This window comes from Lycium barbarum, chromosome 6 (assembly GCF_019175385.1).
Source record: "Lycium barbarum isolate Lr01 chromosome 6, ASM1917538v2, whole genome shotgun sequence".
NCBI classification, from domain to species: Eukaryota; Viridiplantae; Streptophyta; class Magnoliopsida; order Solanales; family Solanaceae; genus Lycium; species Lycium barbarum.
Window position 1 is genome coordinate 15,287,445 of NC_083342.1, and position 72,089 is coordinate 15,359,533.

General features: G+C 37.5%; 2 protein-coding genes across 4 annotated transcripts in view; both read left to right on the forward strand.

Annotated features, from left to right (window-relative positions):
* Window positions 1-32,647: 32,647 nt before the first annotated feature.
* LOC132600850 (small ubiquitin-related modifier 2-like) lies at window positions 32,648-36,641 on the forward strand. 2 transcript variants are annotated; one of them, XM_060314266.1, is made up of 5 exons: window positions 32,648-32,865; window positions 35,278-35,351; window positions 35,618-35,733; window positions 36,078-36,230; window positions 36,356-36,641. In XM_060314266.1, exons 3-5 carry the CDS (start codon window positions 35,644-35,646, stop codon window positions 36,428-36,430), a joined length of 318 nt encoding a protein of 105 aa, XP_060170249.1. In that variant the 5' UTR covers window positions 32,648-32,865; window positions 35,278-35,351; window positions 35,618-35,643; the 3' UTR covers window positions 36,431-36,641. The 2 variants fall into 2 exon arrangements, with proteins under 2 accessions (XP_060170249.1, XP_060170248.1); XM_060314265.1 differs by lacking the exon at window positions 35,278-35,351 and having other exon boundaries at window positions 32,649-32,865.
* A 32,328-nt stretch (window positions 36,642-68,969) lies between these two features.
* The window catches only part of LOC132600851 (uncharacterized protein At1g24485-like), an 8,018-nt gene continuing 4,898 nt past the window's right edge, over window positions 68,970-72,089 (forward strand). The window contains exons 1-3 of one of the 2 annotated variants that reach the window (XM_060314269.1): window positions 68,970-69,157; window positions 69,851-70,376; window positions 71,219-71,303. In XM_060314269.1, coding sequence (XP_060170252.1) covers window positions 69,094-69,157; window positions 69,851-70,376; window positions 71,219-71,303 — 675 coding nt within the window. In that variant the 5' untranslated portion in view covers window positions 68,970-69,093. Of the gene's footprint in view, window positions 69,158-69,278; window positions 69,764-69,850; window positions 70,377-71,218; window positions 71,304-72,089 lie in introns of those variants that run through there. The other variant, XM_060314267.1, reaches the window with a different exon arrangement.

A 72,089-nucleotide genomic window follows, 5' to 3' on the forward strand; every position in this document is an offset into this window, starting at 1 on the left:
ACACTCCCAGAAGGACCAGATGGTTATATTGTGTATTGTGATGCCTCGGGTGTCGGGTTAGGTTGTGTGTTGATGCAGCACGGTAAAGTCATTGCCTATGCTTCAAGGTAGTTGCGGAAACATGTGAAGAACTATCCAACTCATGATCTTGAACTGGCCGCGGTTATCCATGCGCTAAAAATGTGGAGACATTATTTGTATGGCGTTCATGTTGACATGTATACAGATCATAAGAGTCTCCAATATTGTTTTAAGCAGAAGGAGTTAAATCTACGACAGAGGCGGTGGTTAGAACTGCAGAAGGATTATGATGTGAGCATTTTATACCACCCCAGAAAGGCGAATGTAGTAGCCAATGCACTTAGCTGCAAATCAATGGGCAGTCTATGTGAGGTTCCTCCGTAGAAGAAAGAATTAATTCGTGAGCTCCACCAATTAGCCAGCCTCGGAGTTCGCCTAATTGATTCAGGAAATGCAGGACTTGGTAAGCGCCAATATGAAGACCCTAAGTTGAGTCACTATAGAGATACATTTCATGAGAAAGAGAAGTCGTCATTTGAAGTTTCTACGGATGGAGTTCTTAGATACCGAGACAGGCTATGTGTTCCAAATGTTGCGGGACTACGTCGTCGAATTCTAGAAGAAACTCATTACTCTCGATATTCTATTCACCCAGGAGAGACAAAGATGCATCACGATCTCAAGCTAATGTATTGGTGGGAGGGAATGAAGAAAGACATAGCGGAATTTGTAGCTCAATGCCCAAATTGCCAACAAGTGAAAATCGAGCATCAAAAGACAGGAGGATTATTACAAGCCATGGAAATCCCAACCTGGAAATAAGAAGTGATCAACATGGATTTTATTGTAGGGTTGCCTTGTTCTCGAAGCAAGTATGAATCCATATGGGTGATCGTGGACAGACTCACGAAATCAGCCCATTTTCTTCCAGTCAGAACCACATATTCGACAGAAGATAATGCAAGGTTGTATCTTAAAGAGAATGTGCGACTTCATGGCATCCCGGTGTCCATTATTACTGACAGAGGAGCAAAATTTACAGCTAAATTTTGGAAGTCTTTCCAAGAAGGTTTGGGTACTCAGGTAAGGCTTAGCACAACGTTTCATCTACAAACTGATGGGCAAGCCGAATGCACTCTTCAGACTTTGGAGGATATATTATGGGCATGTGTGCTAGATTTCGGTGGTAGTTGGGATGACCACTTACCTCTTATTGAATTTGCCTACAACAACAGTTATCACTCAAACATCCAGATGGCTCCATATGAAGCTTTGTATGGAAGGAAGTGCAGATCGCCAATTGGATGGTTTGAAGTCGGGGAGACACAATTAATAGGTCTAGAATTGATTCAACAAGCGATGGAAAAGATCAAGGTTATCTGAGATCGATTGTTGACAACCCAAAGTCACCAGAAATCTTATGCGGACAACCGTCGGCGAGACTTAGAATTCCAAATTGATGATTGGGTATTCCTGAAGGTATCACCGATGAAAGGTGTGATGAGATTTGTCAAGAAAGGAAAACTAAGTCCTCGATATATTGAACCTTATAAGATTGTCCGTAAGATAAGCCAAGTAGCTTATAAATTAGACTTACCCCAGAACTTGAATCAGTCCATCCAGTTTTTCACAGATCAATGCTCCGTAGATGTGTCAGAGATCCTACTAGGATCGTGCCGGTAGATGATGTTCAAGTGACAAAAAAGTTGACTTATGAGAAGGTACCCATTGCCATACTAGATAGGCAAGTACGGAGGCTTAGAAATAAAGAGGTAGCCTCAGTTAAGGTCTTGTGGCGGAACAATAATCGAGAGGAAATGACGTGGGAAGTGGAAGAAAATATGAAGTCCGAGTACCCGCACTTATTCCAACCCCCGGAAGATATCCAAGACGAGACATCAATATTATGAGGTATGTGTGCTTTATTTTCATGCTTTTGGTCGTGTGTGGCCATAATTATTTGCTATTGTGTTGTAGCCCTGTGAGGTGTTGTTATTATCGGCTGTTGTGACAGGATGGTAGCGCTATATTACAAGGGAAAATCTGGCAAAACTTTTGTAGAATTCTCGAGAACTTAACATTCGAGGACGAATGTTCTTAAGGAGGGAAGAATGTTACACCTTCCATTTTGTTGTAAAGAGACTTTTGGCTTATTGGTGGTGTGTGCCTTCGGTTCAATAATCCGCACTAGAGTTTTGGACATGGGATATTTTGCCTCGTATGTGTACAGGAGTATAAGAATGCATTCCTAGCATTATGAGGGAATTAGAAGTGAAACGAATGGAATCAGAGCAAAATGGAGCAATTCAGAAAAACTATTGAAACCAGTCAGCGTCGACGGCCCAGAGGACGCCCGTCAACACATCGACGAGCTATCGTATGACACTGTCGATAGGGTTCTGTAATCGGACATCTTAGGCGACAGGTCGACGACCGTCGACCCTGCTCGTCGACCCGTGGATCTAAAACTTTCTAGCCCTGATTATAAATATAAGATCCCATGTTTTTATTCCATTATTGTCCCAAAATAGATCCTAGATCTCTCTATAACTCTCCAAAACCCTCTCTCTAGTTCTACAACAAATCTATACCAAGAAACTAAGATCAAAAGCAAAGATTAAGAGATTCATGCACTAGGAAGCCTATTAGGGTTTGTAAAGAGTAAGAATTTCTTTGGTATACAAGTGGGGGATTTCATTCTAATGGAGTAGATTGACTCAAGCCTTATTCCCAAGTGATTAAGGTAAGGTTTACATTTATTTCATGTTATTAAGAGTATTGAGGGGTTGAAAGACTTGGATTATGGAAGGGAGGAGAATATGAAGTGTAAATATGAAAATAGTAATATTCTTGAATCATGACTTGACTTGAATCATAGTTCTTGATATGTAATGAGTATAATCTTGATATGAATATCATTAAAGATGTTGTAGAGGCATTGTATTAGGATGGATACGGTATGGTCCCATAGTTAGGGTTATGAAGGATTTTGATAGGAAATGTTGAGGATTTAATAATGTCTAGCTTGATGAAGTTATTGATTAAGATATTATGGGTGTTGTTATTGATGTTGGGAGTTATTTATTATGTGGAGGAAGTCTTCAAAATAAAGGAGATGTTACCTAATTTTCGTTAGCTTTAGCTTAAGCTTAAGTATGTTTTCGATTATCTAATTTTAGTACGAACTCTCTTGAATGTAGAAACGTGAATATTGGAGGGAAGCGTTCAAGTGATAAAGTTAGCGAAATGTAAAGGTAGGTAAGTCTAGTCCCTTCTTTCCTAAGGCATGATTCCTATGACATGACTCCCTTTATCTTTCCATGACCTTCTTACATTCCGAAAAATATGAGTCAACATTTATAAAGAGCTTCTTATGAGACAAAGATAAGAGATATGTCATGAATATGGTAATGATGATGATGAGTCTAAGCCTAGAGATCCTAAAGCTTATGATATGATATTGTTACGAAGCTAACGATTCTTATACGATCCTTTGATGTTATTCATTGTTGCTACACTCACCTTATAATGCTAGTTCCTTCAAGGTGAGGCATGAGGATTATGATTACTCCATAATGAAATCGGGGGTTCTCGACCTTACGTCACCCCGATAGAGTTATAGTTTGTCTTTAAGTTCTTATGCATGCTTTATGAGATGCATATGATGATGAGATTACACTGTGCCTATATGGCTGGGCATGACACCGCGAAGGCGGACTGCATAAGATTTCACCGTGCCTAGATGGCCGGACATGTCACCGCTAATGCGGGCTGCTTATGATTAAATCGTGCCTATAAAGGTAGACATGACACCACTAGTGGGCGGCATGCGACGATTACCCGGACGCGGGTTAACGATGATGGTATATGTGTTATGTATAAAATGTGTTGTCTTTTAAAGGCTAAGCCGGTTGTATCCTTATCTCATGTTTCATGATTTCCTTATTATGTTAGTATTATTCATGCCTTACATACTCAGTAAATTTATCGTACTGACGTCCTCTCTTTTATGGACGCTGTGTTCATGCCCACAGGTAGACAGGGAGGTGACCCAGATCCATAGGAGCTGATCAGCGGACTTACAGGAGCACTCCACTATTCCGGAGGTGCCATTTTTGGTATATTATTTTGTGTATATGTTTTGGCACGACGGGGTCCTGTCCCGTCTTTAAGTCTAGTACTCTAGTAGAGGCTTGTGGATACGTACGTGTGGGTAGTAGATGTCCCGTGATGATCACATTGTATATTTGTATATTATTTTGATAGCCCGAGGGGCTTATGCACATGAATGTAGATATGTCTTGGAATTGATAATGGGTTCCTTATGGCTAGTTGTGTTGAGAATAATAAATGCACTCGAGATGAGTATGATGATTAGCATAATGAGTGGTGATCGGTAGTCGGATCCGAGTACCCGTCATGCCCCCCTAGTCGGGTCGTGACAGCACATGTGCCCTTTAATTCTCAAAGTACCCTCAGAATCAGTCATGCCCTCCTCGGCTTTACTTCTCAGAACCTTATCTCGAATCTTGGTCAACTGAGCATCTTTAAACTGATGAGTCTTTAGCTGATCTAACAAGGACGATCTCGCCTCCACACAAGCTAAAACTCTTCATGGAGCTGAAATATCAAGACGAACAAAACTGTTGTCCAGAGTCTGAACCTCTATGGCCAACAGATGCTCGGAAACAACCAAACAGGCTAAAGTCTCCATACTCGTGGCCTTGCGACTCAAGGCATTAGCAATAACATTGGCTTTCCCTGGATGATGAAGAATAGAGATGTCATAGTTCTTCAGGAGCTCCATCCATCGACGCTTCCCATACACGTGCTGAAGGCTACGGTGATCGATGAAAACCTCACAATGGATGCCATACAAGTAATGCCTCTAGATCTTCAAAGCGAAGACCACATCTAACAACTCCAAATCATGGGTAGGGTAATTCCTCTCATGGATCTTCAACTGATGGGAAGCATAGGCTATGACGCTACCCTCCTGCATCAACACAACACCCAAACCCACACGAGATGCATCATAATAGATTGAAAAATCCTTACCCTCCACGTATAATGCTAGAATCGGTGCTGAAGTCAAAAGGGTCTTGAACTTTTGAAAGCTCTCGTTATAATCAACGGACCACTAAAAGGGAACATCTTTCTGAGTCAATCTAGTAAACGACGAAGCAATAGTAGCGAAATCCTTCATAAATCGGCAGTAGTAACTGGCCAAACCCACGAATCTACGGATCTCGGTCACAGTAGTGGGCCTCGCCCAATCCCTTACAACCTCAATCTTCTTAGGATCAACCATGATCCCGTCCTTAGACACAACATGGCCCAAGAACGCCACAGACTCCAACCAAAACTAGCTCTTAAAAAACTTAGCAAATAAACTATTCTTCTTTAACAACCCAACCACAGTGCGAAGATGGCTCTCATGCTACTCTCTACTCTTGGAATACACCAAGATATCATCAATAAACACAATCACGAAGGAGTCAATGAATGGCCCGAAGATGCCATTCATAAAATTCATGAATGCAGTTGGGGCATTAGTAAGCCCAAATGACATCACCAGAGACTCATAATGCCCATATCTTGTTCGAAAAACTGTCTTCGGAATATCCTCGGCCCTGATCTTCAGCTGATGATAGCCTGAACACAAGTCAATCTTCGAGAACACTGAAGTGCCCTGAAGTTGGTCAAATAAATCATCAATACGAGGCATAGGACACTTATTACGAATAATAACCTTGTTCAGCTGGCGATAATCAATGCACATTCTCATAGATCCATCTTTCTTCTTCATGAACAACACCGGAGCTCTCCAAGGAGAGACACTCGGTCTAATAAACCCCTTGCTCAGTAAATCCTACAACTGCTCCTTAAGCTCTCTCAACTCGGCGGGTGCCATTCGATATGGAGGAATGGAAATAGGGCGGGTGCCAGAATCCAAGTCAATACAAAAGTCAATATCACGATAAGGTGGCATACCGGGCAAATCAGACGGGAATACCTAACTGACTCACAATGGGAATGGACTCATGGGGTGGAGATGCAAAAGTAGTGTCACGCATATGAGCCAAATAAACTAAACACCCCTTGTTGACTAATTTCTTTGCCTGAAGAAAGGAAATAATCTTCTTCGGAGAGGGACTAGAAGTAGCTCTCCACTCAAGTCTAGAAATGCCCGGCATGGCTAAAGTGACTGTCTTGGCATGAAAGTTCAAGATCGCATGACAAGGAGAAAGCAAGGTCATATCCAAAATAATATCGAAATCCACCATATCAAGTATCATCAAATCTACCCATGTGTCATAACCCATAAAAGTAACCAAGCACGACAGATAAGACTCGGTCAACCACGACAGAATCTCCGATTGGAGTAGACACATGAATAGGTACCACTATGCTATCTCAAGTCAAGTCCCAACCAACAGCATGATATGTAGACACATATGAATAAGTGAATCCAGGATCAAATAATACAGATGTTGCTCTATGTTGGACAAAAACAATACCTGAAATGACAGCATCTGAGGCCTCCTCCTCGGGTCTACTTGGGAACGAATAACACTGGGTCCCACTACGACTAGTGTCACAACCCAATTTCACTAAGTCATGAAGGCACCTACCTTTCCTACCTTGGTAGGCAAACCCATAACCCAACATTTCATAAACAGACAAATAGATAATAAATAAATGAAAGAAAATAGGATAACGGAAGTCTCACGATAATAATATAAGAAAGTAGAAACAATAGAAATACACTCCAGTATCTGGTCTGGCCATGTAAGAGCATCTAACTAAATACTACAAGTCTGAATAATAAAAATACATCAATAGTCTCAAAACATATGTCTTAGAACGGAAATAAAGACATAGTAGATATAGGAGTCTTCGGGCAGCGAACGTCCCCATGCTCACCCTGAAAGACTCGAATCGGCAAATCATCGAATAGTCAGCCACAAGGAGTGGAAGTCGATCCCTCATGATATTCTGCATTCATTAAAGAATGTAGCAAGTGCAGGTCAGTATAAACAACAAGTACTGGTAGGTATCATAGGCAAACTAAGATTAACTAACGTATATAAAGACAACAAAGCAAGAAAAACACATAAACTAACAAGTACAAGTCAACAATAAGCCATATCCACGGTACAAGTCATCACCTATGTTGTAGCATCTAAACCCAAATGTGCCAAGTCTTAGTATAGCAATCCGTATCTAACATCACAGTAGTATCACAACAATCAACAGAAAACAAAATACAATGTAATGCAACAATGTATGTATGAAGAATGCAATGCATATGCAGCTTTGTACAACATGTCCCAGATGGAATGACTCCATACTCGGCGATCATGACCTATGGGGGACCCGCGAAGTCCATGTACCACTCGGTTCTAAATATGACCTCAGATCACACGCACACTCTCACGATCCCGGCAAAGACCTCGGGCATCAGACACTCCATCGTTCTCGACAAGAATCCTCGAGCAACAAACACTCATCTCTCTTTTACGCACTCTAGTAGAAACCTCAGATGCTATTCTCTCTCACATATCATCATCAGTACCAAAACAATACATATGTCAATGTATCATGGAAATGCATATGAATATGATGAAATGTGACATCAACAACCAATTCTATCTGAAACAGTACCACACATGGCACCCAAGTAGTATCAATAATAAGGCTACATAATAAGCCACAATGAAATCACAATTCTCAACAGTACCTCTCAGGAACACAAGTAATATCAATGATAAGGCTACACAATAAGTCACAACGGATTACAACTCTCAGCAGTACCTCTCAGGCATACAGATAATATCAATGATGAGGCTACACAATAAGCCACAAGGGGTCACAACTCTCAACAGTACCTCGCAGGGTACACAAGTAATATCAATGATAAGGCTACACAATAAGCCACAATGGAATCACTATTCTCATCTCAATAACAATCAAGTAAAGTATCGCGATATCGTAGCCATGATGTATCACTATTCACAATTACCATGGTATCAATATGTCAATAATGCCAATAAGTAATTGATCAAATAAGTCAATAACACCACGGGGTAGCTAGTCCCTAAATCATACAACAAGGCTTAACCTAAGACAATATCCAGCCCAACTTCATACCCGAAGCCTTACATGCGTTCTCCGACAATATCATCTAAACATACGCTTCACTAATTGAAGTCTCACCATAATGTAAACCATAACCTATCTGGAAGGCTGAACAATAAGTCTCCAACAAACATACCTTAGTCTCCCCTTTTCTTTGAGCCTCGAGATAATAAAAGTCTAAGTATATTCGAATCATGAAATTAGAATTAAGAAGAACATCATTCAAATCCTAATTCTATTCAAGACCCAAATTCCCAGCCTATTGAATAGGGGTTTATGAACTAGAAAGGTGAAATTTGGAATCTAAACGTCTCAACATGAAATTAAAGCTATAGGTGATCAATCCCCATCAATATCAAGCTAGAAGAACCGACAATTTACTCAAATTCGGATACTAGGCAAAACCCCCATATTTGGGTATAAACCCTAACTCCAAATCTATAATTTAGCCACTAATTAGGAAGGAATCATGCAATTATATATTCTAATCATCAATTCCATGCTTTATAAAGCTAACCCAACCAATAAATAAAGATTACAAAGCCTAGAAGAAGAACTCATTGAACCCTCTTTTAATTCTTGAACTCTTAGTGAACTAGCATGATAATGGAATCCTAAGGTGATTATGGAAAATGGAATAACAAAGAAGATAGAAGGACTTAACACCAAGATTTCCCCCCAAGAATCACCTTGAAAAGCTCTCAAAAACTCAAAAGTCGAAATAATAAAGAATGAGGGACTTAGGGCTTTAAATACTCATTTAATGAAATAATCTGTCTGATACCGCTTCTATGATCTCTCAGACCACTGCGGTGGTCAGCTAACATTACACTAGGCCGCTGTGACAGCAAGTCCACCGCTATAGTGGTGCCGTTGATGCGGTACTGGTGCGGTATAGCGGGCACCAGAACTAGAATTCCCTAAATAATCACAATCTCAATCCCAAAATCCCGACTATCACTTGAGGCTATCTGTTCACATACCACATACCCAGACACACATAAACATATGCTCGAAATTTTCAACGGAGGTCTCGTTAACCAAGTAAACCCTCGATACCGTAAAATCAACTTCTCAACCCAAGTCCTAAAATGCACTCTAGTGCATGGGTAACTAAACCGAATATACGCACCAGCTTTCAAAGACCTTCTGGACCTCTCGGAATTGACAGATTTTCGAAAAAGATCTATTTACCCAAAAGTCAACTATGAGTCAAATGGTTTTCACTTAAAAGCCAAATTTCCCTAAAATTTACCCAAATCAAGTCTTATGACCTCGAGAAGCGTGCCAATAGTCTTCGCGGGTCAAATATGAGCTAATAAAGTTCGAAAGAGATCAAAGGGGTCGGGAACGCAATAACAACCAAACGGGTCGTTACAACGAGACTGTGATTCACCTCTCAAACTCTAGAATCTGCATATTCCGCCCTGGGACCCATCCCTAGAAATCTGTAGACCACCACGGCCTGACTGAGCATCGCCTCTCGATAAAGCACCACCTCGGCTACCTGAAGCTACTGGAGTCCTCTGGGTCTGGTAACCCTACCTGGGTCATGGACACTCTTGAGTAAAATGACCAAACGCTTCACACGTAAAACAAGCCTTAAAAGGCGGAGCCTGATGAACTAAAACTAAAGACCCAGCTGGAGCAACTCTGTCTGCTCGTTGAGAAAATGGGCTCTCAGAAGCTCTCTGCCTGGATAGTCCACTAGAAGAAGCCTACAATGCTGACTGCACAGGGCAGCCGAAATTGGACTGATACTGCCTAGAAGTCTGTTCGGCGCCCCTCTAGCTGGAACCACTATAACCCTCAAACTGTCGCTGCCTCGACTAAGGAAGCATGCTCAACAATGGCTGGAAGGAAGCACCCATGACCTCCAGCTGAAGGCATGGAATATGAAGGTAAGTACGAACCCACTAACGCATCATCTAATCCTGTCAGGCTCAGTAAGAATCAGAGGTGTTGAATAACGGGTCAAATGCAAGAAGCAAGTCACATAAGCATCAACAGATAATTCCCTCTGCTGCAAGTAGAGGAATTCATCTCTACGTGCCTCTCTCAAGGCCCGAGGCACATACTTCTCGAGGAAAGCTCTATGAAACTGTGTCCAAGTAAGTGGAGGAGAACCCTTTGGTCTACAAGAAATGAAGTACCTCCACCAGGTCTTCGTGTCTCCGCGAAACTGGTATGACACATAATCAACACCGTGGGTCTCAACAATCCTCATCCTGTGCAATAACTCATCCATGTCTAATATAAATTCATGTGCATCCTCTCCAGAAGTACCAGCGAATCTCGGAGAATCCGTCTTTCTAAACCTCCCTACCAGCTCCTGATCAGTCAAAGTCATAAACAGGGCCTGCTATAGGTCTAAGGTCATCTCCTGGGGTCGGCACTGCATCCATCCGTGGAGCCACTACCGCCACAAGATTTGCTACATGAGTCTGCCTCTGCTCGGGGGTCTGTGCTCCAACTCTAGTCTCTGATCCTCCACCTGGAGAAGTTATACCAGCGGCAGCTTGCTGGGTATCCGAATGAAGTAGAATGTGAGCCATAGTATCCTAGGTCGCCTGATCTGAAGTGACCTCGGGGTGTGCCTGTGTAGGAGCCACATTATCCCCTATGGCCTGATCTCGAACCTGCTGAACCTCAGGCTCTGGAGATGGAGATCTCGCACGCCGTTGCCTAATCGCAGTCCTGTCCTTAGCTGGTGCAGCCTCGCAGCCTTTAGCTCGATCGCGTCCTCTAACTGTCGCTCGTCCCCTGGTGCCAGCCGTAGCTTCAGGCTTCGGTACCTGATCTCTGGCTATCGTGGCTTGAGTCCTCACCATATGTGAGAGAAGAGATATGAGTCAGATACCAATTTGATTATTTCAAATACCAATTAGAATAAAGTGGCACGAAAGAATGTGAGGTTTCCTAAATGTCCTATAGCCTTTCACAGATAAGTACGGAGCTCATCGTATTGATCCACAAGACTATACTAGACACACTCTTGTATTATAGATCGGGTAACCTAGGGTTCTGATACCAACTTGTCACGACCCATTTTCACTAAGTCATGCAGGCACCTACCTTTCTCACCTCGGTAGGCGAACCCTTATCCCAACAATAATAAAACATAAATAAAGCAGAAGAAGATAGAATGACGTAAGTCTCGCGATAATAATATAAAGAAAATGCGGAAGTAATGAGAATCCAGCCCCAATATCTGGTCTGGTCATACAAGATCATCTACCAAATACTACAAGTCTGAATAATACATAAGATCTCAAAAGATGTCTCGAAATGGAAATAAGACATAAATAGTAAGAAGAATCTTCGAGCAGCGAACATCCGCATACTCACCCTGAATAGACTCGGCAACAACCTCGATAATTAGCCACGAGGGGTAGAAGTAAGATCCAACCTGGTACTCTGCATTCATAAAAGAATATAGCAAGTGCAGGTCAGTATAAACAACAAGTACTGGTAGGTATCATAGGTCGACCAAGACTAGCTAACGTATATAAAGACAACAAAGCAAGATAAACACGTAAAACAACAAGGTACAAGTCAACACGAATCCATAACCACAGTTCAAGTCATCGCCTATGTTATAGCATCTAAACTTAACTGTGCCAAGTCTCAGTGTGACCAATCAGAACCAGTATATCATAATCATATCACAACAAGTCATCACTTATGTTATAGCATCTAAAGCCAACTGTGCCAAATCCCAGTATAACCATTCCGAACCGGTATATCAGAATTATATCACAACTATATCATAGAAAACCAAAAGGTACAATGCAATGCCATAATGTATGAACGATGAATGCAATGCATATGCACTGTACACATGTACTCCAACCGATGGAACATTACATCTCGACAGCGTAACCCACTGGGGACCCGCGAAGTCCATGTACCAGTCACTCCGCACACAGCCCGTAGATGACTCCATTCCCACTTATAAGCCTCATATCAGTCATGCCACATACAGCCTAGAGATGACTCGATGTACAATGTGTTTCAACGCATCAGTATTTCCTTCTTACTTTCCATCGTCACTACCATAACAATGCAATATCGATGTATTATAGAAATGAGTATGAATACGATACAATGTAATATTAACAACCAATTCAATCCCAAACAGTACCACACATGGGACACAAGTAATATCAATAATAAGGCTACACAATAAGCCACAATGGAATCACAATTCTCATCTCAATATAAAATTAAGTAAAGTATCACAATATCATAGTTATGATATATCACTAATCACCAATATTTGATGTCTCAACGTGACAACGAGCGAATAAGTAAATAGAACAAGATAAGTCAACAACACAATCGGGTGGCTAGCCCCCAAATCATTCAATTAGGCCCAAAACCTAAGGCAATATCAAACCCAACTTCATACCCGAAGGTTTACATGCATTCTCTGATAATATCATCTAAACATACACTTCGCTAAATAAAGTCTCACCATGAGGTAAACCGTAACCTACCTAGAAAGCCGAACAATAAATCTCCAATAGTCAAACCTTAGTCTTGACCTTCCTCTGAGCCTCGAGATAATGGAAGTCTAATCATATCCGAATTATGAAATTAGAATCAAGAAAAAACATCATTCAACCCTTACTTCTATTTAAGACCCAAATCTCAACATATGGAATGAGATTTATGAACTAGAAAGATGAAATAAGGAATGTATAGATCTCAACCTGAAATTAATATTCTATATGATCAACTCCTATCAATTACAAGCTAGAAGAAGTAATGTAACGACCCGTTTGGTTGTTCGAGTCTCTTCGATATTTTTGCCAGTTTTCGAGCACTTATTAGCTCACTTTTGATCCGAGGGGACTGTTGACATACTTCCCGAGGTGTATAGATCGGATTCGGGTAACTTTGGTGAAAATATAGGCTTAAAGTGAAAAAGGGTTGACCCAAAGCTAACTTTTGGGCAAACAGACCTCTTTCGAAAATTCATCAATTTCGATAGGTTCGGACGGTCATTTAGAACTTGTATGTGTATTTAGTTCGGTTCCCAATGCACTCGAATGCATTTCGAGACTTGGGATAAGAAATTGGGATAAAGGCATCGGAGGTTGACTCGGGAAACGAGGACTCCGTTAGAAATTTCGAGACCACGAGCCCGTTCGCAGTGTATTTTTGTATGGGTCTATATGTTTGGTTTGTGAGCAGATGGCTTCGGGAATAACCCGGGATTTTTGAAGACTTAGAAAATTTGGGAGATTCTAGTATCTGGTGCCCGCATCAGCGGCACCGCTGGGGCGGCCATGAGAATTGTTGCCCATACCGTTGTGGCGGTTCCCAGCCGCCGTAGCAGCGCAGCTGTAGCGGCATATCTACTACCGTGGCGGTGATGGGCAGTTATATTTCATTAAATGTGTCTTAAATAAGTCTTAGACCCTCATTATTTGCCATTTCAATATTTGAGCATGAGGAAGCTGTTCACTTAGACTTCTCGAGTCACACTGGGTTGTGCTATCGAGACGTCGATATTTCCGTCCGGAGTACATGTGTATACCTCATTTGCATGGCATTACATTTCATTCATTCCATCATTAAACTGCATTGCATTATGACTTGATTGAGATTCTTGGTGATTAGATTGTGATGATTGGATTGGATTCGAATATATTCGGACTCGACGTATTTGGGCTAGATGCTTTATATAGGCGATGATGGATACTTGTTTGTGATCATATTGTCGTATACTTGTTAGATTCCTTGCTTATCTGCTTTATTTTCTGAATTGTATTAACTATGCTTAGTTAGCTGATGATGCCTACTAGTACTGTTATTGTACTGACCTGCACTTGTTGCATTCTTTTATGAATGCAAAGTACTAGGCCGGATCTACTTCTCTGACCCGTGGCTGATTGACTCTTTAGCTTCTACTCGAGTATCCAGGGTGAGCATGTGTCTGCTGACCTTGAAGACTTTCCCACTATATATCTTACTATCATTCTAGAGACATAGATATTATGTCTTAGTACTTCCAGATTGTATTATTCTCCCTAGATGCTTTTGTATTATTCAGACAAGATTCTAGGGGTATTTACTGTCTTCCATACTTTTATTACTATCTTTATATATATCTCTAGACTTACGTATTTGTTGATTTTCGCTACTTAATTTTCTTCAATTTATTTATTGGTTCATTGATGAGATGAGAGTTCGCTTATCGAGGTTGGAAGGTAAGTGCCCGCGCAGCCTAAGAAAAATTGATCATGATAAGTTGGTATCAGAGCCCTAGGTTACCCAATCTTTAATACAAGAGCGTGTCTATTAGAGTCTCGTGAATCGGTATGATGAGCTTCGTACTTATCTGCGGGAGGCTATAGGACATTTAGAAAATCTCACTTTCTTTCTTTTCGCCTTGTTACTTTATTCAGATTGGTATTTGACTCTTATCTCTTCTCTCACAGATGGTAAGGACTCGAGCTAGTATGGCCCGAGGTCAGGTGCTAGAGCCCGTAGCTATGGCTGGCACCCGAAGGCGAGCGACAGCCAAAGGGTGCGACAGAGCGAGAGGCCGCGGGGCTGCCCCAGCCAGGGGTAGAGGTCCGGTGGTAGGACAACGCTGAAAGAGATCTCCGTTCCCCGAGCCCAAGGATGTGGCTCCAGCTCGAACCCAGTTACTTCTGATCAGTCCATGCATGATACTATGGCTACAATATTGCATCATCTTGATGCCCAGCAGCCGGTGTGACTACACCCGACGGTGGTTCACTGACTAGGGGTAGGACACAAACCCCTGACAGGGGCGTACACGGACGGCACATCCCGCCGCAACTATAGCTCCTCACATTGATGCGATACCCGCTCCTGGTGAGGATATTAGACCCATGGATGGCTCCATTATGACTGCTGTTGATCAGGACCTAGTGGGTAGATTTAGGAAGTTAGAGCCACTGAGGTTCTCTGGTACTTCGTCTGAGGATGCCTATGAGTTTATTCTTGATATGTATAAGTTGCTGCACCGTATGGTGATAGTAGAGACCCATGGCATTGATTATGTGTCCTACCAGTTTCGCGGTGATGCGAAGACGTGGTGGAGGTATTTCGTGTCGTGCAAACCTGAGGGTTCTCCTCGTTTGACTTGGACTTAGTTCTACAGGGCCTTTATTGAGAAGTTTGTGCCCCGGTCTTTGAGAGAGGCGCGTAGGGAGTAGTTTTTACACCTTTAGCAGAGGGTCATGTCCTTGGAGTCCTATGTGACCCGTTTCCTCTATTTGGCCAGTTATTCTACTCCGTTGATCCCTACTGAGGCCGATAGGATCAGACGCTTTGTTGGAGGACTAGTGGGCTCTCTACAAATTTCTTGCCTTCAGATGGAGTCTATAGGGGCTTCCTTCCAGTCCATTATTGAGCATGCTTCAATGGTTGAGGGCGCTAAGGCCCGTGCTTTTAGTGGTGGTGACAAGAGGCCACGTCAGACAAACAGTTTTGGGGGTTCTGGTACGAGGGGCGCCGGTCAGTTTTCGAGGCCACCTCAGCCCTATTCCGGTCGTCCCGTTCATTCAGCATTACCAGCTTTCTCTAGTGAGCTACCTAGGCAGAGAGCTCTTGAGAGTTCATTCTCCAGACCAACGGACATGACTGTTTCATCCTGGTCTTCAGTTTTCGTGTTTCAGCATTCGGCTCCTCTTACCTGTTACTCTTGTGGAGAGTTGGGCATGTGGCCAGGAGATGTCCCCAACCTAGTTAGGATTATCAGCCGCCGAGGACTCCTGTACCCTCACGTGGTCGAGGTGGGACTTCTCAGAGAGGCAGCGCTCAGTCAGGCCACGACATTTCCCATAGTTCTAGAGGTGTGTCCCAGCCAGCTAGTGGTGGTACTCAGAGTGCGAGAGGGAGATCCCATATTGGGCATAGTAGAGCCCATTGTTACTCATTTTCTGGTAGGCCCGAGGTAGAGGCCTCAGATGCTCTGATCTCTGGTACCATTTCTGTCCGTCATAGAGCAGTATCTGTGTTATTTGATCCTGGATCCACTTATTCGTATGTATCTGCATTTTATGCCGTTGATTGGAATTTGTCTTGTGATAGCATAGATATACCTATTCAGATGTCTACTCCGGTCGGAGATTCTGTGGTTGTTGATCGAGTCTACCGGTCTTGTTTGGTTACTTTTGTGGGGTACGACACTTGGGTAGATTTGATGATTCTTGATATAGTGGACTTTGATATTATATTGGGCATGTCCTGACTTTCTCCTTATCATGCGATCTTGGATTATCACGCCAAGACAGTCAGTCACCTTAGCCATGCCGGGCATTCCTAGGCTTGAGTGGAGAGATACTCCTAGTCGCGTTTTGAAGAAGATCATTTCCTTCATTCGGGCGAAGAAGTTAGTAAGTAAGGGGTGTTTAGCGTATTTGGCACATGTTTGTGATACGACTGCTGCATCTCTGCCCCTTGAGTCTTTCCCTATTGTGAGCGAGTTCACGGAGATATTTTCGTCGGATTTGCCGGGTATGCCACCCGATCGCAACATTGATTTCTGTATCGATGTGGACCCGGGAACGCGTCCTATTTCCATCCCACCATATCGGATGGCACCTGTCGAGTTGAGAGACCTAAAGGAACAATTGAAGGATTTATTGAACAAGGGGTTTATTAGACCGAGCGTCTCCCTTTGGGGTGCTCCTGTGTTATTTGTGAAGAAGAAAGATGGGACTATGAGGATGTGTATTGATTACCGCCAGTTGAACAAGGTCACTATCCGAAACAATTACCATATGCCTCGTATTGATGATCTGTTTGAACAAGGTCACTTTCAGGGTGTTTCGGTGTTTTCGAAGATTGATTTGCGTTCCGGCTATCACCAGTTGAAGATTACGGCAGAGGATATTCTGAAGACAGCATTTCGGACGAGATATGGCCACTATGAGTTTTTTGTGATGTCTTTTGGACTTACCAATGCCCGGGCTTGACTTTGATGAATGTCATCTTTAGGTCGTTCCTTGATTCCTTTGTGATTATGTTTATTGATGACATCTTGGTGTATTCCAAGAGTAGAGTAGAGCATGAGAGCTACCTCCGTACCGTTCTTGGGTTGTTGAAGAAACATAGCCTGTTCGCTATATTTTCTAAGTATGAGTTCTGGTTGGCGTCTGTAGCATTCTTAGGCCATATGGTGTCTAAGGAGGGTATTATGGTTGATCCATAGAAGATTGAGGCAGCGAAAGGTTGGGCGAGGCCCACTACTGTTACTGAGATTCATAGCTTAGTGGGTCTGGCCATTTATTACCGCCGCTTTGTGAAGGGTTTTGCTGCCATTGCTTCATCCTTGACCAGATTGACTTAAAAGGATGCTCTCTTCCAGTGGACAGACGATTGTGAGGAGAGCTTTCAAAAGCTCAAGCTTCTTTTAACTACAGCCCCGATCCTAGCCCTACTTGTGGAAGGTAAGGATTTCGCGGTGTATTGTGATGCTTCCCGTATGGGTTTGGATGCGGTGTTGATGCAGGAGGGTAGAGTGATAACTTATGCTTCCCGTCAGTTAAAAGTTTATGAGAAGAATTACCCTACCAATGATTTGGAGTTCTTAGTTGTAGTCTTCGCCTTGAAGCTTTGGAGGCACTACTTGTACGGTATCCATTGTGAGGTTTTTACCAATCACCGTAGCCTTCAACATGTGTTTACCCAGAGAGATCTTAATTCTGGGCAGCACCGATAGATGAAGCTCCTGAAGGACTACGACATCTCTATTCTATATCATCCCAGAAAGGCCAACGTGGTGGCTGATGCCTTGAGTCGCAAGGCAGTGAGTATGGGGAGGACGCATGTGCGTTCCTCGTGTTGGTGATCTGATTCAGTTGATTTTATCTAAGGCTCATAGCTCTCGCTATTCCATCCATCCAGGAGCGACTAAGATGTACTGTGACTTGAGGCAGCACTATTGGTGGCATCGTATGAAGAGAGATATAGTTGATTTTATGGCTAAGTATGGGAATTGTCGGCAGGTAAAGTATGAGCACCAGCGACCCGGTGGGGTGCTTCAGAGGATTCCCATTCCCGAGTGAAAGTGGGAGAGGATTACCATGGATTTTGTCACGGGTCTTCCGAAGACACTTGGCAAGTTTGATTCGATTTGGGTGATAGTGAATTGGTTGACTAAGTCCGCTCACTTTGTTCCAGTTCAGGTTTCCCATACCGGAGAGAAGTTAGCTAAGTAGTATATTCCGGATATTGTGAGATTGCATGGGATCCCTATTTCTGTTGTATCTGATCGGGGTACTATCTTCACTTTCCAATTCTGGAGGGCATTTCTGAGGAGTTGGGTACCCGATTGGACTTTAGTACAGCTTTCCATCCCCAGACCGATAGCCAGTCCGAGCGGACTATTCAGGTGCTCGAGGACATGTTGAGAGCGTGTGTTATTGACTTTGCTGGTCATTGGGATTATCACTTTCCCTTGGTAGAATTTGCATACAATAACAGTTATCATTCGAGTATTGGTATGTCGGCTTTGAGGCCTTATATGGTAGGAGATATAGATCTCTGATTGGTTGGTTTGATAGGTTCGAGGCTCGACTTGGGAGCACAGATCTGCTGAGAGAGTCTCTTGAAAGAGTGAGAGTTATTCAGGCCAGGCTCATGGCAACTCATAGTCGGCAAAAAATGTATGCGGACCGGAAGGTCCGGGATTTGAAGTTTGCTATTAATGACCAGGTTCTATTGAAGGTTTTACCCATGAAGGGTGTTATGAGGTTTGGTAAGAGAGGCAAGTTGAGCCCCATGTACATTGGTCCGTTTGAGATTGTGGATTGTATTGGTGATATAGCTTATGAGTTGGCATTGCCGTTAGGCTTGGTAGGAGTTCACTCGGTCTTTCATGTTTCGATGCTGAAGAAATATCATGCCAAAAGTACCGACATTATCCGTTGGGATTCTATATTTCTTTATGAGAATTTGACTTATGAGGAGGAGCCTATCGTGATATTGGATAGGCAGGTTCGGAAGTTGAGGTCAAAGGAGATTGCTTCTGTGAAGGTGCAATGGAAGCACCATCCCGTGGAAGAGGCTACTTGGGAGACTAAGTCCGATATGTGTAGCTGATATCCCAATTGTTCATTGATTCAGGTATTCCCCTACTTCCCTTCTTTTCTTCGCTCGAGGACGAGCAACGGTTCAATTGGTATCTGATGTAATGACTCGTTTGGTCGTTATTGTCTCTTCGACATTTTCGCCAGTTTTCAAGATTTATTAGCTCACTTTTGACCTGAGGGGACCGTTGACACGCTTCTCGAAGTGTCTAGACAGAATTCGGGCAACTTTGGTGAAAATATATGCTTAAACTGAAAAAGGGTTGACCTAAAGTTGACTTTTGAGCAAACAGACCTTTTTCGAAAATTCGTCGATTTCGAGAGGTCCGGATGGTCGTTTAGAACTTGTATGTGTATTTGGTTCGGTTCCCAATGCACTCGAATGCATTTTGGGACTTGGGATGGGAAATTTGGATTAAGGCATCGGAAGTTGACTCGGGCAACGAGGCCTCCCTTGGGAATTTCAAGACCACGAGCGCGTTCGCAACATATTTTTGTGTGGACCTGTGTGTTTGGTTATTGAGCAGATGGCCACGGGAATAACCCGAGATTTCGATTGAAGACCGCATCAGCGGCACCGCTGCAGCGGTGTGCTGGCCGCTGGGGCGGCCATGAGAAGTGTTGGCTATACCACTGTGGTGGTTCCCAGCCGTTGTAGCGGCATATCTACCGCCGTGGCAGTGACGGGTAGTTATATTTCATTAAATGCGTCTTAAATAAGTTTTAGACCCTTATTATTTCCCATCTCGATATTTGAGCGTGAGGAAACTGTTCTTGGAGATCATTTGGAGAAATTCTTGGAGGTAAACCTTGCCTAATCCTTGACTCTTCCTTAATCATAATCATCTTAGATTTCCCCCTTCCCTTTAACAATCCTTTAGAGATGAAATTTGAAGGAGGGTTTTGGGGAACTTTCCCTTAGGGTCATGTATGATAAATTGATGATGGTTATGCTAAAATTTGATGAATCTAAGCTTATTAATCATGTATCTTTCAGTTTTAACGTTGAATTTCGGATTTGGAGATTTAGGGTTTATACCCAATTTGGGGGTTTTGCTTGAAATCAGAATTTAGGCTAATCCTTGGGCTAAATCAACAATTAATGGTTGGGTTATGATCACGTAATACTTAATTTGGTAATTTGCCTCCGAATTTTCCGTTTTGCCCTTGTAAGCCCATTTTCCCAATTTCTAGGGCTAAAATGGAATGAATTAAAATAGTAGCAATATTCGTATCATTCTTCATGATTTCTAATATAGAATTTGGTTATGCTTAGACTACTTTGGTTCTGAGCTTCAGCGAAAGGGCAAGGCAAAGGAGTGAGTTGTTGGTGTTGTAGTTCGGCCATCCAGGTAGGTTATGGCTTACCTTTGGTGACACTTCGTATAGCGAAGCACATATTTAGACTATAATGTCAGAGACAGCATGTGAACCTTCGGGTATGTGATACGCTCAAATTACACCTATTAATGGCGTAAAGCGGACGTTGTCAAATATAGTAACCCAACAAGGTTGGGGTCGAATCCCACAAGGAATATGGAGAGAAAAGAGTACTAATCGTATGCGATACCAGTCTTTAAATGCTTTAATCCTATTCCGGATAGTTTGAATTGATTGTTGAATAATGTAATTGAATACCTTGACTTAAAATGTAATTAATGTGAGAGAGAGACTAAGGTTGTGTTCCCCAATTTGATTAGATATTATGCTTCAGGTTTCAAAGTGATATACTTCTAATGGTTGTTCTATGAATATGCTCTTCCGAATATAAAAGAGTTACAATCGAAGAGCGACCAATAATGCCAATTTAGACTTATTCTTATTCCTAAGTTAGTCTATTAAATGAGGGTTAACGCCTCGAGTCATTGTTATTCAATCTTACCAATATTGACTCTCTTTCCCAAGAAAGTCAATATAATGGCTTCGGCTAATGCTTGCAATCATTACCCAACGTTACAACTCAAAGATAGAATAAATAACAACAACCATTATGCATATATCAATAAAAGAAACCCATTCACATAATACCCATCATGGGATTCACAACCTTAGAATTGAAATTAGCTACTCATAATGTTTCTTGACAGAAAAAGCTTAAAGATTAACATAATACACTTACAATGCTAATACAAGATGGAATGAGAGTGAAGTTGTTGCCTTAAATGCTCCAACCACTTCAAGATTAAAGACCTAGGGTTTGTGCCTCTAAAATAAAATCTGAATAATGAATTAAAACCCTACATTATGTATTTATAGAGCCAAAAATCGCGCCAAGTTTCTGGACAAAAATGCCCTTACGCCGCATTGTTACGGACCGTAACTCAGGTTACGGTTCGTCCTTTATTTCGTCATTTGACCACTTGTTGTTACGGCCATCACGCGACAGACCGTAACCTGTGTTACGGTCCGTCCTTCTGAGGCGTCACTTGTGACTTTACTTGGCAACTCTCTGGAAATTTGGGCCCTGTTACGGTGACATGTTACGGACTGTAACACTACACCGTAACACTGATGGTTTCATTGAAAACTCTCTAGAATTTTAGCTCCTGTTACGGTGACATGTTACGGACCGTAACAGTACACCGTAACACTGATGGTTTCAATGAAAATTTTCTGGAAATTTAGGCCCTGTTACGGTTCAATGGTACGAACCGTAACATGAGTTACGGACCGTCGCTTAGCTCCAATTTGTCCCTTTTTTCAGCATTACTTCTCATTTCCGATCCTTAGTTAATCAACCCTATAAAACACAAAAATAACATAAGAAACAATATAAAAACACTTAAAATCAAGCAACATTTCTAGTTACAAAGGCATAAAATGTGCCAAAATTCACGGCACATCAGTATGAAGTCGGGTTAGATATTGTCTTAGGTGGCGCCCTGTTGTGTGTTGGGACTAGCCACCTTGTTATGTGTGCTTGGATTGTTCCATTTTGATGGTTTGATTCCATGGGTAGTTGATAGATATTGGAATCTGTGTTATTGTCTTGATTGAGGTAGAATTGGCATACCCGTTGTTGGTATTTGTACTTGGATATATTGTTAGCGTACACACCGTTGGTACTTGTGATATTGATATATTGTTGGCATACCACTGTTGGTATTGTGATATGATACATTATTGACATACCTCGTTATTGGTACTTGTGGTATTCGGTATAACGACCCTTCCGGTCGATGTAGGATCACCCTACCAAATTGAACCTTTTCAAGGGTAGAACTAGCTAATAGAAACTCGATTGTGTAAGCCTAAGAGCCGAAATTTGATTTGTTTGTGGTTGTTGTTTTATTTTATCGAGTCCGTCGAGAGGTGACGTAGAGAATTAAAACTCTGTTCGGAATTTCGAGGCTTCGGGTGGATTCGTATGACGTCTTTATGTATATGTGCATGTTTTGGTTGTGTTTTTGAGGCCTCGGATGAAATGTTGGGTGATAAGGGGAAAAACCGCATAAAAAATCGAGCTCACTGCCCAAATGGCACCTCTGCGATGGTGGGAGTACCGCTAGGGCGGTACCACTATAGCAGTGGGTTGACCGCTTCCAGCGGCCAACTATTTATCCTGCAGTCGTTGTGGCAGGCAAAGGGCCGCTACGGCGATACCGCTATAGCGGGCGATGGACCGCTATAAGGGTGAGCGGGTCTTCTTTGGGTCCGCTATAGCGGTCACAAAGACGCTATAGCGGGAGCGCTGCAGCTGTGAAACGACCGCCGCAGCGGTCGATGGGAAAGCAGAATCTGTGTTTTAAAGGCTCAGTCTCACATTCTTTATTCATAAAACCCCAACACAGTTCCTAACAAGCATCTAGGGTGAAATTCCAAGCTAGGGCAAGAAACTCTTGAGAGGTAAGTCTCATCTATCCCTTTCTATCATTCCGTTTCACCTTCATGATTTTCATCCCCTTTGTGGGTCTTTAAGGGTAAAATTGACTAGAAACCCATGAATTGAAGGTTAATGATTGTAGAGATAGAAGTTATGATTAATTAACCATTAAAGGATGGTTTCATCCATTAAAAAGGGTAGAAGCAAGTGAGTGTTCTTCCCCAAATTGTTGTTCTTGTTTAAATACATGGTTTGTTACTTACTTAACGTCATATTGTTAGATTTTGACCGTTATGAGGCGCTTCGGAAATAGAAGGCTCGTGTGGAGTAGTTTGTGGCTCCTGTTCTGCATTCGAGGTAGGTTATGTCTTACTTTAGTTAGACTTTGATTAGCGAAACGTATGTATTGTATAGAATTGACGGGAGAAAGCATGATTAGATCTTCGGATATGGTGTTTTGGTTGGATATTAGCTAGGTTGGTATGACTTCTGATTTTGTAGGCTCGTCGCCGTTACTTTATGTACTGAAATATGAGGTGTAGTTGTATTCATACTGTGGCGATTAGGGATGGATTTCTATTCAGTTGATTATTGTTGATGATGGCTTGTTGCCCTATTATTGTGATTAGACTTATTGCCTAAATTGTCGTGTTGTACTCAGTTCTCTCTTATTGTGACATGTATTATCAGAGAAAGGAAGGATAATGAGTTTAGGCTTGAATTGTGATATAAAATTATGACAGTATGTAGATGAAAACTTAATGTATGATTATGAAAACTTGATGTATGATTGTTGTTGATGATAATATATAGAAAAGTGGAGCTTCTTGGTGATACAAGACTTAGTTGTGAGGCGTACTTGCTACATGTGGAAGTAAAGAGGGACATAGACTATTATGTTGGCTGAGATGATTGTATGATTCATTTCATGGCTGAGTTGATCCAAGTCTTGATATGACTTGTGGCTTTGTGATGTGTACCTTCACTGTTGCTTTATTGGATTGTATTGATTTACCACGTTTACACTCATTTATGCATTCATACACTCATGCATGATGGAAATGGTTTGGAAGACTTGTGGCATGATGCCTTGTGTTTGACATTGATATTGTTGATTGTTCATAGTCCATACATACTAATGAACTGAAATACATTGAGACATACATTGTGATGTGAAATTGTGCAGAAGTTAACATAATCTTCTTGATGAACTTGTGATACAAATTGATAACAATTATGGTGAGAAGCTAATATGATCTTCTCGATGAAAATAATATACTACTTGATAATTGCTCATTAAGAGGGATGTAATAGTGTTTCTTGTATAAACGAGTGGGTCCGGGTCCGAGGCTCTTTCCAAAACAGATGGCGTATAAGCTCGAGTCCGAGGTAAATTTTGGGCGGAGGGAAATAAGTGACTCGGGTCCGAGGAGCATTCCGGAACGAGTGATACATGATGTGGATCCGCGACCGAGGTTCATTACGGAGCGGAGGTTGTGCTCGGGTCCAAGGAGTGTTCCAGAATGAGTGGTACATGGATACCATGGGTCCCCTGCAGGTCATGACTACTGAGCAATAACATCAGTTAGCATGTGTGTACAGTTCGAGTGATTGGCCAGTGCATTGCATTGCATTGCACATTATCATATTTTGCATTACACATCATTACATTTTATTCTGCATTATTATATAGCTCGTTTAGTTCTGCTTTTGGTGTGTGTGCTGAAATGGCTGTTGTGGTATTGATATGATCATTGACTGAGTTAAATTATGGATTAGTGACTCTACCTAGGAAAGGAACTTGAACTTGTGATTATCAGGTGAGATTATTGAAACTTGATAGACTGGTGGGTTAGAAGCTGCATCTTAGGTTGTGACTCTGTTATGGGATATTATGTGACTTGGATTTGAGTATTAAGTGCCTATTTATTTATCTTGTTGATTTTATGCTTATATACGAACTAATCTTAGTCGGCATATGTTGCTTACCGGTACATAGTTTTTGTACTGATACTACCTTGCTGCACCCTTTTCGAGTGCAAATTGTGTTCCAGAGATTTCATCCAGATTACATTTCTAGCTTGAAGCTAGTTTGCTCGATCAGATCCGAGGGTGAGCTTCTATCCATGCTATGCCACCTGAAGATCTCTCTATCCAGATGTCTTTTTTTATTCCAAACATTCTTTGTTATCATAGTTGAGATACTTCATTCTTTAGACATTGTTAATTAGAGTCCTTGTATGATGACTTTCAGATTCTGAGGATGTAATAGTTAGACTTCCGCACTTGTATCATTTATTTATTTTGACTTGGTAGACTATATATTCATTCACATGTTCATTGATTTGTGTTAGTATAAATGATTAAAGAAGTTAAAATTGGCTAGTGATTAAAGGGTTAAAGGATAAGGGTTCGCCTAGTAGTGATAATAAAGTAGATGCCCGCACGATCGGTAATTAAGGTCGTGACAATTGAGTTATATTGTTGATGATTGATATACGCATTGCATACATTCTCACTCATTCATGATGCATGGCCGATACCCGATGATGATCCGGTATCGTTGATGGAGTGAAACTGATTTTACTTGAGTGATTGTGAAAAGGCCGATGTCCGAAGATCAATTCCGGAATCGTTGATTGTATGAAGTTGATATAAAATAACTCTTTTACTTGAGTGATTGTGAGGAGGCCGATGTCCGAAGATCAACTCCGAAATCATTGATTGTATGAAACTGATATTTTACAGACTCTTTTACTTGAGTGATTGTGAGATGGTCTGTGTTCGATGATCTATTCTGGCATCGTTGTTGCATGGCCAATTCCGATGATATTCCGGAATCGTTGTTAGTGCATTGACTCCACGGCTCCCCCAGGGTGGTGCTGGTGAGACTCCCTCTGTGAGCAATTAGCCAGGGTCCCGTCTGTCTGTTGGGCAAAGCTCCGGGCCGGATGGCACTTAGACTTCGCGAGTCACACTGAGTTGTGCTATCGAGACGTCGATATTTATGTTTAGAGTATATGTGTACACCTCATTTGCATGGCATTACATTTCATTCATTCCATCATTGCACTGCTTATGACTTGATTGAGATTATTGGTGATTGGATTGGATCGGATATATTCGAACTCGACGTATTTGGGCTAGATGCTTTACATAGGCGATGACGGATACTTGTTTGTGATCATATTGTCTTACTTTTATTCCAGCGACATAGATATTATGTATTAGTACTTCCAGATTGTATTATTCTCCTTAGATGCTCTTGCATTATTCAGACTAGACCCTGGGAGTATTTACTGTCTTCCGCACTTTTACTACTATCTTTATATATATCGTGAGACTTATGTATTTGTTGATTTCCACTACTTAATTTTCTTCAATTTATGTATTGGTTCATTGATGAGATGAGGGTTCGCTTACCGAGATAGGAAGGTAAGTGCCCGCGCGGCCTAAGCAAAATGGATCGTGACAACTAACAAATCACTTAAATTCGAATTCTAGGCAAAACTCCCGAATTTGGGTATGAACCCTAACTTTAAATTTCTTAATTTAGCCACTAATTAGGAAGGAATCATGCAATAATAGTTTCTAATCATGAATTGCATGCTTAATAAAGCTAACCCAATCAATAATTCAAGATTTAATAGCCTAGAATGAAGAACCCACAAAACCCTCTTTCAATCCACCATTTCTTAAGGAAACTAGCATGTTTAATGGATTTCTAGGGTGATTAATGAAATATGGAATAGCAATGAAGATCGAAGGACTTACCACAATGATTTCCCCAAGAAATTCTCCCAATAGCTCTATTTTCGGAGTGGTATTGCATGAAAGACTTAGGGATTTTAACACACTTTTAATGAATCTAACTGCCCGTCACTCGCTTTCGCACTCACTCTAGCGCTTTAGCAGTCCCGCTTCTGCGGTCCCATTACAGCTTCAGCAGTCCATACCAAATGTACCAGGCCGCTATAGCGGTGACCCTGCCACAGTCCTGGTGCAACTAAAATGGGACACTAGACACTAGAATTCCCCAAGTTTCATCAACTCAACCTAAAATTTCGACTATCACCCGAGACCATCTGCTCACAAACCGTATATGCATTATGAAAGCGGGACACTAGACACCAGAATTCCCCACGGCCTCAAAATTCCCAACGAAGGTCTTGTTGATCGAGTCAGCCCCCGATACCTCAAAACTAATTTTCCAACCCAAGTCCCAAAAAGCACTCGAGTGCATTGGGAACCAAACCGAATATACACACGAGTTCTAAAAGATCATCCGGATCTCTCGGAATTGACAGATTCCTAGAAAGGTCCGTTTACCAAAAAGTCAACTTTGAGTCAACTCTTTTTCGCTTTAAGCCCAAATTTCTCGCAAAGTCACCCAAATCATAACCAAAGACCTCGACAAGCGTGTCAATGGTCCCCTTGGGTCAAATGTGAGCTAACAAGGCTCAAGAAAGGGTCAAAAGCATTGAAAAGGTAATAACAACCAAACAGGTCGTTACAGAGGTATAGTAACGGCTGCTGACTTTTGGATTAAGGATTAGGAACCCTAATTGATGTATTAAAGTTTGGGCTAGAGGAAAAGCTAAATGGGCTTCACACGGTGGGCTCGAAATTGGGCTGATCCGGATAGAATTTTAAGCTAAAATATGGGCTATTGATAGGTCTTATAATGACTGAGATGTTAAGATCTTTTCTTCCTTTAGATTAATTTCTTTTGGAATTCTTTCTCTATAACTTGGACTAAATATTATATATAATACTATATAAGAAGATATGTAATTCATTATAATAACTTTAATCACTAGAACATATAAAAATATTAATAAAGTACTGTTTTTGAGTAAAATTGATAATACAAAGCCAGATAAAATAATATGTCCAAATTATTAATAATCAAGAAGCATAAATAAATCAATCGGAGGAAAAGTGAGACAAAATTGGGTGTCAACAGCTTGTCCCTTTTTGACCGAAGATGATGTAAGAGATTTTGGGCAAAGAAGTTGACGTAGAAGTAATTTATCCCGACCGACAAATTCGACCTTGGAAAGATTAGAACAATATGGGTACAAAAAGGATTATGTGTAAGAAATGTTTTGAAGATTATGGGGTAGAAAGGATATTGGCAAATTATGAGGGGTAGAAGGGTTGTTGGAAAATAATAGGGGTAGAAGAGATGTTGAAAAAGATTATGGGGTAGAACGGGTGTTTGAAAAGGTTATGGGGGTAGAACGGATGTTGAACAATTATGGGACGGTAGAAACGATGTTGAAAGGATTATAGTCGTACCCCATTTCGAGTTGCCTACATATCTCACGTTCTATGAGAATCAGGTCATATATAGATCGAGATAAGCAAGTCAATGTCGACATTGCTTTTGCCCCAGTGTCGAATTAAGGTGAGAATGGGGTGTTATGGAGTGAAGGTTGATGGAGTAGTGAGAATTGTTAATGATTTTGGAAGTATGTTGGATGAGTTGGGATTTGTATACTCAAGGGGTTAAAGATAGGTGATAAGAATGCTTGAGAATGGAACGTATGTTTATAGCCTCCTAATTATAAATGTGGTGCACAACACACCCATAAGTAGGACTATACTAGACATGTTGCATATTCTCTAAGATTGCCCCAGTGTTGAGTTATCGCGACGCTGGGATATAAAAAAAAGTGTAGGATTATGAAAGAGTTGATTGAATTGAGATTTAATGGTGTACATGAAAGAAAAAATTGAAAAACCCACGTATCACATGTTTTTGGGATGTGAGCGGAGTTCGAGAATAGATCCGTGACCTCTGCTAGTGAGTTTGGACATTCCTCTTCAACAAATTTTTGCCTCAGTTCACTGCATATGAGAGAGTTCCACACTGTGTTGCGTTTCTTTTTGTAGTTAATAGGTGTAGATTGTATTTCTTATCAAAACTTAAAATAAATAATTAGCAAATGAAGTATATAAAGTAAAATGTAAAAAATAGAATATAAATTGAGATAAGTGTGAAGCCGTATGTCAATGAAAATGAAGTTGCAACGAGTCGAAATAATGTCTTTAGAATCTTGATGTGCTTTCCTCAGCAAACGATGTTTGTAATGTCTCAAGCAAAAGTTACATGAAATTCATGTTAATACCATTACTAAAGTTTGGGGTAAAGTTAAAAGCGTAAAATGTATAAAGAGTGTAAATTATGAGTATGAGAATGAGAATGAGTATGAAGTCGTGTGGCTCATGAGATGATGAGGCCGTGTAGCCAAATAGTGTCTCTGGTTGTCTTTAGGGACTTGAATGAATGACGCCTCCGTTTGTCTTCGGGGACTTGACGTCGAGTGTTAAAAATTGATGAAGGGGTCGTCTAGCCGAATGATGTCTCTGGTTGTCTTCGGGGACTTGGTGATGAATGGTGTCTACGATTGTCTTCGGGGACTTGATGTTGATTGTTCTAAAATCCCCCGATCGTCTTCGAGGACTGATCTTGATTGTTGTAAATCCTATAAAACTTTATAGTAAAGTTGTTAAATAAAGTCATGATAAGTAAGGTAAGGTATATGATAAGAGAGAAATATAGTCGTTTCGCTTATGATGGAGGGGTAGTGTCGCCAATTGATGTCTTCGGATGTCTTCGGGGACTTGGTGTTGATTGTTATAAAATCCTCCAGTTGTCTTCGGGGACTGATGTTGGTTGTTTTAAATCCTACGGTTGTATTAGAGTAAAGTTGTTAAATAGAGTCATAAAGTCATGATAAAGTAAATGATAACTAAGAAATAAAGCTGTGTGGCTTATGACGAGGGGGTCGTATGGCTAAGGCCTCCGGGTGTCTTCGGAGTCTTGAAGATAAGTGACGCCTCCGGTTGTCTTCGGGGACTCGACGGTAAACGATGTCTGTAAAAATGAAGGCAAAGTCATTAAAAGTTGGTAAAGTGAATGATATAAAGTAAATGGGAAAGTAGAGAGTAAGATAAGAGTGTAGCTATTTGGCTCACGCAGATGAGGCTGTGTGGCCAAATGACGTCTTTGACTTCAAAGACTTGGTGTTGATTCCTACAAAATTCAAGGTGAAGTCATTAAAGTAGTTAAAATGAATGATGAAGTAATTGGTAAAGTAGAGAGTAAAGTCAGAGTGTAGCCGTTTGGCTTATGCTGATGGGGCTGTGTAGCCAAATGATGTCTTCGATGGTCTTCAAAGACTTGGTGTCGATTCCTGAAAAAATCAAGGTAAAGTCGTTGAAGTAGTTAAAATGAATTATAAAAGTAGTTAGTAAAGAAGAGATTAAATTAAGAGTGAAGCTGATTGGATGATGATGATTATGTGATCGTGACAAGCTAAATTAAGGACGTCGTCGATCTCAAAAGGCTTGATGCTTGTTTTCATAAGTCTGGATGTCAACCTGAAAATTACAATTGCATTTGTTAATAAAGTCATAAAGTTGTTGTGATAAAAATAAAGAATAAAATTAAGTTAAAGATGAAGTTGCTTGGCTTAGTAAGGCGAAGCCGCAGCGGGCCAAATGACGCCTTTTGGCCATGATTGGTAGACTTGATTGTTTATTTAGTGTTCTGATCTCGTGGTCTGTTAAACCTGCACTCAAAGAAAAATTCTTAGTTTGGGAGGGGAGTTGCTTGTGTTGACTCGAAGCTTGACTTTGTTGGCGCTTCATTCGTCTCGTTTGTTCTGACCTTGTGATCTTCGTTCAAACCTTGGTAAATGAATAGTAGAAAAGTAACAGAAAGAGAATCTATCAATTGAAATATATATATATATATATGCCAACTTTTAGATTGTGACACTTTTGAAACAAATTGAAACATCCTTTGTCTGCATACTTCTTGTCTGGTAGCTTGAATCAAGTGTAGCTTGACAATGCCTAACTTGTACATGTCTTCCGAAAATTGCCCCAGTTTTGGTCTCAGAAGGGTAATACTAAACTTATGTTGTGGTAAGACTGAATCTTATATAGGTTGCCTGCGTATCCCACCAAGGGATTCAGAAACAAAGAGTGTCAACCAAAATGATCTCATAATTGTAGATGTATTAATGAAGGTTTACAACCAAAGACATTTAAAGAACATGTACTGTACATAGAATGAATCTTGGTTGTACTTATAATTGATGTATTTATGATGTTTTGACACTCTCAGCTAAATTATGCGCTTATGATTTACATTAAAGAATTTCCTGTTTTTCTTAATGGTGTACACGATATTATTTTGAGATATTACCAGATAAGTCTCAATGAGACATTATTGTGTACCATAATGTTAAATGTTTTATAGCTTATAAACCCGGTATGATGAGTTACTAATGTTGTAGTATATAGAAGGAAGTATGTAGTACGATATTATGTACAATATAACTCGCGGTTAATGATTTGTCATATTATGATATGTATAACGGACATCATAGAAGATATTTATTTTATGCGCAACTAATATTTATGTCATTATATATTGATGTTATGTGGTCATTGAGCCAAGTAAGAGAATGTTACAACAACATCAACAACAACGACATATCCAGTGTAGTCCCACAAATGGGGTCTGGGGAGGGTAGAATATATGCAGATTTTATCCCTACTTTGTGCGATAGAGATGTTGTTTTCGATATACCCTTAGCTCAATCCAAGCAAATGAAAGCAGATCGGGAAAAAGAAAGAACTGATTGAAAAGGAAATAGTAAGTACAACAAAGTAATATGATAATAAGTAGGAGAACGTTAGACTTTATATTATTTTACGTGTGACCCGATTAATGTATGCTCCTAACTATTATTTAATGAAGAATAAATCTCATCTATTAGATAGGTTACTTGATAGACGTACCAGATTAAGTCTCAACCTCTATAAATTGGTGCTCCCTCCACCCATTAGGTTTACCACATATTATCTACATGTTTTCCATCACTAACGGTTATGGTAACTTGAAGTTAGGGCAAGGAGATAGAAACCAGTTTTTACAAGTAATGCTTTCTCTCATCTGTGCGATAATATCTTCCGTGTCAGGTATGTTTTTCATATCATCTCTCTGTGAGATTATTGTTTCAAAATCCTGGTGTGCATTAAGTTGAGTTCACTAGCAAAAATTGGGGAAAATTACACAAATATGGGGAAAAAAACTTCTTTACTTTTTTGTTACGTTATATTTAATTCACTATCTTTTTAGTTCGCATTTCTATTTAAATTCCTTATTATATCCTTCATTTTCTCCAATTGTTTTCCCCTCTCATCACTTGTTTGAAATTTTTTCTTTCAATTCCCTCTCTAGTTTCCCAACAAGAAAGAAGAATAAAGCATTAATGTCGTTGTCCTTTCTTCCGGCGTAAACCAGATTATGTAAGTCTCTTGTTTTTTGTTTCTTCTGGTCGATTTCATCATTCTCCAGTAAGATTCAACGGATTTAAAATGTTTCTCGAATGAATTTCTAAAATCCACGAGTCCCACATCGAATAAATGTTTCTTTAATGAATTTTTGAAATCCGCTAGTCCCGCATCGAATAAACATTTCTTTAATCCTCAAGTCCCACATCGAATACAACTTCAAAAATATGAATATTTGGGTTCCATATAAAGAACCCCATATGCTTCTTCAACACCACAATTTTTACACCGCCTCGAGCTAGACTTTTCAGTCACTCGGCTAAGCATGGAATTTTAATCCACGAGCCTTGAGTTTGTCAATTTTCTTGCTCAAGTTCTATTTTTCTTTTTTTTTTTCTTTTGTCTTCGCCAACACGAAATAGTCGATTTGTCGGTGAAAGTTTGAAGGTGATCCACGACGCTTATTGCTCGAATCGCTGCTCCAAAAAGGTAATTTTCTCTACTCTTTTCATTTTTTACCCCCTGTTTGGATGGTGGTTTCCCGTAGTTCATTAATGTATGATTTTCTATGAAACCATGTTTGTTTCCATTGTTTTTAGAATTATGTGGTATGGTGTTGTAAACCCGTGGTTCATTCCATGATTATATAACCATGAAAAGTCCCAATAACCACGGATTTGGTGAGTTTTTTCGTGGTTACATATTTCATCTCTCCATTATATCCCCTCCACCATTCACCCCACCCCACCCCCACGCTACCACTCACCTCACCCCACCCCACCCCTGCCCCACCCTACCACTCACCCCACCCCACCCCTGCCCCACCCTACCACTCACCCCCACCTCACTCTTGCCACTCACCCCACCCCACCCCATCCCTACCACCCACCCCCACCACTGCAACCACCACCCACTACCCCTCACCACCGCCCAACCCCACCCCACAACAACTCACCCCCACCCTCATCCCACAGCCACCCACCTCACACCACCCACCCCTTCACCACCCCCACCTACTACCCCTCACCACCACCCAATCCCACCCACACCCTACCACCCACTACCCCCACCTCACACCACCCACCCCTCCACCACCCCCACCTACTACCTGCTTATTTTTTAAAGTTCCTATTTTATTCTTTACCTAAGTTTTATTAATATATATAAATTAATTTCTAATTAAGAGTTAAGGGTATTTTAGTAAACTTACAAGTTATTATACAGTACCAGACAGTCAAACCAAACAATACAAATGTTATTAAACCACAACAAACGATACAGTCTATCCAAACATGGTGTTCATTAATACAGTACAATACAATACAACACTATAATGTATCATACCATACTGTACATTAATGAACCACGCGAAACAATCATCCAAACAGAGGGTGTCTTTTATTTCGGCCTTGTTTTGGTATTTAGTTTAAGTCTCAATTCTGTTTATTGCTTTCTAAGTTCTGTGTATAGGTACGTTTAAATTTCAGTACGAACATGATCTTATTTTCTTTTAAGTTGAGTTTTATGTATATATATTTTAATATTTGCTATATTTCTGTTTAGAGAGTTGAGTATGATTTGGGATAGAATCATAGTCGTTGTTCACATTCTGTAACCTTTAGTCCCTTTCATTTATCGTATTCCTTTCTAGTTTAATGACTATAGCTTGTGGATAGTTGTTCTTTGCTCTCTGATAATATAGGTTTGTGTAGCTGCTCTTTGTTCTATAATAATGCTAATTAAAGTATGAATTAGTTAAATCTTTTGTTCTCTTTAGAGTAGTGTTTATCTAAGGAACAAATATTTTGTTCATTTCCTCTGTGATGCATCTGCTTCTTTTATCATAAGCCGATAGTTAACAATATTAAGATTCTGTTTTAGTAAATGAGCAGCTCACTCTTGAGTTTGATATTGGCTTTCAAACTTTTAAGTGTTTAATATCAAGATTTTGGTAGCTTAAGCATATAATGATTTAGCCCCATTCTCAGTTCCCTGATTTAGTAAACTAATTTGGGAATTCCTTTAAGATAAAGTTTAAGTGAAGTGTTGGTTTAATGGTCCTAAAATTTTCTCTGTTCCTCTCGTGTGTGAATCCTTAAAGTTGAGTTTAACAGGTTTACTCTAAATATATGGTGTGTCTTTCCTTATAAACTTTACTAACCCCATTCTCATTTCCCTCGTTGTTGTTTTTTTTAAAAAAAAAAAATTGTGGACTGATTAGTTTAAAGCAAGTTGTGACCCTTCCTTATTTATAGTATGCATGTGTCTTCGATTAGACGATGTGATTGCTTTGAGTACAATTATTGTACTTATGATGATGCATTTATGATGATTTGACACTTTGAGCTCAATTATGTGTCTATATACATTAATGAATTTCTTGTTTCTCATAATGATGCACACGTTATTGTTTTAAGATATTACAGGATAAGTTTCAATGAGACATTATTGTAGACCTTAACGTTAAGTGGTTTATAGCTTATGAACCTGGTATGATGAGTTACTAATGTTGTAGTATATGGAAGGAAGTATGTCGTACAATATTATGTACAATATAACTCGCAGTTAATGGTTTGTCATATTATGACATGTATGATGGACATTATAGAAGAGATTTATTTTATGCGCAACTAATGTGTATGTCATTATATATTGATGTTATGCAGTCATTGGGCCAACAAGGAGAATGTTAGACTTTTTATTATTATGTGTGACCCGATTAATGTAGGCTTATAACTAATATTTAATGAAAAATAAATCTCGTCCGTTGCATAAGTTACTTGATGGACATATCGGATTAAGTCTCAATCTTTATAAATTGGTCCTCCCTCCACCCATTATGATTACCACATATTCTCTATACGATTTTCATCACTGACGGTTGTGATAACATGAAGTTAGGTCTAGGAGGCAGAAACCAATTTTTTACAAGTAACGCTTTCCGCTTATTTGCACAATAGTGTCTTCCACATCGGGTATGTTTTTCGTATTATCTCTCAGTAAGATTATTATGTTCAGGATCTTGATGTGCATTAAGTTGAGTTCACAAGCAAAAGTTGAAAAAAATTATACAAATATGAAAAATATACTTTTGTACGTTTTGGTTGCTTTATATTTAATCTACTATCTTTTAGTTTCGTATCTCTTTTTTAAATTCCTTATGATATCCTTCATGTTGTTCAATTGATGTCCCCTCTCATCATATGTTTGTAATTTTTTTTCTTTTCAATTCCCTCTCTAGATTCTCAACAACAAAGAAGAACGAAAATGGCAACAGATAAGAAAACCGAGAGGCCATTTGAAGAATCAACTGGATCAAATGCTGAAAATTGTGTATATCTCATAATTAAATCACAGGTTCATCATTTCACTCTCTAGCTTTCTCTAGTTACTATATATATATATATATATATATGAAAATGTCAATAAAAGGACATTTGAGATGAGAATATTAAAAAAAATCAAAAATTGCTCTGTTGGCGAGAAATAAATAGCATATTGCTCTTTCAAGGGAGTATAAGATTGAAGAAATGCCCTTGAAATCCTTTACAACTTTACAAATATTGAGGCATTTTTATTATAATATTATTTTAGAATGATCACAAGTCATGATTTTGAGTTTTCCTGCACATAAAATACTATAAAACTTTAGCCATTATAATTACACTACTATCTTTCTAATCTTATCCGTCTTTTTGTAGGATGGTACGAGTGTCTACTTGAAGGTCGATCCCTCTTCCGTAATGAAAGTGATATTCAAGGAATATTGTAAGAGAAAGCAAATAATAGATTACAAAACAGTTCGATTTTTCTTCAATGGCCAACGCATTTCCCCAAGAAAGACGGTTAACGAAGTAAGTTCTTTATTTGCATAACTTTATTTATATTATTGTTAATTAGGCATTTCAACAGTACTCTACATATTCATAGTCCTCATATTTATATAATTTTTTTAATCTGCTTATCGGGTATAATGAAGCTTGGGTTAGAAAACAATGATGAGATTGATGCTATGCTGCATCAAGAAGGAGGAGGGCCTGCACACCAAATATGAGAATTTGTGGAAGAATAAAAGTAGTGTTGTATGATTCACCACCAAGCTATGAAATTTGATTTTTTTGTAATGACTGCTTGATGTCATGTGTTCAATGAATATTGTCAGTGTTTGTACCTTAGTTAACCAGTTATGTGTTGTTGCTTTGAGCAGGTTGGAAAACAGTTAATGTTATTTTCTTGCAATATATTAATGATAGGATTTCTGAAAACTTTAAAATATTAAATTATTTTATGTCATGATTTCAGTTTACATATTACTTAATTGCCTTGTAAACTTGGCATGCCTTCTTCGATCCCAATGACAAATTAAGATTTTAGGATTCGACTCGTCAAAATCTTAAACTCGAATTTTCGATGGTTCGTCTATTTGTACCAATAAAAGTTTGTTGAGATTCAATTGTTTAGATTGATTGAATTCTTTATTACATACTATAAAATTTCATGGCATATAAACAAATTGAAAACGTACCGAATAAAGATGGAAATACGACATCATATGATTCGATTGTTGTATCTTGTTTTGTCGCAGAGGAAAACAGGCTTTGTAATATATTTTCATTTCATCATAGTTTTAGTTTGGCTTAATATAAAAAGAAACGTGAATTACTTCAGTGTATAAAAGTCAAAGAGGAAAAAAAAACTGTGAAGATTTAGAACTAAAATAGGACGGAAAAAGAAGAAGAATTGGAATAGGTATTTAAGACCTATAGGCTACAATCAGAGTTCTTTGTATTTCGAACTCCCACATATACATATATCTTTATTTGCACCTCATTATATGTTTTTATTTTCTACTATTCGCCCATTAACCTATTATTTATTTACAACATCGGTAACATTCATACTTGAATCATAAGTGAATCATCTTTTATTCTTAAACACCATAGTCATGTAATATATCTTACATTTTATTGAAAACATGTGCTATCTTCATAACGTAAATCATAAATCATGAAATCATAATATCTCAATACTTTTAAGATAGAACATAAAACGATGGAAAATGTATGCTCGCTCACCCCTACGGACATGTTTTAACATTCTAAACCATTTTTGGTAAGAAAGGGCTAAAAAGAAACAAAAAATTCGAGACTTTATTCTGAGTTCAATTTTCAATCTGATCAACTGAGTTGCTTTTTTTTATATGGTGGTATTCGGCCCAGCTTACACACATCTCAACTATTTCAATGAGCACAACTTGATCACCTGAGTTGCTTTCTCTTGCGTATAATATTGGGTTTGAGAAAATATGAACTCTCAGAACATATTGTAAGCATATAATGTTTTGAATCATTGGATATTTGAGTTGGCTTAATGAATCAAAGTCGATCATAATCATGATGACATAATGTTGAATCCTCCCTCATATTTGAAAGAGAATTTCACCATGATTTGTGCAGTCCAAAAGCACACTATTATCTACAAATAGCTCGCATAAGATATTGCAATTAATACTCATTAATAACTTCCATCCATCTGCTTTCATGATCCAAAAGTCCAATGCATTGTTGTACATTTTGCCACCATATAAACAGACACAACCTTTCAAAGAAGTCAAATCGATACAATTGATCATATTCATCTATAAAATCTGATTTTGGAATCTCCTTCGACTCATCTGGCTTCATGTCAAAGTGTATACTCATAGAATCTCGACGTACTAAGTGGTTAATTTTTCAATCAATAGATCAAAAGACACGACTTTCAATGCTTATCCCCCGACTGCACTCCCATGACCTTGCATTAAGCTCTTGTACTATACGATGAACACATGTTTCCTTCGTCCAACAATTCTTACTTACATAACAAACAACATAAAAAGATTTATAGATCAATATAACTTTGTAGTCATCGACATTAGAATCATAGCAAAATCCACAACCATGTGGCGTTGTGCAACTGTAAGCTTTCACATACGGAAATTCATAGATTCCATATTCATTAATATAAGGATTGCACAAAGCATATGATTTATACCCAGTTGCTCTTTAATAGAACCAACCCATCACGTGAGCATAAGGCTGGGACATGTAGAAATCTCTTTAGAGGAAACTTTTGATCTTCCATTGTAATTAGGGGATTTTCAAAGTCTCGAAACTTGAATATACCTCATTCGTCTGTACCTATAAAAGCATTTTGAGACTCGATTCTTTGGATTGATCATGTTGTATTTTCTTGAATATTTTGTCACATATTATAGCTTTTCATGGCTTAAAAACAAATTGAAAACGTAACAAATATTTAACAATAGCCTCGTCATATCATATTTTATCATAAAAGTGGGAAGCATCAAACTCAAATGTTGAAATACTAAACTACCTTTAAAATATTGACTGGCATTAATACCCTTCTTCTTGCATTATTCCTACAACATCATCACACAAAATTAAAAAAAAATCGTAATGAGTATTAATCGTTTGATAATGTTATTTTTCTTCCCACTACTCTTAATTAGCAAGAATAACGACCACTGAATGTCAAACATGAGGTACGCTCTGAATCCCAAATTATATTCATGAAAATATTTGCTTTTGGGAAATCAACAGTTACATTTAGTGGACAGATTGTTCTATAAAGAGAATAAACCGACTAAATATGAGATGCCTAAAAAATGACAGTAGATGGAGGCATGAAGTTAAAAGCAAGAGAAGCCTTGATGCATTTATAGTCTCATATTTAGTAATGTCCGAACTCTTTCCTATAAAATAATTTTGTTTAGTTTTGAACATATTATACTTTTTGAATACACACTGTAATTGCATAGTTTAATTGCATATGCATGTTGTGAAAAGAAAACAACTAATGAAATTCACCTAATTCAACAATTAGATTTCCGGTAAGGTTGAGTGTTTTTGTCACGACCCAAGTTATCGTGAGTGGCACCCATACCAATCTCTTAGTGGGCTAACCATCTACTTAACCAACCATCCCAACAATTACCAATTACTTAGCCCTTTTTAGACATATCAAGAATATAACAAAATTAATAATCATCCAAAACGTCTGGTCATGCCATAAATAAATAACTAATGCGGAAGTCTAATTATTACAACTCCAAAATCCGAAAGTCATCGTACAAGAAGTCTAAAATAATAACTGTCTAAAGAATGAACTACTGTCTGAAATAAACATAAATGTCTAAAATGAAATAGACATCCAAAACGAGAAAGATCTTCGGGCGGCCTGACATGGATAGGAGCTCACCACCAAATCTATCGGAAACTGGCCTCACGCTAAATATGAGGTTTGGTAGACGTCTCTGGATCATAATCTGCACTCAAAAAAATGCAGCAAGGTAGTATCAGTACAAGCACTATGTATCGGTAGATATCATAGGCCGACTAAAATTAGTATCATGCAAAATTTCGCGAAATCAACTGAATAGATATATAGGCACCACAACACATAACCATATTAAACTATCAACAAGAATCATCCAACACCAAAATAAAATAAGCCTACACAAATAGTAATCAATACAAGTAACTCAACACCTGTCATTACCAACACAACCATAACTCTCGAAATATCTCAACTCTGTCACATATTCGTACACACATGTTGAATGGTATTGTTTGCCTAGATAGCCATGACCTCCAGGGGACCCATGGTATCTATGTACCACTCGCTCCGGAACTGACCTCAGATCACAAGCCCAAAATTAGGCCACATCCTCACCTCTTGTCAAATGTACCTTTTCATATTTATATTATCTTTCTCATCACAATCTATTTCCATTCCACAATCAATAAGGAATGTGAACAATCAATAAATCAATATCAAGGAACACAAGTCACTGTGTCACAAGTCATATCAAGACTCAAGAATCAATTCATCAATAGCATGAATAAGAGATTCCTCCAAGTCAACAAGAAGGGTATTCATTAACTCCTTCTTTATAATATCATAATAGTTAATCACATAATCAATCAACCAATATCAAATAAAGGAAATTCCAACCACACTTTATGTACGAAGCCCTAATCACGCTTCTCCTATCAATTTCATAACATATACAATCAACTAATCAAAGTCTAACTCAAGTAGACCGTAACCTACCTCAAAGACGAACTGGAACAATGCAATCACTCCGCAATAGCTTTCCCCTTTCGCAATGCTTCAGAACGTTCAAAGACTAGTAACCATAACGCTAAGTGAGCAATGGGTCACCTACTCAACAAACAACAATTGGGGAAAAGAACCCAACTACTTTTACCCCTTTTCAAATGGGTGAACTATCACTAAGCGTGAATTCATACTAATATTAATCCCAATAATCATATTCTATCCATTCATGGATTTTCTAATCAATACAACCCTTTTACAAGCAGTTTTTATGCAAAGCTTCTATTTTTATGAAACCCTAAGTCTCAATACGTCATTCTCATCATTTAATAATCAAATTCTCATCCTAGGAAGTGATAATTTGTACTCCTAGATGATCAAACAACAATAAAATCGATAACCCATTAATTATTCAAGGGTTTGCACTTTCTAGGGGTCTAACCTTTCATTCACCATTAGAGAACCTTTAACTAATCATGGTGTCACGCCCCGAACCATGGTCTGGGCATAGCACTGCACTCGTGTCACGATCCAATTTCACTAAGTCGTGCAGGCACCTACCTTTCCCCCCTCGGTAGGCAAACCCTTAACTCAACATTCACAAATAATAGAAAATAGCGGAAGAATTAAAATAGTGAAAGTCTCATAATTATAATATAAATAAGAAAATGCGAAAGTAAATGAAATCCGCCCTAGTATCTGGACTGGTCATACAAGAGCATCTAACTAAAATCTACAAGTTTGGAATATCAATAATGCATCAAGTCCGAAGATGTCTCGGAATAGGAAATAAGACATAAATAAGAAGAATCTTCAACGCGGCGGACGTCTCGTGCTCATCCTGTAGACTCTAAGCAAATCTCAGAGCGACTTTCAGCCATGAGAAATAGAAGTAGATCTAGCCTGGAATTCTACATTCATAACAGAATGCAGCAAGTTCACGTCAGTACAAAACCACAGTACTTGTAGGTATCATCGGCCGACTAAGTATAGCTAACATAATTCAGACAATAAAGCAAATAGGCAGATAAATCAACAATTATAAGCCGAACATAATCAGAACCAAGTACCGTCATCGCCTAAGTAGAGCATCTAATCCCAAATGTGCCAAGTCTCAATATGTCTAATATGAAAACAACATCACAAGTAAAACACCAAATCATCTCAATATAAGTCATGGTGCAATGCAATGCAATAATGTATGAATGCAATGCAATGCCATGCAAATGTTGTGTACACATGTACTCCGGAGGGAAATATTGACGTCTCGGTAGCACAACCCATGAGGGATCCGCGAAGTCCATGTACTATGTTGCTCCGTATCACACAGCATAGAGACGACCTTTCCACCCTTTACACCTGCCGACCATCCCATATCACACAACATAGAATGGTCGCGTAATTAGTATAAAACCTCCCAAGTATTTCAAAACAACATAGGCCACATCGTCACCGCCCTGTCAAATGTGCCTTAGAGATATTTATATGTATATGCAAGATGAGTACTCAATGTATGATTCAAGTATGCAAATGACAACAACAAGATTTCTTATCACACTCATTCCGCTCCGGTACATGACTTCAGATCACGGACCCTCACATCACACAATGCACGATTCCGGGACAACCATCGGATATCGGACTACTCACATCACTCTCATGCAAACTGAGCTCAGCTCATCACAGTGTTTCATCAAGTACCAACAGTGTCTCAACACTATATCATGAATAATGATAATGAGTGAAATGCATGTGTCAACATCAAGAATCCGCTCAATATCACAAGTACCAACATAGGTATGCCAACAATATAATCAACAACTATATAGATCATACGGAAATCTATGCTCGTATTAACGTCAAAAGCAAAGTACCATCATATCATAATCAAGATGTAACAACAGTTCCCCGATATCTATTAATAACACGTGGAATCAAGCCAACACAACAGATTAATTAAGTCACACACAACGGGGTGGCTAGCCTCAATCACGCTACAGGGCCCAACCTAAGACAATATCTAACTCAACTTCATACCCGAAGTTTTACATGCTTTCTTCGACGATATAATCTAAATATATACTTCGTTATACGAAGTCTCACCAAGGGTAAGCCATAACCTACCTGGATGGCGGAACAGAAACACCAATAAATCACTCTTTTGCCTTGCCCTTCCGCTGAGCCTCAGAACCAAAGATGTCTAGGCATATTCGAAATCTAGATTAGAAATCATGAAGAACGATACTAATATTGCTATCATTCAATTTGGGTCAAAAACCAATCCTAGAATTTAGAGAAACGTGCCCACAAGCTCAAACGGAAAATTCGGGGGTAAATTATCCAATTAAAGACTAGGTGATCAAAACCCATCAACTAATTGCTAAATTAACTCAAGAATTCATCCAATCTCGAAATTTAAGCAAAACCCCTAATTTTGGGTATAAACCCTAACTCTTAAATTCAAGAATTCATCACCAATAATGGAAGGTATATGATTAACAACCTTAGATACATCATATCTAGCATAAACCCAAACAATTTCATCATTTAAAGCAACTTAGGAGGTCTAACTAATTTTATGAACTTCTCAAGAAAGACCCATTAAACTTTCTTCATGAAAAACCCCAATTTCCTATTTTAGAAATCATGGATTAAAGCTTAAACCAAGGGAATGAATCAAAGGGAAAGACTTAGATTATGGTTTAGACCTTACCCCATGGAAGAAAATTGAAGAACATCCTTGAATTCTCCCAAACCCAAACTTTCAATTTGAGAAAAACTCCAACAACATTAATAGCCAAAATGCCCAACTGTTCTGCCTCGTTTCTTATTCCAAATGATACCTAAACTCACTTTTGATGCCTCCAATGGATTCCTCTTGAAATTCCAGTCAAGTTAGGCTTTTGAATCACTCTATTTGACCTTATAATGAAAGAGATATGGAAGTTTCAATATTTGGAATAGTTCAGATTTTTAAATACGAATCTAGTGGCAATTTCGTAATTAATCTGAAAAAAAATCTAGCAACCCAATTCTTAGTAAAATGACCATAATCCCCTCATACAATGTCGAAAATTGATGATTTTAGTTGCTATGGTTCCAAAATTAAGATACGGACATAATAGTTTATGCTCAAATCAACATCGAAACCGAAAACAATCACCATACAACTCAAACTTATCCAAAACTCAACGGAATCTAACCAAACTTTGTGGATATGTCCAAAATCATCATGCAAACTTATTGAAACTTTCAAAACACCGACACGGGATCATCTTGACCCGATGTTGACCGTGGTCCACTCCAATTCTAACTTAACTAGTTTCTCAACTAATGGCCCAAATCACACCCGAACCCTTCGGGAACCAAACCAATGACACCACTAAGTCATAAATCACCCTCCGAAGGTAATGGAACTGTCGAAATTTGATTACGGACACATTTATCCAAAAGTCAACTTCGAATCAAACAATTTTTGCTTTAAGACCAAATTTTCTAAAAGTCATTCCAAAAACCCAAAACGAGGCCTAGGGAACTGTGCCACTAGTCCCCGCAAATCAAAATAGTACTAACAGGCTCGGAGAAGAGTCAACGGGGGAAAAAATGGTAAAAATGCAATAACAACCAAACGGATCATTACAACTTGATGCCTAACTGCATGTGACCGAGTGAACCCATAGGCGGGCTGAATCAACATGTGATATCAAAACATGCAATAATAAGAAAATAATACTAATACATGTTGATCTACTAAAAGTCTGACTGAAATATATTAAATGCGGAATTACTGGTTTAAGTCTAAAATATCTTAAATAAACGCCAACAAGGCTAACATTCCATGGTCTGCTAATATCTGAGTGACTGGACGATGTCTATGAAGCCTCTAAGGAAAACTGAAAAGATAACTGTCTAATATACTGGGAAGCCTGAAAGCAGGATTATGCCCCAGAGGAACTGGGCTCTGGGGCTCAATCGTCAACCTTGCTAGCTGAATCGTCAACATGTATATCGTTGCCTGCATCACGAGATGCTGGCCCCCCAAGCAATAAGAAAAACGACATCAGCACATTTGAATTGTACTGGTATGTAAAGCAATTGAAAGGAAGAAATATAAGTACCAAAACTGAAACTGATAACTGTAAACTGAACTAAGCAGGAAGGAAAGGATCTGAAGTACTCCCTGTTATGAATGAAAAATCACCTGTATAACTGTAAATATAAATTATGGCCTAGGGCCCAAATAAATATGCAAAAAAATTTAGCCTCAGGCCCAAGCAATACGTATGCATAAACTGTGGCTTGGGGCCCAAAATATAGATACAAGCATTCAACATTAAACAATTCATGATACTGAGACTGAGATATAACTGCTAGCATGATAACTGTCTCTGATTATGGAACTTAAGCCAATAACTGATTATACACTGACTGAGACTCATGTGGTGTCAATACACAAGTCTGTAATGATTATGTACTGAGTTCATGATATTCCAAATGATAACCATGAACGAATTATGAAACTATATCCCTAGAAGATAGAATTTCTACAACTATTCATGAAACTAGGGCTAAACTATATTCTGAGGCAATTTACTGACAACTATGTAGAACGAGGCGTAGGGAGAATTGTGAACATCCCTTAAAGTAGATAGTTAGCCTCACATACCTATATATGCTCCAAAACATGTATCTATAATTCTGAACTTGAGAAGAATCCCCAAAACATGTGTCTTAAACCATGAACGTGAGTTTTCTTGAAAACCCTAGGTTAAGAACAACGATTCCCTAATTAGGTTACGCAATCTTATGCTAGAATTGGCTTGGAAGTGTTTGAGACACTTACCTTAGAGTATTGTATTGTTTGGAGAAAAGAAACCTCGTTCTAGGGCTTAATGGATTATGAAAACTAATTTCCTAGACTGAAGGGCCCTATTTATACTTTTTACTATCGCCGTATATTGACGGTTTGCACTGGTTGTGCAACTTGACGGTGCAAGTTAACGGGCTGTCCTTGTGCATTGATGGCCCGTCCTTGTGCATCGACGATCCGTCTTTGCGCATCGACTTGCACTACAGGTGGTAAAATGGCCATAACTTCTAGCACAGGGCTCTGTTTTGGCTCTATAATATATCGTTGGAAAGGTAAAGATCTACAACTTTCATGTTTTAAGATTTCTCAAATTCCCAATGTATTTTCATGAAATCTGGCTTGAAGAAGGACCTATCAAAAACTTAGGCGATTCCATCGAATTTAAGCACCTTACTATTAGCCACTTTGCGAGGATCATATCTTCTTGGTCCGATCTCTGATTGGCCTGATCTTTATATGCCTAGAAAGGTACTTCCACGTACTACAACTTTCATTGAGGAAACTTTTCAAAATTCTCAACTCATCGAAGGGTTATGGTTGCCAAAGTAGGCCCCTCGGTCACTTTTGCAAAACGTTCAAACCTTCAACCTTCCTCTGAAACTCTAACGATACGAGTCCAACCTTTGTTGTAAGATACGGGGTGTTACACATGGAACCTAACAATATGATGGAATGAACAAAGTGAAGGGTTGAGACTTACCTTTCAAGAATACTTTAGCCCTAGCCTTAGAATTTCGACATTGGAAACGGTTTTGGAGTTGTGTGGGGAATGGGTCTGGAATAAAGAATATAAAACACTGATTCTGCCTCGATTGCTGCAGTGGTCAATGTCTCGCTGCAGAGGTCTTGCTATAGCGGGAAACCTCCCGCTATGGCGGACCTCATTTAATCCCCGGCTCCCCGCAGCGGCGATCCTAGCCGCACTACGATGGACCCTCTACAGCGGTCCCTCACCTGCTGCATCTGTCCATTTTGACTAGTAGCTCGGGTTTTTTCCACTGGTTTTTCACCCAAGAATCCAACACCAATCCAAGGCTCTACAGACGTAAACAAAGCATGCACACATACATAAAAACATGCTACGGATTCAACCGCGGTCTCAGAATTCCCAACGGAGGTCTAGTTTTCTAATTCACCCCCCAATAACGACCTAGCGGGTCATTACAGTTTTCATAATCTAATTCAGTCTGGAAGTCAAATCAGTTGATGCTCACACGTCCTTCTCATATGAGGGAAATGAATGGTGACCTCTAGAGAAGTAAAACGAAGTTTTTTGTGGTTTTAATTTATGTAAATGAATTTCTTTTTTTATTTGACTTTGGGTATATTTGGGAGTAGAATATATATAACATATATTACAATTTCTATTTTCTTGTATAAATAAGTAATTAGGTTTTGCTTTTTGTTTGATTTTCAATGCTCAAGTTTCTATATTTCTATTAAGTGCTTTATGAAAAAGATATTTATTTTGACACTCAGATTAAACAAACAAAAACTGTCACGACCCAATTTACTAAATCATGAAGGCCCCAACCCCCACCATGTCAGTAAGCTATCCACAACCCATTAAAGTCAAATAATTAAGGGACAACAGTGAGGAATAAGTAAACAAGCCAATTTTTAAAGTCTGAATAAGTCCTATAATCTTAAAAATACGAAATAAGCAATCCAACCCCAGAAACTGGTGTCAATAGTACAAGAACTAGCTAAATAGAAGTACAAGGCTGGGATGCAACCCGAAATACTGTCCAGAAAAGGAAAAGATAAGATAAACATAGAAGGAAAATCGGGTGCTACAGATCAGCATGTTGCTCACCTCGAATCCTCCGAATGGCCTCCTCAAAGATCGACGTAGTCTCGAGATTCCTTGGTGCCGAGAATAGAATCTGCAGCAAAGGGTGCAGCAAGTGTAGAGTGAGTATGGGATAACAACGTGTACTCAGCAACATCGTCGACCGACCCTAAACTAAAACGGAGACGAAGGTTGGTCTTCCAATACTATTTCCACACTTAACGGATATTAGTCCATAAACCGTTGTTAGCCCATCATAATAAAAATCACAGTAATCACAGGTTACAAGCCTAGGTAAGAAACCTCTAAATCCTCAAGTCCGTCTAAGTAGCCAATAAGCAAGTGAATACCATCCAAATAAGGAATCAATGAAATGATATGATATGCAAATGTTATGCAATGCAGGGACTTTCCATCACCGGTACACCCACGTTCAAATACTATGAATCGTGACCCATAAGGGACTCGCAAGGTTCATATTCACTTTGGGTTCCTAGCCTCTTAAGCTTCTAAATCACCATACTCAGCTCGTAGGCTCACATTACCTATCACTAACCAATTTGGCTCATCGGCATCACTCCGTCAGGTACCATTTTGCCTCAAACCTTACATGTGTATCCTAAATTATGCATGAGATACCATATAAAGCATGAATATGACATGCACAACTATAAGAAATCAAGCTAAGAAATACAAACTCAATCTTTAGCTCTTTTCCACTTTTAAACGAGTATTTTATGGAGCGATCAGAACGCATGATCACAAATAATACAAGTAATAAGCATAAAGCAATAAAAAAGGGACCTCATATCAAATTCGCAATCACAATCACTCTATGCTATCAGCTAATACCCAAAGCATGGCATTCTGATCGGACTGTACAATGTAAATATAGGCAAGTACCCATAACATAGCACCGGTACCCGATACAAGTGTTTGGTACCTCACAATTATTGGGACCCCCTTAGTTACCTCATTACTCCCTCTTACTTAGTCCATTTTAACCAACCACAGCGCTTTAAATAAGGTCAAAGAGGTCTCAACTTGCTTCAATTGGAGTCTAACTATCGCAACAAAGCCTTGCCCTTTCGTAGAGCCTCCAAACGATTCCAATTTGGTCAAATATGGTATTTAGATAAGAATACGAGTCTATCGCTACCCATATTGCCATATAAAGGATTCGGGTCCAGAAAGTCAACCTAAAACCCATCCCAACAACGAAGGTCAAAATCATTCATTGTAAAATCGGATTCAATTCAATTACGCTCAACCTGAAGCGATCGCGCAACCCTAGCGCGATAGCGCAAACCCAAATTTCCCCCTCTATCGCGCTAATGGAGCGCGATCGTGTTGCCTTGCCAAACTTCCTTCAGCGCGATTGTGCTGACTAGCTCTCAATCCTCCAATGCAATTGCGCTCCCTCAGCGCGATTGCGCTCACACTAGATATCAGAAACTTCTGGTGTCTTCAAATCTTTGGATTAACACCCAAAACTCATCTAGAACCTCCCGGACACGAACCAAATATGCATTTCAATCATAAAACACACTACGAACCTACTCGCGCACTCGAAATTCCCAAAAAAGGTCGTCTTGACCCGTGTTGACTAAGGTCAACTCCAGCCATCAAAATTCTAAATTCTCCACCAACGATTTAAATCACACCCGAACGTCTCGGGACCCGAACCAATAGTCCGACTATATCAAAAATCACATTCTAGACATAATGAAATAGACGAAACTTTCAAAAAGACTCATTTGCCCCCCGATGTTGACTTTGGTCAACCCATACCTTAAGGATTTCCAAAAACACTTTTTTCTTACCCAAAACTCACCAAAATGCCTAGGGAATCGCACCACCCACCGGCAACGGCAAGTCAAATATACCGCAAAGAAGGTAGAGAAAGGGTCATTTAGAGTAAAATAGGCAAAACAACCTAACAGGTCGTTGCAAAAACGAAATAAAATGCCTTAAATTGTATGATTCTTCAGCTAGGCTGTATGACAAGCTTAGTTCTTGGAGAATATATATTTAATGAAGTATATCAATATCCACCTATACCACTTTTTCAGTTTGAATTTTTCTTTTGAACTCATTCTAATGCTTCATCTACCTCTCCTCTATTATAATTAAGTATATACTTTTTATTTCCTCAAAGGGAGTGTCGGAATTCAAAACATAACGATCAACTTTTTAGATATTGAGTGACAAATATTATATTTATTTTCACGATACATATATATCCATATAAGGCTTATATCAAAATAATTTAATTCACACCGAAGAAATAGGATTGAAAATCCAATATAATGTTTCTACACCTTAGTTGAGATTTTTATTTGTTGTTATATTGAACATGCTCTATAGAAAGAGTCGAAGTCTTAATGCAGCTTCAACAATTAGTTTAAAATATAATTGTAGTTCTATCCAATCATTTCAAGTTAACTACGCTATTGCTTTAACATATACGAACACTAATAATCAATTTGAGCTTTTTCCCTTTCCAATTTTATTCTGAATTTCATACACATATATTATAATAAATAAAGGGAAAAGGATAAAAAAAAATCCTCTACTTTGGGAAAAGGGCTAAAAATATCCTCTGTTACCTGTACTTTGGGAAAAGGACTAAAAATATCCTCTGTTACAAATTTGGGTAAAAAATACCCCTCCTTTCATTAAAGTTTTCAAATATACCCCTATCTTAACGAAAATCCCCCAAAATAACCCGATTGCATTTTTAAACCCGCTCCATTTAAACCAGACCCAACTACATTAAAAATTCATATGGACCAATTTGTTCCCTAGTCCTACATCTGGAGCCACTAGGCACAGGAGCAAGCAACCAATAGGGATTTTCTATTTAGTTGGGTCGGGTTTAAATGAAAAAGGTTTAAAAATAAAATCGGGTTATGTTGGGGATTTCCATTAATACAGGCGTATATTTGAAAACTTTAATGACGGAAGAGGTATTTTTGACCCAAATTTGTAATAGAGGATATTTTTAGCCCTTTTTCCAAAGTAGAGGGGTATTTTTGACCCTGTATATGCTTTAAAAAGTATGTGTTAATTGTCAAGGGATACATGTACAATGCATATGCACAGAGACTTGTTGTATAAAATCAACATTGGGTATGGGTCCTAATGCACGAGTAAGAGGGTCCGGCACTTTTGTAACCAAAAAAAAAATTGGGAACCAAACTAACCCATTAAAAAAAAAAAAGAACCAAACTAGGCTTCACGCACAGAATCTGTGCGTGAAACCCGTCCCTAAAACCCCCCGACCCAACCTTTATTCTTTGGAAATCAAACTCAAAATTAAGGTTTTTTGCGTACTTTGACCAAAGATTAGTCACATTTCAAAACACCGGAATATAAATATTTTATATAGAACTTAATATTTTTTTAGTGTACAATAATATCGGCTCATTACATCAAGTATACATATACATTTGGATCGTCGTTTTAGGGGTTGTAAAGTACTCCAAAGTACGTTTGAAAACTTGTTATATTTAGGTTTAAGTGCCATATTTTATAGGGTTTTGATTAATCTCTTTTGTTTTACTCCCAAAGCTATGAAAGTACTTTTTTGGTTCAACATGAGAGGTTCATAATAATTGAAAAATATTTCATTCCATTAGCAACGAAATACATCATTAAATTACAATAGACTTAAAAAAAAATCAAGTTCTAGACACTCTTCTACTTCCAGATGTGCTGCCACCACGGGAGTTTTGCCCACATGAATGCTTATCATGCCCAAATTGCTTACATGTCGAGCACTTGCGAGAGTAAGTCTTTTCGCTAACATTCATTTGATTGTGATAACGGGTTAGCTTGTTTTTTCCCAATTTACGGATATGGTTCTTGTTCGCAATCATAGAAAACGGCGCGGCTGGATAATAAGCTTGATCACCAAGGGGACGGAATTGACCCGAATATGCTTTAAGGTATTTTACGACCTTATATTTCTCCGCCACATAACCAGTTACATTTTTGGCCATTCTCTCAAAGCACTTGACTGCATGAGAACATGGCATGTTGTACGTTTGCCACTTACCACAAGTGCATGATTGTGTACGCTGAGTAACGATATGTTTGTTTCCTCCTTTGTCGTTGCAATAACCCGTTCTAACTTCATACACTCGTTCAACGACGTCATACTCGATCATTTGGTGACCTTCTGCCTTTCTTCTATGGTGCTCCATCTTTTTATAGGGCTTTGGCATCTATGTTCTCTCGTCGGCTAATATAGCTCTTGCCTGCCTTGTTCTATCCGCAAATCGCTCCACGACCTGCCTGAAAGTTAGTCTTACCATTGCGGTGACAGGTAGTTCTCGAGTAGATTTGAGGAGCCCATTGAAAGACTCTGAGCTATTCGTTGTGAGCATGCCCCATCTCCTTCCTCCATCAGCATAAAGCATCCATTTTTCAACTTCTAATTTCATTAACCAAACATATGCCTCTTCACTCACTTCCTTTAGCAGCTCCATTTTTGCAGCCCATTTTCTTTGTTGATACTGCATCTCAGCCCACCACATCAATTTGTTTACAGTGCCATTTGCAAACTTTGTTTGCAAATTAACCTTTAAGTGCCTTAAGCAATATCGATGGTAAGCATGTGGAGGCTGCCACCCTTCCAGAGTATGCATATTGTGCAATATGCCTTTATGATGATCCGATAGGACACCTATGCCCTGACGACCCTTAATAGCATAAGTTTGTAGATGAGTCAAGAACATCCCCCATGTCTCGTTGCTCTCGTTGGCGGCAATTGCGAAAGCAAGAGGGAATATTGACCCATTGACATCTATACCTACTGTAATTAGGAGTTTAATGTCATATCGGCCATATACATGGGTCTCATCTATCGATATCACATTCCGGCAGTGAGCAAAACCGTCAATACTTGGTTTGAATGCCCAAAAGACGAAGTCAAAAACTCTGCCCTCTTAAAGCCGCCACTATACAACAGTGCCAGGATTAGCATGTTGTAGAGCCGCCATATACCCCGGCAATGCCTGAAAAGAGGATTTCCAAGTTCCAAAGATCGTTTCAAAAGCACGTCTACGCCCGAGAAATCCCTTTCTCCTGCTTATGATTTTACCATATTTTGAGTGGACCATGCTAATACAAGTTTTGATAGGCATCCTGCATAAGTTTAAACAAACAACATTTAACAATGATATTTTAATTGCTATAAGATATATAATGTAAATGGTCAGATAAATTACCTTGGAGTTTCCTCAATATGTTTAAGTAACACATGAGCAATCATGTTTATATCTAGATTAAAATGATCTGCTCGACTTTGTCCCATATCACAAGTGTGCTTCGGGTGGAATTTTGTGATTTCCCACTGACCATCCAGCTTAGCAATTCCCTGAAGCAACCACCGACAGCCTTGAGTATGTCGCTTACAAATCAACCTCCATACCGATCTGTTTGAGTCATCAACCTTAAACTCCCTCATATCCTTTACACAATACATTCTGACAACCCGTTGCAACATCTTTTTTTATGTGAACTGCATTCCCTTTGCAATGACACATTCATCAGTCAAGGGATTTTTTGGTTCAATCCACGTTTTTTGGTGACTTTGATAATCATCTCTTGTGAAGACAAATACATCCTCACGACCTTGGAGACTGTCAAGATATGGAATATAGTCAGAATTCCATTGCATTGAGCTGTCAGGAATTGGGTTTTCGGCCATCGGAGGTGGTACGTGGTGGTAATTTGGTTCTGGTTGCTTTTGGGGACTACAATGCGTATCTTCTTCATCCCCTTCACTATCTTCATCATCGGTTACCTCTGCATTATTAGTTGGTTCATCGTCATCACTCTCTGATGTATCCACGTAACTTGGACAATCAGCGCCATCTAATAAAGGCCTCCTCCTACACGATAGATTGCATATGTTAAATTCCAAATTCACAAATATATATATATATATATATATATATATATATATATATATATATTAATTATTTAGCATATAGGTGATGAACCTACGCATATTGATTATGAGCATGGTGTGGAGAATGATCAACTCCACCAAACTGAGAGGATTGCCTTTCATCCACAGTTGGTACCACTAGCGAGTTTTGATAATAATCAGCTGCACTGAACTGGGAATTATTATAATAATCAGCTTCACTGAACTGAAAATTATTGTAATAATCAGCTCCACTGGACTGAGAGTTCTGATAATAATGACTTGCTCCACTAAATTGAGATGATTGCCCAATATTACTCGTATCAGGTCTATAAACCCTACAAAGATTTAAAAATTGTTATTTACCAATACATACAATAAACACGTGCTACCACACAAAATAATAATATAAGAATGCATATTTACCAAGTTTGATTTAATTGTTGGGTAAGATTTTTCAGCGGCACCTGGCCACTCAAAATACCCCCGTAAGACATAAAATCTCCATACGTGTTAGCTTGACTGGGTTGTTCTTGCAGGACCTCTCTGGGTATCTTTTCAACATACATCTCCAGAAAATGAAGGGCGACTAAATGTTTTAATTCTTCTGGCGCATTCAAATAATCCCTTAAAGAATCATCATCATTGATATAATGCCTACCATAAAGCACTACATCATTGGAAACTGATTGTGGATATCTGCCTATTATAGAGATTTCATACTCATCTGTACTAACCTTCATTTTTTCATATATGTAAGTGACTAGTGATTCATAAGACATTTCAAGTGGACATTTAACATGAACGTTTGGTCTTTTATTGTAACGAATGTACTATTGTCATCAAAGATAATACCATCCCAATGTATTGAAACCTTAACTGGTGGAATATCTTGAGCCATTTTTTGTATGACTTAAGATAGGTTTTTTTGAATGACTTAAGAGACTTAAACTTATGAAATGGATGAGTTTTTACCTCGTCCAACATTATTCTTAAATAGATTCATAGTCACCCCTATTGCGCACAAGAACATTGCGTAATATGAATTTAATTCAAATAAGCGGTCGAAAATGTAGCATTGTGTTGTCAAATCGGTCCTTTAGGTGTCATAAAAAAGCTGAAATTGGCATGCATAATATGTTGTCAAATCATGTCCTATTGCGCATAAGAACGTTGCGTAATATGAATTTAATTCAAATAAACGGTCAAAAATGTAGCATTGTATTGTCAAATCGGTCCTTTAGGTGTCATAACAAAGCAGAAATTGGCATGCATGATGTGTTGTCAAATTATGAATTCAATTCAAATAAACGGTCAAAAATGCAGCATTGTGTTGTCAAATCGGTCCTTTACGTGTCAAAAAAAAGCTGAAATTGGCAGGCATGATATGTTGTCAAATCATGTCCTATTGCGCACAAGAACATTGCGTAATATGAATTTAATTCAAATAAACGGTCAAAAAATGCATGACTATATATAACATGATTGACAAACAACTAGTATTCACTTTAAAATGAGTTATCATGACATTCTACAACCAGTTTGAAAATCTGGATTCTATTACATGTTTTACCCCAGCAAAAATATTTGAAGCAATGGGTAGGACATGGGAACTAGATGATGATGATGATTTTCATTACTCAAATAACCCTAACAAAAGATTCAATCAAGAATACAATAAAACAATGAGAGAGGAGTGGAATTGGCGTGTTAGGGAGGCTGAAGCACTGGAGCAAAAGTTAGCTTCAATAGGGCTTAGACGCCCAAAAAAACGTGCTATGTCAATGCCTCGCGGAACTCCACAAGAGTTTAATTTTTCTCTCAATCGTTTTCGCGAAGAGAACAATCGAATGCAAATACGTTACCATAGGGTAAAATATGGTATACATGGTAGCACAAGATTTAGATCCAAGTGGGATTCAGACTGTGAAATGTCCGATGAAGATTAATATTTTTCTTATAGTAAGGTAAGTAGGTAGGGTCATAAAGACCCCCCCCCCCCCAGGGTACTTGGGGGTTTGCAACTATATAAGTAGCCCTTTTTTTTGTTATTAGACTACACCATATTCAATCTCGAGTAGTAGAAACTCAGCTTGGTCTTTACTCCTTCCAAAAGAACTAAATAGCAGTGATGATGAGAGTTCAAATCATAGCAGTTTTTCGAGTGATACCAGTGATTTCAAACTAGTCGAGTTGAATCCACACCTTCTTGTAGAGCGTAATGATGATTTCTACAGTATGAAATATTCAGATCCGCGAGAATATTATTGCGTTTTACGTCGAGAATGGTCAGATCGGATTGCCGAATCAGAACGTCTTGTTCGTGACTTGGAAAATCTCAACACTCCAATCCCAACAAGGTACTCATAACCATGCCTCGAGTAGGTCCAGCAACTTGCGAGACGGTCGTACAAAGGATTAAAAAATAAAACAACAGAATGATGGCAACACGTTGTAGATTTTACATGCTAAAGTTGGCTGAAGAACAAGCATCATCAACCGGTAAAGAACTAACATCTCCTGAAAAAAGATGTGTGTTAAGAGACCGCCAATATCGTTCTGAGGACGATATTGAGGACTTCTATTCTAATGACGATTAGGGTCTATTTAGGCTCACTGTCTTAGATTATGGGTCATTTAAGTTTTGGACTAAGGCTGTTAATTTGTATTTTTATTTTATGATGAAGTCATAAATTTGAATTAGTTTGGGATGTTTTTAATTCTTCAATGTTTATTGTTAAAGTCTATTATTAATTGAGAATTTCACAAATAAACACAAATAAATTAGTACATAAAGGGTGCGGATTACATTATAGGGGAAAAGGTACAACTTGTAAAAAACATAATCCATAGAAATATTAAACTTAATAAACAAAATGCATATAAATAATGAACAACAACAACATAGCACAAATAATCTTCCACAATTTAAGTTTTTATTTCAAAGCTATTTTCTCGTGTTGAGCCTTTCTAAGTTTAGCCTTCACCAAATTTCGTTTTTTTTTTTTGAAATCGGTGAGCAACACCTCCAAACTTTCAATTTTTTCTTCAGCTTCCACAAGCTTAAATTGCGAGTCCAACTTAGCGGTATCTAGATATATGTGAAGTCGCGGTATCTCTATCCAAAATTAGATTTTTAAACTTCACCGCCACCGTTTTATCCACGTGAATGCTATCTTCCCACCGAAAGTATTTGCAACCGCCCATATCCTATAAACATTACAAGAAAATCAGTTTTTTAAAGTAAAATATATGGATAACGTGAAAAGAAAAAAAACTAAAAAATGTAAAAACACTTACTTCGCGCACTTTACAATGCCAAAAACGACGACTCGGATTATCTTGGGTCTTTGATGTTTTTAGTTTACAGTAATAACTACATTCACAAATATCAGGTTGTATAGCAAACATTGAAGTTTCAAAACTTTGAGACATGTTTTTGAAAGTGTAAAAGTGTGTTGAAAGGCTGAAGATGGAGGAAATGAAAGAGAAGAGAATGCATGTGGTGGGTCAGGGTTTTTAGGGAATGGTTTCACGCACAGATTCTGTGCATGAAAGAGCCAAAATATAAATGTACACTTTGGCCCTTTCACGCACAGAATCTGTGCGTGAAGCCTAGTTTGGTTCTTTTTTTTTAATGGGTTAGTTTGGTTCCAAAAAAAAAAAAATTGGGTTACAAAAGTGTCGGGCTCCGAGTAAGATAATTCTTCTTTATTGAGTATTGTAGGGATTTTTTATACGGTTATTAATAATGCATGAATTAGTTATGTAGAGTTTAGTTATTCCATCTTCGACCCAGTATAAAATAATAAATAGATTGACTCATAACTTATTAGTTATACGAGATTATAAACCGGTAACCAAACACCATACTTGATGTGTTGAATCCACTAAAATGCTTTTTTTTTGGGTGATAAGCAACTAAAATGCTACCAAACGTGATACTAATTATACTGATTTTAATACATGAATAATTTACTTCCTAACCAATAACCACACAACCCTTTTGAAGACCCACTGAAATTAAAAATTGAAGTTGACGATAATCTTTGGTTCCGCAACGATTTGCTCTATATGTTTTCTTAGACATGCTTTAGATCATATAAATCAATGCTTATCAAGCTCTATGACGCACCAATCGTGTATTTTTTTAATGTAAAATAAATAATACTTACTTCACATATTATCTATTATTTATTAAATGTATATATTTTCCATTTAATCTTGTCAATATACGGACTACGGTCAGTGCTTATAAGATAAAACTGAATTTAGCATTTGTAATTTAACGCTTACTGTGAAGTCCCAGGCATCTACTGAAAGATTTAAAAGCATCGTCAATCAGTACAAAATCTCTTTTGTTGCAATTCGGGAACCTTTTATCAAAGAGGAAAAAATTGAAAATTACAGACAAAATCTTGGTATGAAAGGCCGCTTTGTGAATAGCAGCAGTAAAATATGGATTTTTTGGAGTTCTGATAGATACTGTGATGTGTATGCCAACGATGATCAAATGCTTACCTGCAAAATATGTCATAACAAGAGTGATAAGGAGTTGTTTATATCCACTGTATATGCAAAGTCTAGATCTACTGGCAGAGTCCAATTATGGGAACATATGAGGGCTTTTGCATCAACAATCAATCAACCTTGGATTGTGTGAGGTGATTTTAACTGTATTTTGGGCCCTGAAGAGAAATCTGGAGGAACACCACACAAGCTTAGCAAGAGTATGGACTTTATTGAATGTTTAACTGACCGTGGGCTTGCAGATATGGGATACAGTGGTAATTCTTTTACTTGGTGTAATGAAAGGAAGGAGGAGGAGATTATATGGAAAAGATTAGACATAATGGTAGCCAATGATGAAATGGGAGCCATGTTTACTTCTATCTCTGTCCAACACCTAGCAAGAGTGAGCTACAAGATCAAACTGTTAACAACATTAAGTATTTCAAGTTCTTGAATTTTTGGGCTGATAAGGAAGATTTTCAGGGTATAGTAAAGGAACAGTGGAATCAACATGTTAAAGGAAATATATTCTGGATAGTTCAGCAAAAATGAAAAAAGTGAGCAAGGCTCTTAGTGATTGGTCTAGAAACAAAATTGGAGACATTTTTATCAAAACAAACCAACTGGAGGAACATATGGTAGCTTGTGAAGAGAAATACATGAGTTCATTAAATCAGAATGATAGAATGACCATGAACAAAGCAAAGGCTGACCTGGTTCTTCACCTCAAAACAGTTGATGCCTATTGGAGACAAAAAGTTCATCTTAAGTGGCAGCTTGAGGGTGATGAAAATACCAAATATTTTCATCCACTGGTTAGAAGAAGAAGGCATCATATGAAGATCAATAGAATAAAAAATGGGGATGATTGGCTAGAAGAAGAGGATCATATTGCCAAAGCTGCAATGGATTTTTATCAAAACCTTTTCTTCAAAGACATACTTATATTGATTTGAGTGTTTTGGATTGTATACCAAAATTTGTTAGTAATGAAGATAACCAAATGCTCACTGGGGATATTTCCAGTGAAGAAGTCAAAGATGCTATTTTTGACATTGACACCAATAGCTCTGCTGGGCCTGATGGTTTCTCTAGCATGTTTTTTCAGAAATGTTGGGATACAATTGTACAAGATATGTTCAACATGGTGAAAGAATGCTTAAAGGTCATCCCATGCCTAAATATTTCACTAGTACATGCCTTGTCTTAATTCCAAAGGTCCAGCATCCTCAGGAATTCTCTGAATTCAGGCCTATCAATTTAAGTAATGTTACTCAAAAGCTTGTATCAAAAAACTTGAATAATAGGATGTCCAAGATCCTGCCTAACATCATTTCTCAGAATCAAAGTGGATCATGAAGGTCAAAGCAATTGGGGAGAATGTGCTTTTAGCACAATAATTGTTCATGAAATCAAAAAGCCAAACAAGGGAGGAAATGTAGTGATTAAGCTGGATATGAATAAGGCTTATGACAGAATCTCTTGGAATTTCATATGTGCAGTCATGAGGAAAATGGGGTTCTGTGAGCATTGAATTTTTATCATATGAAATCTGCTATCTAATGCTTGGTATTCTGTCAACATAAATGGAAAAAAGAAATGGCTTTTTCAAGTCCCAAAGAGGTGTTAAATAAGGTGATCCAATATCGGCATCTTTGTTCATCATAACTGCAGAGGTGCTATCTAGGAAGCTCAACAAATTATTTGATGATCTAAGGTTCAATGGGTTCAATATGCAAGCTAATGGTCCTGCCATAAACCATTTGTCCTATGCTGATGACATTATAGGTTTCTATTCTGGGAAACCTATACTTTGAATAAGATAATGGATTGTCTAAGAGTATCAGAAGAACTCTGGCCAAATGATCAGTGAGAACAAAAGCTATTTTCTAATGGATAATTCTATCTCTATAAAAAGAATGAAGATGGTTGGAGGGTACTGAAGTTTCAGAGATCTGAGTTCCCTATCACATATTTGGGGTGTCTATTTTTGTGGGAGAAAGAAGATCAAATTCTTCAGTTTTATGGCTACTAAAATATTGCAAAAACTTGATTCTGGTAGTGTAAAACTCTATCAAGTGGTGGAAAAATGATTCTTATAAAACATGTTTTATCTGCTATTCCTGTACACTTACTTTCCATATATATACCCAAAAACCATTTTTAAACAAATTGAAAGCATATTTGCTACTCCCTCCATCCCAATTTATGGAATATAGTTTGACTGGGCACGAAGTTTAAGAAATAAAGGAAGACTTTTGAATCTTGTGGTCTAAAATAAGTCAAAGATATTTGTGTAGTTATAGATCATCACGTTAAGCGTGAAAAAGTAAAGTTTAAAGTTAAATTATTACCAAATAAGAAAATGTATTTTTATTTTTTTTTGGATAGACTAAAAAGGAAAGTGTATCACATAAATTGGGACAGGGGGAGTAATTTTTTCTGGGGACAATGTGAAGGTAAGTATAAATATCATTGGTCTGCTTGGTCTAATTTTTGTTTGCCTAAAGATGAAGGAGGCATTAGAGTGAGATCATTACAAGAAATTGCAGACTCTGTTTCAGCTAAACTATGGTGGATTTTCATAACATCAAAGTCCTTATAGACTAAATTCATGAGGGCCAAGTATTCAATTAGACTACATCCAGTGGCAAGGAAATGAAACTATACACATTTTCATTCTTGGAAGAGGCTAATAAAAATTGGGGATAAAGTGGATCATCTAATCTATTGGTACATCAATAGAGGAAATTCAAACATTGGGTAGGATAATTGGAGGGGATCTGGCAGACTAGCTCAGCCTAGTGGCACTAACACCTCAAACAAAAGCCCCATCCATACTTATATCCATCAAACAATTGGAATACCAATAAGCTGCTAAAGATTTTGCCTATAAGTGTGGTGAGCAAGATACATGACATTAAGATTCACTCCCAAGATTTAGATGATCAACCTTTTTGGAGTGTCACTAGTGATGGAAAATTTAGCTGCCAATCTGCTTGGAAAGCCATTAGAGAAGCACATAACACCTCTTTAACCAACAAGAATATATGGCATAAAAAATTGCCATCAAAACTTCTTTTTTCATTTGGAGGTTGTTCAGAAATAGTGAGGCTATTGATGACAACCTCAAGAGAATTAAAATACAACTAACCTCTAAATGTTCTTGTTATAGGTCTGGAAATCAGGAAACACAGGAGCATCTATTCAAAAACAGCATGATTAGCATCGAAGTATGGAAGCACTTTGCACAAATGTTTGGCATTATAGAAGGATATGGCAATATCAGTCAAAAAAGTATTGTCATGGTGAATGACAAATGAGAAGAACCTCATTCAAAGCATGATTTTACAAATTTTACCTTGCATCATCATTTGACAGATCTGGAATGAGAGATGTCAGAGGAGATATGAGAACTACAACATGTCCAGATACAGAATAGTCGACAATACTTGCCAACAAACTCTTATGGGGGTGCATAAACAATTCAAGAATATTACACCTTTTATGGAATGGAGTAAACTATTGGAGATCAGTGAACATGCTCAACACCACATCAATACTATTGCTGTAAGGTGGAATTTCCCTACTCTAGGAGCTGTCAAGTTAAATACAGATGAATGTTCTAAAGGAAATTCGGGACCTAGTGGAGGTGGGGGACTAATTGCATATCAAAGAGGTAACATGATTATTGCTTATGCTGCTTATCTTGGTGATATTACAAATAATATGGCTAAAGCAATAGCTGTGAAAGTTGGAATAGAATGGTGCTTGAATAATGACATCAACAACTTAGAAATTAAGAGTAATTCAAAAATGTTGGTGGATTGGATTCTTAACAAATCCAAACCTCCCTAAAAACTGATGACCGTTATTGAGCAAATTCAACACAATCTCAAATCCATTCAAGAGAAGTCCATCCAACATTGCTTCAAAGAGTGCAACAGAGCTGCTGATAGACTGGCAAATTGGGTCCTAAGTTGTGAAAGTATTGTTTGGATGAATAGCTTTATGAAACTGCCAAGAGATACAAAGGGAGAGATCAAGGTCGACAAAATGCGATTGCCATCGTTTAGAAATTCCTTCAATGTAAATAGATCAATGTATAGGAATTATCTTTTTGATGTCCCTTGATTTTCTTTTGTATTATTGTGAAGATATTAGTCATATCTTCATAATCAAGTTATAATTTCTTGAGAGCTAATATGAAATCCTACTTCTCAAAGATGGATTGCGTTCCATCATAAGTAGATGCAGGGTGCTGTAACCTAAAAAAATAACGGTAAAGGTCCATATATGCCCGCGGACTATGAGAAATTGCACGCATTTGCCTGTCGTTTAAAGGTCAATCCGCCCATGCCCCTAACGTTACGTTTTGCGTCACCCATGCCCTTGAGTTAATAGAAACCCGACAAAAATATTGGAGGGAAAATTTGTGCAGTTCCGCATAGTATAGGGGCATATTTGATCCACTGAAATTCCTAAATATTATGGCACAAAAGCGACAATATTGCACAAAATATCACTGCATTCCAAAACATAAAAAACATTTGCAATTACAATTCATGCATCCACCATTACATTACATCTAAATTATACAATAAAAAATCAAATGCAATTACAACCATCTTTTAAATATTGTTTTCACAAACAAGAGCACCATTTTACTTTTCAAAAGATTTGTTTTACTAATGATAATATCTTCTTCTTTTTTCAATTAGTTGATGACCTGAATAGTTCTTTTTAGATATTTTTCGTCTTCCCAGTCTCAATATCTATACGATAATGCATGCAACAACTGCCACACAAAACATAAACATAAAAAAAAAAAATCATTACAGATCTACCACAAAAAAAATCACAAGGAAAAAGAGATAACTTACATTAGACTTATGACACCTGAAAAAAGGTCTCCCGCAGTGCTGAAATTTTGATAGCAATAATAGAGAGAATATTACATTTTAGGTATTTATATGGTCTTACATAAAATTTAATGTGGTCTAGCCCTTTTGCGAATTCCACGCATAATATAAATTTAGTAGAATTATTTGGAGTCCATGATGTAAGATGTAGTGACGAACCCTTCCACAACTATTTGAAGAGCTCAAAGCTTCTGACATTTCATAAACAAGTGAAAGAATAAGAGAGCGAAGTGTGGGTTGCACGATAAATGTGAAGTTTCAAAATGCAGTACCAAAAAATTATTGGCTAGCATAAAGTGCACTACAAAAAAAAACTAAGAACTATTGGTACAATAAGAAGTTGTTGCATGTATTATTGTGTAGATATTGAGACTATGAAAACGAAAAATATCTAAAAAGAACTATCCAGGTCATCAACTAATTGGAAAAAAAAATTATTATCATTAGTAAAACAAATCTTTTGAAAAGGTAAAATGGTGCTCTTGTTTGTGAAAATAATCTTTAAATGATGGTTGTAATTGCATTTGATCTTTTAGTTGTATGATTTAGATGTAATGTAATGGTGGATGCATGGATTGTAATTGCAAATGTTTTTTATGTTTTGAAATGCAGTGATATTTTCTGCCATATTGTTGTTTTTGTGCCATAATATTTAGGAATTTCAATCGATCAAATATGCCCCTATACTATGCAGGACTGCACAAATTTGCCCTCCAATATTTTTGTGAGGTTTCCGTTAACTCAAGGGCATAGGTGACGCAAAACGTAACGTTAGGGGCATGGACGTACTGACTTTTAAACGACGGGCAAATGCGTGTAATTTCGCATAGTCCACGGGCATATATGGACCTTTTCCGTTAAATGAGGGCATAGGCAGAGGCGAATTTATGTATGAAATTTGGGTCACGTGAACACATGGTCACTCAACTAAATTCAATATTTATGTGTATAATTCTGAAAATATATCTAATATTAACTGAAGGAACACATGGTCAAACCCGGTTGAGTGGAGCACTGTTTATTTCCTCAAGGTCTCAGGATGGAACCCGAGCTCTTGCACGTTTTATGCTTCTTCTTTTTTCTAAAGCAGCCTTTTAACTTTCCTTTTTATAGTATTCTAAACCTTTTTCTTCTATAATTCTAATTACCCAAAAGTAAAAAACGTGTTTCTTTTTTATATTACACCTAATGACTTTTTTTTTCCTTCCCTTTATTTCTAATTACCAAAAGAAATCAAAAAAACTCCATAGATGCTAAGCTGCGGAGCAAAGGCAAAAGAAATCCAAAAAATTCATAGCTAATGGTAATCCAAAATCATACTACGAGTAGAGTATTTTGGAGAACGAATTCAAACATATCGATTTAATATCAGAAACCTTAAAGCAACATGTTTGTAATTAAACCTCATCACCTCGATTCTCTTATAGACTCAACGTCTCGAAATAAGGCATGGTGTATTCCTTATACCTTCTTACAAGTATATTTTGGTTCTAAAATTAACATCGTCTATACTGAAAATCGGATTTGAGGGTAAAATAATGGATTTACCTAATATTGATTCTATTACCATGTAAAAATAATTTGAATATTTACTAGTCCTGTACCTTAAGAGGTCGTTTGGTAGCTGGTTAGAGTTATGCAGGTATTAGTAATATATATATATAAGTTATGAGGGAATCTATTTATTATTTTATGCAAGTTATGCAAGGTTTAGTTATTCGTAGCATTAGTTATTACACCTTCTATCCTGCATGAAATAATTCATAGATTTTCCTCATAACTTATACATGTATTAGTTACGTGGGTTTTTAAATTACAAACCAAACATCATATTGATTGGGATGTTTACACAAATAGCCGTCTAGATTCATTGTTTACTTTTCCTAGCTGATATATGTGGATTATGCACTAATTATACATGATTATACACATTATATCCTTCTTCGGTTTCAATTTGTTTTTCTTAGTTTGACTGGACACGGAATTTAGTAAAGTAAAGAAGACTTTTGAATTTTGTGGTCTTAAACTAAAGATATGTATATTGTACCAAAATGCCCTTTGATCTTATGTCTTAAACATGTCATGTGAGATGTTGAAATTAAAGAATTGTCAAATTAAGAAAGAAGCATTCTTTTTTAAACAAATTAAAAAGGAAAGTAAGACAAACAAATTGAAACAGAGGAAGTATGAATTACATTATACACATATTATACAGCTATTTTTAGTTTAACAATTATGTGAACGGCTATTTAGATTGTACATGAATAACTTATCTCCTAACCAGCTACCAAACATAGTAGTATTACTTATGCAGAATTTAATACCCGCATAACTATCTCCAAACGAGCTACCAAACGATCCCTAATTATAAGGGTAAAGTTAGTTAATGAATTTATAAAACCATGTGAATATTAATTATCCCAATACACTTGTTTTAAGATATTGTATGTTTCTGACAAGTTGTGGCAGAACTATCAAGAGAGTAGAGCAATTTGTCCCTTATCACACGTTGGCCGCAACATCCAATAATTAAAGAGATGACAATAAATAAAGCATCTTTCGCCGATGACTTACATACCTCGCAAATGTCATCGGTGTTTATCATTTTCTGCGCCACTGGTATGCAGAAATATTGGAACATGTATATAGTGACAGTCCAATTGGAGAGAAAATATCATTTATCCACGTCTAGACAAATTGAGGATTTAAAGTTTATGAGTTATTACAATAACTTTAAATTAATATGCAATAAGTAACTAGGTTTAGAGTCAAATAGTTATAGATATTTAATAAATTTCTTAATATACTGAGTTTACGTAAACTAATGCGTCACATTATAGATTCACCTGTGGATCGACAGGTAGTTGAGACATTCACTTATTGGTACAATCATTAAGCAACCTACTTTGACGAGTTCAAACTCTTTAGTCTTCTATATTATCTGGCATATTAGTTGACTTCCCTAGTTTAACGCCTTACTGAAGTCAATGTCAACGCAATACAGATCAATGCTATGAAGTTTACCCTTTTTATGTACTAATTGGTGGTGTAGAGTTTCTTTAATTTAATTTGTTTCTTTCTAAAACTGGTCAATAGATATTTAAGAGAATCCATGCAAGATCTTGAATTAAGAAAATACATAAAGCTAAACAACACTACGGTGCTTACGATTTATTTGACATTCTTAGATGTAGATGGTACTCCTAGGCCCTAGCTTATAATAAAATGATCAAAGCAAAGTTATTTAGCTACCACGAGTAACTCTATAATGAGTTAATTTGGTTAAATCAGCCATGTATTTGTAAGTATGAATTTTAGTACTTTAGCCAAATATTTATGTATTAAACTTCGGAGAAAGGAAACAAGATTAAAACTCTGATACATATATTACTAAGGAGTACTAATTAACAAGCTCAAAACTCCAATTCAAATAGTCACTTATTTTGTACATAGACAGACCAGTAAAATATAATACTCCCTCCGTCCGTCCTAATTTATATGACATAGTTCGGATTTTGAGAGTCAAATTTCTTTATTTTCCTCCGTCCTAATTTATATGACATAGTTCGCATTTCGAGAGTCAAGTTTCTTTATTTTGACCGTGAATTCGGACATGCAATCTTTAATATTTTTGAAAAATAATTTACATATTTAGAAACTACATAAAAGGTATTACAAGTCACAATAATTAATAATTTAAAATATTTAAAGGGCATACGAATTAATCGGTATCAAAGATTTTCTTGTTTGATTCTCTAAAAACAAAATGTGTCATATAAATTGGGACAAAGGGAGATACAATTATACGATCTCAATCAACAAAGTTAAAAATATAGGAGTAACTAGATGGCCCAGCACGGGCCCGACACTTCGGATTATAGTGTATCTATGTATATGTAGTTGTGTGTAGATGGTGATAATATATATATATATATATATATATATATATATATATATATATATATATATATATATATATACTATGTTCAAAATACGATTAATATAACATTGTAGTTTGTGCTCCGTATCTAAAACTTTATTATATTTGTGTTTGCTACGAAAATTTATTAATACTTTTTTAAAGAGAAGACTTGTTTAAAAGAAAACTATTTTCCTCTCTTTGAGATAAAATAATAGTAATATTTAAGCATCAGTTGATACTTTCAATTTTAATTTGATTAATTTAAAGGTGTAAAATACTTATTATTTTTTATCAAATTTTGATTTGGATAATTCTAATTCAAATTATTAAATTAATTTTACATGTTTAAAACGAAACAAAATAGAAATTGATTTTCTATTTAAACGAAGAAATGCTATTTTTTAATTTTTGGTAAATATTCTCGGTTTAGTTCATTTTACTTGTAGAAAAATAGAAATATAATAAAGTATTTCTATCTATTTTTTAGAAGAGTTGGTAATATAAAGTATAAAACGTCATTTTTTTGCCCTTAAATAAAAAAGTGGGTGGGACCACAAAAGATTTTTTTGCCCTTAAATAAAACAGTAGGACCGAACACGGACGATGATCTTGTCTCTATAAACCGGCTCTTCTATATAGTAGTAATAGTAAAGTAATACATATAATTTTTTTTATCAAATTTTGATTTGGATAATTCTAATTAAAATTATTATATTAATTTTACATGTTTAAAATGAAACAAAGTAGAAATTTGATTTTCTATTTAAATGAAGAACTTCTATTTTTTAATTTTTATTAAATATTTTTTGTTTAACTCATTTTACTTGTCATGTTTTTTTTACACGGTTTTTTAAGGAAACGTCAATTAGAATTAGAATTTCACTAATTTACCTTATTAATTATTTGATCTCCATTTAATATTATTTTTTATTTTATGACATTAGTCTCATTTATTAGAGTAAGGAAAAAATGAAAAAGTAATTAAATTCTATCTTATTTTTTCTTTTCACATTTATTAGAGTAAGTCAAAAATGAAAAAGTAATTAAATTCTATCTTATTTTAATATATAAGTATTTTAAGTATGTTGCTGTACAATAATTTCATTTGCTCCCACTAATGGGTTGATATGCATGTGACAATGAATCCATCATTATTGATTTAATTGTTTGATTTTCTAAGCACTTTTTTTTTTTAACATTGTTTGTTTTTCTAATATGGGATTCACTTTTTTTTTTTAATATTGCTTGATTTTGTTAATATGGGGTCCACTTTTTTTTCCCGTGAGTTTGGATGTGGTGGGTTCCACTTTTTTTTTTATACTGGTTGGTGTTTAATATGGGCCCACATTTTTTTTTAATACTGGTTAGTGTTTAATATGAGGCCATGAAGAACTTCTATTTTTTAATTTTTAATAAATATTTTTTTTAACTCATTTTACTTGTCATGTTGTTTTTTACACGATTTTTTAAGGAAACGTCAATTAGAATTATAATTTCACTAATTTACCTTATTAATTATTTGATCTCCATTTAATATTATTTTTTCTTTTATGACATTAATCTCTTTTCACATTTATTAGAGTAAGGAAAAAATGAAAAAGTAATTAAATTCTATTTTATTTTAATAAATAAGTATTTTAAGTATGTTGTTGTACAATAATTTCATTTGTTCCCACTAATGGGTTGATACGCATGTGGCAATGAATCCATCATTATTGATTTAATTGTTTGATTTTCTAAGCACTTTTTTTTTTACATTGTTTGTTTTTTTAATATGGGATTCACTTTTTTTTTTTAATATTGCTTGATTTTGTTAATATGGGGTCTACTTTTTTTTTCCCGTGAGTTTGGATGTGGTGGGTTTCACTTTTTTTCTTCTCTTTTTCTTTTAATACTGGTTGGTGTTTAATATGGGGTCCACAATTTTTTTTTTTAATATTAGATGTTGTTTAATATATATGGGGCCCACAATTTTTTTTTATTAAATTGGAAACGGGCCCATAATTTGGAAACGACATGTGGCAATGAATCCATCATTATTGATTTTCTAAGCACTTTTTTTTTAACATTGTTTGTTTTTTTTAATATGGGATTCACTTTTTTTTTTTTAATATTGCTTGATTTTGTTAATATGGGGTCCATTTTTTTTTTCCCGTGAGTTTGGATGTGGTGGATTTCACTTTTTGTTTTTTAGTACTGGTTGGTATTTAATATGAGGCCCACAATTATTATTTTTAATATTAGATGTTGTTTAATATATATGGGGCCCACAATTTTTTTTAATATTAATTGTTGTTTAATATATATGGGGCCCACAATATTTTTTTATTAAATTGGAAACGGGCCCACAATTTGGAAACGGACGACGAGAAAGAAGAGCCCAACCGGCTCTTATTAATAGTAGAAATATTTATCATTAAATTGTCTAGCTGGAATAGTTAAAAGGGGTATACAAAAACAAAACACATGCAGGGTCAACTTTTGCCACTACATTGGCATTAAGCTGGTCAAGGATATACGTTAATTCAGTTCCTATCTAACAATTACTTCAACTAATAACACAATATTTCCTATATAAGGAAACCTTAAGCTTCATTGTCTTTCTATTCTATTCCTGAGCTCATCATTCTCTATCTCAGCATGGCTAGCAGCCATTTTCTCCTACTTGTTTTAGTTCTTTGTGTTTTCTCAGTTTCTGCTGATGGTAAGCTTACTTGCATCTTATTATACCTTTTGTAAACTTTCTTCATTTGCTCTATTTAATCATTTGATGTGTGAAACCTATTAGTCCATTAATTCGAATTCATGCTAGATGTGTCGACTAAGGAGTATTAGAAATCTACTTGCCCAATTAACCGAATTCGTGTTAGATCACAGGTCCACTAGGGGGTAAAGCTACCTACTAGAAGATTTTCAATTATCATATGATTCAAACTCGAGACCTCAGATTTAGGGTGAAAGGATCCTAGCTATTCCACCAGACCGTGGTGGCATTGATATCCTCTTACCAAGACTAATCCGGATTCGTGTCTGATAGGTCAACTAGGTGGTATCGGAAACGTACTGGCCTAGCCTACGTAATCTAGATTCGTGCAAGAGCTAGGTCCACTAAGGGTGTAAAGCTACTGGCCTAGTTAATCTAGATTCGCGTCAGCTAGGTCCACTAAGGGGATAAAGCTACCTACTAAAAGGTTTTCATTTCCTATGATTCAAACCCGAGACCAACAGTGGAGGGATCCCAACTTTTCCACCAGACCCTTCGGTGGCGTTCATACTTTCTTAAAGCCTTTTTTTAGTTTAACCATCCGGTGTCCGTGAAACTCTTAGCTATCTATTATTTTGCTAGCTAATTTCTTGATTCATTTTTAACTTTTTTTTTTCTTCCTTTCATTTGCAGTGTTCGTGAGCCTCGATTGTGGGTCATCAGAAACATACACTGATATTGAAAATTCCATAGTTTGGTTAGGAGATGAAGACTACATGAGCAATGGAGAATCCTATGTTGTACAATCCAACAACTCAGTATCCCACATAATGGACACACTTAGAGTGTTCACAAGCAGGAACAAGAATTGTTACCTAATTAAAGTCGAAAAGGGTGGACGAGTTTTAATTCGAGCTAGCTTTAACTATGGAAATTACGATGGAAAATCAAATCCTCCATCATTTTCACTTCAATTTGATGGGAATGATTGGGCCAATGTGAAAACCATGAGTGATCAACTTGTCTACTATGAGACAACTTATGTTGCTAAGGGAGATTACCTTAGTGTATGTCTTGCTCAGACAGTGGCTGATCAGTTTCCTTTTATATCAGCACTTGAAGTTCGTAGTTTGGGTTCTACCATGTATGATCATGTTGATGATAATCATCCTTTGTTCTTGAACAGAAGAATTGCTTATGGTTCTAACCAAACTATCAGGTAAACATTCTAGCCTCCTCAATGTTATGTTGCTTCTCTTTATGTTAGAGTTCTATTCGGCGTTAATAGTGGTGAAATCAGAAATTCTAATAATGGATTCAAAAAATGCAAAAAAAAAAAAAAAAAATGTCATGGCTGATATTTTAACTTGTGATTTAAAGCAATTTTGAGTAACCTCAGTTGTCGTAATAGAAGCTTTACTAACTTGGTTTAAAAGACGAGAAAAGATCTAACAAGTCTTAGTATTTAAATTTGTGACCTAAAGCATAGAGGTAATTAATTATGAATAATTTTGCAAACCACACGACGGATTTTTGACTATTTTCCTTCTTTTTTCTTTAATTTTATAGTCATTTTGTTAGCGGAGTTGACAAATAAGAGCAAACGCCTGCCGATTTTGTCACGACAGGAGCATAGTTGACTCCAACTTTAAACGGAGGATAAAAGTAGACCATTCGCAAACTACAAGGGCAATTTTGAACCTTTTTCCTCAAAAGATTCAACAATTTAATTGGACTCCCTTTTGACCATGTAGTTCTGCCTCTAGCGCTGATTTGGACAAAAAATATTTGTAGTTTTTTGTTCTTTGTGTCATATATGATCATATCATTATCCTGTCTTTCAAATTAAATATAACGACTTGATTCTAAATTTCTAGTGATGAAGAATTATCTTCTTCTCTTTTGTATCGGATTAAGACAGAATGTAAATTGAGTGATATAGTGAAGATTCATAAACCCTATTTCAATTTACTTGGTCTTCAGGCTTAGAGGCTAATTAATTTTTCGAAGCTATACAATATTTTTTTTCATTAACAAAATTCTTTTTATCACAACCAACAGGTACATAGATGATCCCTATGATAGAATATGGGTGCCTGGAATTCCTGGAAATTCATTAGTATCACTCACTAGTGATGCCACAGACATTGACACCAGGGGCGGAGCTACAGGGGTGCGAGGGGTGGCAACCGAACCCCCTTCGTCGGAAAATTGAACTAAATATATATGGTGAATTTTTTTATTCATGTACAAATATTATTTTTGCATCCCCTTAACAAAGGGAGATTCTGGATCAGTGGATGAGGCGCTTGTGATTGAGCCCGCGGTCGTGGGTTCGATTCTTGGCAATGACACCTTTTTTAACATTTTTCATCCAGTCCCTTTAAAAAAAAAAAAAAAAGATTAACAAAAACGACGTCGTTGGACTCTATTTTTTTTTTTAAAGCAACCACTAAGGAAACTTAGTGGAGGGATATTATTAAAATATAATAGTCAACAAAAGTAAAAACCAAGACAAAAGCAAAAGAATAGCTGGAACAAATCCAGCCCAAATAAAGTTCAGCAAAAACAACTAGAAACGTGAGCCATTGGGGATAAAAGAATCCCTAATTTCAAAAGTGTTAACATTGTTCTTCACTTCTTTGTCAACTCAATTGTGTTGCTGCCTTCGCCCATGGCTTCCAATTCCAAGGTTTTTTTTTTTTCTTTTTTTTTTTTTTACCATACTCAAAATCACAATAAACCCATTATTGTTTCTTGTTAGTTGTTAATCAACCCATTTTGTGAAATGGGTAGCTGACCCATTTTCCATCCATGAACCCCAAGCCTTGATTGTTTTAATTCTTAAATGTTGTTTGTTTGCAAAATTGGTCTTCTAGATATTTATTTTTAGCTAATAAAAGAATCAGAGTGTAGATTTTTATTTAGTAAT

Coding starts and splice junctions, on each gene's coding strand:
- LOC132600850 (XM_060314266.1), top strand. CDS start 35,644: ATGGCAACAGATAAGAAAACCGAGAGGCCATTTGAAGAATCAACTGGA. Junction 35,734..36,077: donor ATCTCATAATTAAATCACAG/GTTCATCATTTC, acceptor GTCTTTTTGTAG/GATGGTACGAGTGTCTACTT. Junction 36,231..36,355: donor CAAGAAAGACGGTTAACGAA/GTAAGTTCTTTA, acceptor GGTATAATGAAG/CTTGGGTTAGAAAACAATGA.